This window comes from Cibotium barometz, chromosome 25 (assembly GCF_041138505.1).
Source record: "Cibotium barometz isolate CiBa-2024 chromosome 25, ASM4113850v1, whole genome shotgun sequence".
NCBI classification, from domain to species: Eukaryota; Viridiplantae; Streptophyta; class Polypodiopsida; order Cyatheales; family Cibotiaceae; genus Cibotium; species Cibotium barometz.
In genome coordinates this window covers 6,983,580-7,055,668 of record NC_141070.1, presented here as the reverse complement: position 1 = coordinate 7,055,668, position 72,089 = coordinate 6,983,580, and the positions used below count along the sequence as shown (strand labels likewise).

The 72,089-nt window shown below is 44.6% G+C and overlaps 2 protein-coding genes across 5 annotated transcripts; one reads left to right on the top strand and one right to left on the bottom strand.

The window, feature by feature from the left end:
* The first annotated feature begins 12,423 nt into the window (after positions 1–12,423).
* Positions 12,424–70,211, top strand: LOC147624199 (ubiquitin-conjugating enzyme E2 22-like). 4 transcript variants are annotated; one of them, XM_086819143.1, is made up of 7 exons: positions 12,424–12,562; positions 12,921–12,962; positions 13,396–13,540; positions 13,674–13,751; positions 13,866–13,978; positions 69,517–69,620; positions 69,770–70,211. In XM_086819143.1, the coding sequence occupies exons 2-7, from the start codon at positions 12,960–12,962 to the stop codon at positions 70,065–70,067; spliced, it is 741 nt and encodes a 246-aa protein (XP_086675269.1). In that variant the 5' UTR covers positions 12,424–12,562; positions 12,921–12,959; the 3' UTR covers positions 70,068–70,211. The 4 variants fall into 4 exon arrangements, with proteins under 4 accessions (XP_086675269.1, XP_086675267.1, XP_086675266.1 ...); XM_086819141.1 differs by having other exon boundaries at positions 13,380–13,540; XM_086819140.1 differs by having other exon boundaries at positions 13,336–13,540.
* On the bottom strand, positions 25,313–27,801 carry LOC147624200 (uncharacterized). The gene is made up of 2 exons (XM_086819137.1): positions 25,601–27,801; positions 25,313–25,443 (listed from the first exon to the last, which is right to left on the bottom strand). Exons 1-2 carry the CDS (start codon positions 27,779–27,781, stop codon positions 25,420–25,422), a joined length of 2,205 nt encoding a protein of 734 aa, XP_086675263.1. The 5' UTR covers positions 27,782–27,801; the 3' UTR covers positions 25,313–25,419.
* Positions 70,212–72,089: the final 1,878 nt, after the last annotated feature.

Here is a 72,089-nt window from a genome sequence, read left to right as displayed (position 1 = left end):
TTTTGATGTATTTTATGAGTCTTTAATTAATTCTTCAAGAAGTACAAAAAAGGGTCCCATGACAAAATAAGCTTGGCAAGACCAACTACCCATTATGGTCCTAAATGATGCACCATGTATTTGGGATGCTTTCTGCTAAAAGGATAAGCTTGACAAGACCAACTACTCGTTTTTATCCTATATGATACACCATCTATTGGACACCAAAGTGCTTTGGAATGTTGTTATTGGCATTGAGGCGTGCCCTGTCTTTCCCAACACAACTATATAGTATAGGTACTTTGGATGGTAATACACGCCCTCCCATAGTAGAACAAGTCCAGTGGGATGGTAGGGATGCGCATTGCACAATGCACATGCATTAGTGGAACTTTCAATAAAAATAAGCATTATTCCTCATATTCGTGAAGTATGCTTGGGATGCACTTGTTGTGCTTTACTAACTACATAATAAGGCATGAGTGGCCTACTTACATAAGCAATTAGAGTGTGAGCATATGAATGAGGGAGATTTAATGAATGAGTTCCTCATAAGGATTAAAGATCTCAGGGAGCAGCTAGCATTTATTAAAGATCTAAGGGAGCAGCTGGCATGAATTAAAGATCTTAGGATTCAAGATCTAAGGGAGCAGCTGACATGAATTAAAGATCTTTGGATTCAAGATCTTAGGATTCAAGATCTAAGGGAGCAGCTGGCATGAATTAAAGATCTTAGGATTCAAGATCTTAGGATTCAAGATCTAAGGGAGCAGCTGGCATGAATTAAAGATCTTAGGATTCAAGATCTTAGGATTCAAGATCTAAGGGAGCAGCTGGCATGAATTAAAGATCTTAGGATTCAAGATCTTAGGATTCAAGATCTAAGGAGCAGCTGGCATGAATTAAAAGATCTTAGGATTCAAGATCTCAAGCAGCAGCTAACGTGCATTGATGAGACCTATCCAAACAGTTCTTTGGTATCTACTATTCTCACGCTCTACTAGATTCATACTAGGGTTTTACCTCTATAATTTAGCTCATGAGATGAAGGGGGTAACCCTAATGTCCTTGATTTTCATGAGTTGGATGTAGTGCTCTTGCAAGAAGAGAAATCTCAGCAAAACCAAACTAGTATGCATGTAGGAGATCAAGTGTTTGTTGCTAGTCAAAAAGGTAAAGGCAAAGCCTTTTCTTAGGGTAGCTATAAGCCAAAGGTAGAATCAAGCCAGTCTTCTAGAAAGGATGTTGAGAAGGGGGGTGCTAAGCCTAAGAAGAAAGGCTAATGCAACTACTATTAAAATCCAAGCCATTACATAAATGAATGTAATGGTTCGTCATCGACAATCACCCTTAACTCTACACCCTCGACCATCCACACCACAAGCACCCCAATCTCTTACCATTATCATGACAATCAATGGTGGGTGCCAAGAATCTTCTTGCAACTCAAGGATTTTATTATGGTTACACAGAACTCTGGATCCCAAAACGGCCATCTCAGAAACACAAGAGCAAAAAGCAAACCAAGCCGACAAAAACCAACCCTAAGCATAAACTTCAATGTTGTCTAGTCCCCGACCGCCTACTCAGAGCACACGGCTACTATGAAGGCAACACTCGCCTCTGGCTACCCAAAAATGCAGCCTGTGCTCATCCGCCACACAACAAATCCCAAGGAGCTACAACAAAAGGCCCAACGACCGAAGGTTAGGCAACCCCAAACACAACAAAGCCAACAACGATGGGTGCCTACCACGGTGCTCAAAGCTCAAGGCTTCCATGAAGGCAACACACACCTGTGGTTCCCCTGTCTAGTCCCCGATCGCCTACTCAGAGCACACGGCTACTATGAAGGCAACACTCGCCTCTGGCTACCCAAAAATGCAGCCTGTGCTCATCCGCCACACAACAAATCCCAAGGAGCTACAACAAAAGGCCCAACGACCGAAGGTTAGGCAACCCCAAACACAACAAAGCCAACAACGATGGGTGCCTACCACGGTGCTCAAAGCTCAAGGCTTCCATGAAGGCAACACACACCTGTGGTTCCCCAAGCCACAATCAAACACTTATCCTCAGCATTGACAACCTACTCATAGCTCAAAGCTCCATCGACAAACAACCAAGAAGCCTCATCAACCATGGACCCTACCACGGTGCTCAAAGCTCAAGGCTTCCATGAAGGCAACACACACCTGTGGTTCCCCAAGCCACAATCAAACACTTATCCTCAGCATTGACAACCTACTCATAGCTCAAAGCCCCATCGACAAACAACCAAGAAGCCTCATCAACCATGGGCCCTCATCTAGGCAACAATGGGTGCCCAATCATCTCTTATAAGCCTAAGGCTTCAATGATGCCAACTACATCATTCGGATCCCATAGAATAACCCTCAAAACTTGGCCCAAACCACACAAACCAAGCCAGTACCTATCCAATCGATGCAGATGGTTTGGCGACCAAGCCAGTACATGTCCAATCGACACATATGGTTTGGCGACCAAACGAGGAAGCAAGTCCCCTCTTCACTCATCAAACTAAATCCTTCGGACTTTCCCACACACCAACCATGGGCACTCAAAATCTTAATTCTCCCAAACCTTTCAACCAAAAGAGGCTCGTCCACGAAGCTCCACTCTGCCCCTTCAACTTCATTACCAAACCAATGGGTCATGCCAGAAATGTCTGAGCTTATACAGCCACTCAAAGACAACCTCAAGGGTAAGCTCACAAATCTTACCAAATGGGATCATCAATACAAAACCCTCTTTTGGGGTGCTGACCAATAAACACAGGTAAGTTCTCCTCACAACAAGGAGGACAAAAAAAAAAGAGTATCTAGGTGATAAGGACCATGGGCACACCTTTTTCCCTTACACATGCAATTCTCACTGGGCTCTGTCATATGTGCACTCACCGCACAAAGTTTCATCATTGACACCCATCCAGGTACGTCTCTAGATGGCAGGACCATGGAGGGCGCAAGCCTGGTCAATGGTATGACCCATTTCTTGGAACTTCTTAATCACCCCCGCCAAATAATCCAAAGTAGCTTTTACTACCATACTCAAAAGTTGCTTCCCCTATGGATCCTCACCCTCAACTACCACTCTCATCAACACAGGATCCCAGCCCCATGCGCTACAATAATAGAAGAAGCCAAACCGCTAAAAAAGAAAGAGAGAAAACCGACCCCTAATCAACACAGGATCCCAGCCCCATGCGCTACAATAATAGAAGAAGCCAAACCACTAAAAAAGAATGAGAGAAAACCGACCCCTAATCAACACCCCACAGGAGCCAAGCTACCCATTAAGGTTTCTTTATGAAGATGACATAGCTACATGTACATTGCCATCAAAATACAACATCTCTGAGCACAAGCAGTTTTCATGTGAGTTACCTCCCTATCCCTCCAGAATTCTCCCCTTGCCACTTGCTTACTAACACCATTGTTTTACTAACCCCTCATTAACACCACCACCACCTATGCTAGTCTACTCATTCAATGACTCTGACTCCTCTCATGAGAATGTTAAAGCCGCAACAACGGCAACAAAAAAGAAAAACAACAAAAATAAAATTAAGAGTACAATTGGGCCTATACAAGAAAGAAAATTCATACGACTTAATGGTGGATACTTAATTGTCAGTACTCCATTAACTTCTTTCCATCTTACTAAACCCCTCCCCTAACCCCCTCTCATTTCTGGAGAGACAAGAGAACCAACCAAGTGCAAACTTCCCAGCATGCCTCAACATCCTCTTACCGATCACGACGATGCGATTGAGTTTAGGAAGGGGAGTATGTTAACCACATATGGTTAACACATTCCTACGACAACCATGTCCGCACACTTATGTACTGGACACCCATAGTATGTTTTAAATCCGGTCATTTGATGACATAAATGCCCTAAAGACGCTCCCAAGTTTGGAGCTTTGAAGGACAGACAAGAGGATCTTGGTCAGTTGGCTAAACCATAGAGAAAAACCTTGTAACTATGTTTTGGGCGCCTTGGGTCACTTAATCCCTGGCGGCCTAATGGGAAAAGTCTTGGAACTATAAAACCAATTTCTCTTGTTTGTGACTCATTCTCCCATTTATGCAATAGAAGTGGAGTATTCTCTCTCCCTCTCTCTTGCAACTCTAATCTAGCATGTGTGGAGTATTCTCTCTCCCTCTCTCTTGCAACTCTAATCTAGCATGTGTGGTGTGTTTAGGGTTTGGGTTTGGGAGTGATTAGCGCTAAACACTCGTTCCCTCTTGCTTTTTCTCTCCCTCTTGCTTGAGTGATTAGGCTATCACCGCGTGCGATCATCTCCGCGGGAGATCCCACATAATCTTTGCAAAAAACAAGAGAGGTTTCACCACCTGTAGGATTAGCAACCGCCTCGGTGTGACAACAACGAGCGTGGGAGGATCGCAGCGAGACAAGCGGCTACGGTGGTGGAGCTCTTGAGCATAGCTTGAGCTCGGTGGATTGACAACTTCCCACGACACGTTAGGGTGAGAGTAACATCTTTGGCTGTCGGGGAGTGCCAATCCGCTTCTTGTCTCGAAGCCTTTCTTGTCGAATCCGAAGAAGCAGTCTCCATTGCTGGTTGCCAAGTAACTATGGCATTCGGTTTTGTTTTGTTTTATTTGTTTTTTTGTTATTTTGGTTTTGATTTTGTGAATAGCTTGTGGTTGGGAGTAGGATTAGCAAGAGTTAAAGCAAAAAAAAACTAGAGGTTTTAGTGATTAGAGAGCTCAAACAAGAGGGGTTTTGCTTAAGCCTAGAGTGTTTTTTGCTAATTTTTAGCTTTCAACCTTGTTTTTTGTTAGATTTGTGTACATAGGTAGCTTAGGAATTTGAGATAGAACCCTTTAACCAAAAAAAACCCAAAAAAATCACCAAAAATCTCTTAAGTTTCACTAAATCTCTAATCTACTGGTTTAGTGACCTTAAATAGAGCTAAAAATAAAACAAATTGAGCGTAATTGCTTGCCACTTGGACGAATTGGAACGGCATTAGTGTTTTAAGCACGTGCCTTAACTTAAGTCCATGCCTAAACCATTCCTATTAGGTAATAATTAGTGAGCATTAGCACTAATTAGGTCTCATTTACCTAATTTTTTCTCCTTTGAGTAGGTTAATTTGAGAACTAATTAGAAGGATTAATTGGGAATGATCACATCATTAGATTAGCGTTAACATTGCTAATCCACCTATCAAATTCCTATCTCAAAACTCTTCACCATTAGGGAGTAATTAGAGAGCAAAGAAGAGGGTGATTAATAGTGGGATTACGAAAGATTAATTTTTAGTTAAGTTAGAGTGTCTCTAGAATAGTTGAAAACCACTAATCTAGAGTTAACCTCTAACTTTAGCCTCTTCCCACCTACTTGTCATTAATGAGGAAATCTTAGTTGTCTCTCCCTCAAAAATTCAAATATTCACCCAACCCAAACTCAAAATCGTGCATCGTATGAATGTAACCAGAAAAAAAATCCCACTTAGTCACAGATATTCACTCTTAAGCCCACGGCCGTGCACTCCTAAGCGTACAGGCATACGCTCCTGAAAAAAAAACTTAGTCACGGCCATTCACACCTAAGCCCACGGCCGTTCACTCCTAAGCCCACGACCGTTCACTCAAGCGTACGAGCGTACACTCCCAAAGAAAACCCTTTTCTTTGGGAGTGTACAAGCGTACACTCCCAAAGAAAACCCTTTTTTTTCAGAAAAAATTTTATAAATTTATAAATTTATAAATCTTCAAAGGTGCTTAAGGTCTACCTCCCCAACTCACTAGGATGGTTTTTACACACACGAAACACCTAAAAAGACCTTATTTCACCTTAAGGGTGTGTTCACGTGCAAGAAAAAAGAGGGCTAAAACTTCTATTTCGGATCCGCACATGCACCGTTAAAGCTTTTCTAAGCCTCAATGCACACCATGGAAGCTATATCAGAGAGTTGAAGCTTTTTCATAGTAGAACAACTTTGCTTCCCTAGCTAATTCATTCATGCAAGTCCTCTTTTGGGCATGCTTGCATGCCCAAGTGCCCTCATTACTTTAGACAGCACCCCAGCCATTCTACATTCACATGTGGCTGCCATGCCAAACATGTTTGGCCGTGAGGGCAAAACAATTTATAAAGAGCCCTCATCTAGTGGTGCACCTCCATACATGCACCCTAACGTGAATAGACACCCCGAGCACACACACGTGTCCCCTTCTATAACCATGGGCATATTCCCACCCCCTACCCACGTACCACCTCTCCTTGATCCCCAAATTGACATTGCGAGCTTAGCGCAAGCTTTAAGAAGGGGAGCGGCACAATAATTGCACCCATAAACATCATATACACAACCAATGTGGGTGAAAAATTTCAAACTTATGCCAAAATTCCATGGAGTTGTGGAGACCTCGTATCCCACTTAGAGATCTTTAACCAAATCTGTCAAGCATTTGAAATTTTTGATAATGCAACAAAGGTCTATCTCTTTGGACTCAGCCTTGTGCAATGGTTCCAATCCTTGGATCCACAAAGTCACTTTCAAAGCAGTGAGAGAGGCCTTCACTCTCGAATTTGCACCATACCGGCCCAAATGGAGCCCTATTATCAAATTGTTCTAACTCGAACAAAAACCAAAGGAAACCTTACATGACTCTATAGCACACATTAAGTATCTCGATTCGCATTGCAAAGAAAGGGAAAAATTAAGTGACAAGCAATTAATGGACCGTTTCCTCTTGTGTTTGCACAATCCAAAGCTTCGTGACCATATGTTGGTGAAGGACCCCTCAACCTTTGATCAAGCCTGCAGCAAATGGGCAATCTTTCTCGATGACAACATGCAAGAAAGCCATTCCACCCAAAGCTCATTTGTAACATTACCCTCATCTCCTCCAAGGCACCATGCATTAATGGTGGCACCGCCCTGACCAACCACACTCACACATAGTGCCTTGACGACCTTCTATAGTGCCCATCTTTCCATTCCACCCATTGCCTCTCAAGGTAAACCCCATTAATCGTGGAAAGATCAAAACCTAGTCCATTACTAAGCCCATGAAGCCCATGCACTCCGACACCCTGAGGCACCCATCACCCATCATCTTCCTTTGCATGTGCCTCACATGGACCCTAAACCCATTGTGCATACCATAGGTGTACCCGCCGCGCAGGGAAACCACCTCTTTATTGTTTCCTTTGCCATGGACTCCATAAAGTGACTAAATGCCCTCAGAAGAAAAGCTTTCCATTGACACCACAATGCCACGGCTGTGGAATTGACCATTACTTCATGGATTGCCCTTTGCAATCTCACTGCACATTCGAAGGCATGCAATCCCTCGCGTTCAACGAGTATTCAACATGGGAAGATATCCACTATCCCATTGAATGTCGCACATGGATGCAGGCCAACTTAAGAAGGCCAATAAACCAAAGCAATCCAATGCCTTAGCTACCGAATTTGCCACATCTAAAAAGAAACAACACTCTAAGCACACTGGCAAAGGTGAAGATCAGGTTACCATCAGAAGTGTCTCAACAAAGACCACATCATTCTCTTCTAGGAGTGATGATAATGCCATAATGTTCCTCCCACAAGTAGACCCGAGGAATCGAGCCAAATTGCCAAATAAACTAGCTATGTATCCCAACCCCATCGTGGAGAAGCAATTGGCCGGCGTATCCTAACCCCATTATGGAGAAGCAACGTCTTTAACATGCCCAAGCACTGGTACGAGACTGCCAGGCTCAACTCGAAGACCCGCTCATACACGTGTCCTATCCGCCACCAATACCCGAGGATACACAATCCCTCATCAAACTATTTACTCGACGTCCGGGACCAGAACCTAAACTTTCACAGCAAGTAGTACGAAAGGAGCCCAAGTTTACTCGATGTCCAGGACCAGAACCTAAACTTTCACAGCAAGTAGTACGAAAGGAGCCCAAGTTTATGCTCGAGGATGAGGAAGATCTATTTGCCAACATGACGTTGCCACAAACACAACCCTGCCCATTTCCTACGACGACGGACATGCGATCAAAGCCATCCTAGATGGGGGTGCTGGCATGAGTATCCTCACAAGGACCTGTTGCGAAAACTAGGGACAACCACCCCTTGATCCCACCAGATTGAGGATAAGGCTTGCGGACGGGACATCTGCACAACCCCTTGGCCTTGTGAAGGACCTCAAGATTAAAGTCAGTGACATGAACTTCAGACACACATTTGTAGTCATGGGCTTTCGTCACAGCAATTATGACAGCATCCTAGGCAGACCCTTCATGAGACTAACACGAATGGTCCATGACTGGGACACCAATCATGTCTACATCCACAAAGGGGATCGAACACTCAAAGTGAATTTACATACATGGAAGACACATCCCATGATGAGAGGTCCCTTCGAGATTTTGTGACCATAGCTAAGGACTAACACTCTCCTTGTTTATGAAGCTTGTTCATCATCAAATCCTTGATGATGCGCGGGAGCCATCCACAGTCGCTTCTATCAATGACGATGAAGCCAACCACGACTAGATGAAAATCCTTGATGATGTGCAAGAGCCATCCATAGTCGCTTCTGTCACAATGATGAAGAAGTTGACCCCACGAGTGGATGAAAATACTAGCTACACTTGATGCACTCCCAGATCACAAACTCGGAATGCAATTTATGGTCCCAACCATCCAATAGCTTCATGACCCCTATCAGGCCTTTACCTCACTTAACACCCTAAGTGTAAGCGTCACTCTCCCCAACACAAAACGAAAACGCTTTAGGTATGGTTAGATTTCCCCTTTGGCAGAAATATGCAAAGAAAGTGTGACTTGTTGTCTCCCATAGCTACTAGCCCCACAATCTTTTGCCATGGGAAACATGGGTCTCCCTAGGCAAACCATCTCTTCACAATGCTCGTCAAAATTCAACTGCCTAGTGGACAAGGTATACAAAGCCTTGGGTCTTTTACACAAACGGTACATACTATCTCTAACCCATTGGCTTGTAAGTTTTATGTTGTTCCCATAGGTGAGACCAAAGAAGCAGTCATCCTTGGAGGGAGCTAGGTCCAGAACACCCCATGTACAATCAACTCACCTAACAACACAGCTACCCTTGAGCTTCCCAAGGGCAAGGTAATGATGATCCTATGGGACAGGGAGTGCACCATCTTCGATTCTCTGAAACCACCAACTGCTTCCACATAGGGTACACTCTCACCCACAAAACCTGGTAAGTCTTCCACCGCCCCCGAACTACCATCAGAACTAAACCCACCAAGAAAATGGATTGGACTCCTAAGTGAGAATGGTCTACAACGGTGGCAAGCCCACATATATCCTATGGTCCACACCAATCTCATATTCTTGGAGGCATGGAAAACTCACACTTACACTTTAAAACACTTACATTTAAATTTCACATGAAATGCGTCTAATGAGTGTTGGGTATTTTATTCGTGCAATATCTGAAATAACCAGTTGGAGTGTAAACTCTACACCCTTGACCATCCACATGGCAAGCACCCCCGATCTCTTACCATAATCAATGGTGGGTGCCCAAGAATCTTCTTACAACTCAAGGATTCTATGATGGTTACACAGAACTCTGGATCCCAAAATGGTCATCTCAGAAACACAAGAGCAAAAAGCAAAACAAGCCAACAAAAACCAACCCTAAGCCAAAACTTCAACGTTGGCTAGTCCCCGACCGCCTGCTAATTGGTTAATACATTCTTATGACAACCATGTTTGCACACTTATGTAATGGATGCTCACAATATATTACAAATCCCGTCATTTGATGAGGGAAACGACCTAAAGACGCTCCCAAGTTTGGAGCTTCGAAGGATAGACAAGAGGATCTCGATGAGTTGGCTAAACCCTAAAGAAAAGCCTTGTAACTATGTTCACTTACTCCCGGGTGGCAGCCTAGTGGGAAAAGGCTTGGAACTATAAAACCAATTTCTCTTATTTGTAACTCATTCTCCCATTTATGCAATAGAAGTGGAGTGTTCTCTCTCCCTCTCTCTTGCAACTCTAATCTAGCATGTGTGATGTGCTTAGGATTAGGGTTTGGAAGTGACTAGTGCTAATCGTTCGTTCCCTCTTGCTTAAGTGACTAGGTTATCATCGTGATCGTCTTCCCTGTGGAGATCCCACATGATATTCACGAGAGAGGTTGCATCATCTCGTGAATATCATCCGCTCACAATATATTACAAATCCCACAGCAAATACCCTTTTTGGAGGCGTGGGAGGATCATGGTGAGATGAGCAGCTACGGTTGAGCTCTTGAGCATAGCTTGAGTTTGGTGGATCAACAACTTCCCATGACACATTAGGGTAAGCTTAACAATGTGAAGAAGTACATGAAGTTGGTGGGGAGTTAGATCTTCCTATGTAATACATGGCCTGACATTAGCTTTGCAGTTGTGTCCTTAGCAATTTGATCTAGGTAGTTACATGGTCAGCCTCATCTTCGATGGCATACCACCTTCCTTTCCATTTGATCGAGGGGATTATGCGACTTTTACATCGATATTGCACGACTCATGTTTTTTGACATCCATTTGCCTCGGGCAGTTATAGTTGATTTTTAGCTTTTGTATATAGCCTCTTGCCTATGTTATTTGTGCATGACCACCTTTTGATTTCGAGAAAGAAATCATTGTAGGAGGGGATGGTTTGTAACAAAGTGATTTTAGGATGCACATGCACACAGGGCATGGCCTAGGCACATGGGGGCTTAGGGTACATTTAGGCATATGGGTCAAGGCTCATGTGGCCTTCTATAGTCCGGTCATAATCAAGCCAATTGGCAATGATGTGAAAAGCCTAAAACATATACAAAAAGGAGCTCTCTATCTCCTGCAACCTATGTAGATTTGGGGGAATTCTCCACCTTGACTCAATATGGTTCTCCTTCATCTTGAATAACTATATTCCCAGAGAGGTGCAAGTCCATGCCCATAAGCTTTCCAAAAAGGGTATTAAATGCTGGATGGAAAAGCAAAGATAACTCCAAGAGGGGGGAATTAAAAGATTTCAGATTGAATAAAAGGGATGTTAACTGATTCAGAGCCAGATCAACTTGTGGGACATGGACACCATCTCGATGTTGCAGAACTAGGGGCATTTTCTGATTAAATCTTTCTCGTGGAAAAATTAGCACAGCTTGGTCCCCATCCCCCGTACTCTATATTGCAAATTGAATGATTGATGGCACATATTGTGGGATCACAGACAATGGAGCTATAACTTCTCTAAAATTTGGTCTCCAATCATTCTGTTAAAGGAATCATGTCTCCTGTTGTTGTTAATTATGCATAAAGCCATGTGGACCAACATAAGAGATCTAAAAATAGGCATTAAAAGCGGTATGTGGGGGGCCAAATGCAATAAGGAAGTGGAATCTCTAGCACTCCTATTCATAACATGCCGGAGTAACAGGGAGAGTGTTTATGCCCTGTGCTAGATAGGGAGCTCACTTGGAAGGAGTTGTTATTAGGAGTGCTAGTGGTGGGTTGTTCCACGGCAATGTGGAACATCATCAGAGTTGAGTACCTATGGACTGTGTGGCTAGGCATGAATGAGTGGATTTTTAACAAAATAAAAAATTAACATGTTGGATATATACATGTTGAGAGTCAGGACAAAGTTGTTGGGAAGAGATTTTGTTGTTGGCAACACTTTGGGTGATACATATTGCTAACTGTGGCTCGCTGTTCAGAATCGAAATAGGCAAGGTGTTTAGTTGATACATATGCTAAATTTGGCTTGCTTGCAAAGGCACAAGAGTCTTGTGGATCGTTTTTAGGAGTGGATGCTATGCTTGTGGCTGTGGTGTTGAGACTAGGCCTTCAATCAAATTTATACATGTACATAAATACACACACCTATGCTTGGGTTGATGGGCTAGTTGCACACAAAACTTGCAAACATGAGGACCTTCATGTTGACAACATATTAGGTCATTTGACAAACACCACCTCTGTCAAATTCAATTCATATACTTTAAACTATTACAATTTATGTTCAATCAAAACAAATTTTAAGATTATTTATGTTCAATTCTTTGAATGAATGTGAAATATCTCTTTTTTCGTTCTAAGTAAGCATTTTTAATTATAAATGAAAAAAATGCATGAATACAATTTGTAATTTTGGATTATTAGTATTTATGTTCAATTCTTTGAATGAATGTGAAATATCTCTTTTTTCGTTCTAAGTAAGCATTTTTAATTATAAATGAAAAAAATGCATGAATACAATTTGTAATTTTGTTGTATCTCATTTGACAATTTAAGAGCATTTTTTGTTTCAAATTTACCCTATTTATTTTCAAAAATTGACATTTTGTTGCTCTCTGTCTCTCTCTCTCTCTCTCTCTCTCTTCTTGTGCTACGTTTTGGTAGGTACGACCGTTCATTTGAATTGTATAATAGTTTTCACTATGCTTTTTCTTTTAAGGCCATCACGTTTCCCCCTGGTCACTTTCCAGAGCCCTTCTCGCAATAGCCAACCCCTTTCTCCACAGAATTCTCCCGTGCTTTGATCTCCCGGGTACGCTTTGATCCTTCATGTTTAATCACGGCCTAAATTTAGTCTTTATTTTTTCAAAGTTAATTATCTTGTAGGAAAGAAAACCCGGTTTATGTTGATTTATAACTTTTACATTTTGTCTTGGGGAATTTTTCAGCTTTGCTTGTTGATCCAATCATGGTCTTTATGAAGCTGCTTATTGAGTCGCCATTAAGCCCTAATATCTGGGGTTAAATTTAAATAATTTTTTTGAAGGCTGTGCTGATTGATACTTAATTACCTTTAGCTTACGTGGGATATTTTTAAATGCAATTTCTTTTTGAGTAAGGGTTTCAATTGGGGGCAATCTCACTATAATTTTTATCTTTTTCTATTGCAGTTATCATTATTAAGCTGAGACAGAATTCAAGATCTGAGCATGGTATGCCATTTTTTTCTCAGACTAAAAATTAAATAAATTCATGTGCACTTGCCACCCAGAATATATTTCCAAGGATGCATGCAAAGTCCAACATTATTGGGTAATTTTACTGTATTTTTCCACCAAAATCTTTTTGTTCTTTGCTTTTTATAAATGTAAACATAAGTATAAAACTTTGAATAAACACACAAACAAACAAGCATAAAGCAAGGATTGGGAAATATAAGTAAATAAACAAATAAATAATTGAAATAATTATATTATTAACAATGTAGCCTTACTCCGAGAGCTGCCAGCCATGAAGGAAGCACCCCTCTATGTTGTGTTTTCTTTTAATGCTGTAGCAGTGTTTTGTACTTTGTCATCAAGGCAGGTCTCTTTTTAACTATAGAGGGATTACTTTTTGGGAAAAAAAAGTATGGAGCTTACTCAGGCTTCAAATGAAAATCTGCCGCCAAAAGTGATAAAGGAGCTTGCAAGAGAGCTGAGAAGTTTCGAGGAGAGTCCGCTCGGAGACATACAAGTATTTGTCAATGATGACAACTTTTCCAACATCCATGCCGATATTGATGGGCCATGTATGTTTACTTGGCTTTTATTCCTTCCATGCACATTTTGTCTAGTTGGTATGCTGTCAAATATATTAACAGCCTGTGGAAATAAATCAAGTTTATGCTTTGGAGGGTAACACTGATTTTTGTGTGTATGAAGCTGGGACTCCCTATGAAGGAGGCATTTTTAGAGTGAAGCTGATTTTGAGCCAAGGCTTCCCACAGATGCCTCCAAAAGGTATTTAGTGGATTTGCGTGAACGTGATGTGCGGTGATGTCTTTGTTGGTGCATTCGATTTGTCTTATCATGATTGAATGCCTCGTCACACTTGCTCTCTTTGCTTTTGTACAGGGTACTTTTTGACCAGGATATTTCACCCAAACATTTCTAAAAATGGTGAAATTTGTGTTAACACTCTGAAGAAAGACTGGAAACCAACTTTGAGTTTGCGGCATGTTCTTCTTGTATGTTTTCCAAAATCTGGTCTCTACAGTTGCTGATTCTGGCGTGAATTTGTGTTTACAATCAAGTTTGCACCTCACGTAATATGGAGTGCAGCATAGGACATTTTACACCTCACTGTAGGTACAATATTTTACAACATGTTCCATGCCTGTACTTCATAATTTATATACTTCATAATTTCTTGCTGAATTTTTGATTAATCGATTGGTTTTGAGATGTAAAATGTAGCCGATTTCCCTAGTATAGGAGATATAACTATGCATGTGTAGAAGCTTATAGGAAGAAAGGTAGCACGTTTCAACATCCACCAGGACATAGGGGTTCATATACTGTACACAGTATAGTTAACCTCCTTAACCAATACGGTATGCAGTCTAGGCAAGGAATCTACATCAATGACTGAAAAGCAAGAGAGTTTTACATGCTATGCAGGTTTTGGAGCTTAGTTAGCAGTGTCTTTGTGTGTGTGTGTGTGTGTGTGTGAGAGAGAGAGAGAGAGAGAGAGAGAGAGAGAGAGATGTATGAATTGACATCTTTGTCCAAGAATGGCCCATGAGGCCAAGTGTAGTACAATGTTGATGAATTGCTGGAGTGGGATGCACCCGTGCTCCAAGTTAAGCAGGAGGGGATGTCATGTGCACTCTCCCGAGTGTGACGTGGATATGCTTCTATCCATTGGCCACCTTAGAGGTCGAGTACGTGGCTGGATTTATGTGTTTGTAAGGGCTATTGTGCTAGATCATTGTAATATTGTGGAGTCGCCCAATGAGCAGTCAAGTGTGGATAGAGTTATTGGGTTATTGTGTGAACACGCATAATTGGACATTATTATTAGGGTTGGTAGCCAACTCACCAACATTAGTCACTATAAATAGGAGTCTAGGCCGTAGCCATATTCATTCATTGATCAGTCAGTCATCATTGAGTCATTGAGAGCTCATGTCAATGCTACAATTGAGTATCTCTATTGAGCATTTACATACTTCATGTTCGTAATACATGGTAGATTAGGTCATCTCTCTGTACTCTATATTGAGCATGAAGTAGTTTGTGCATGGGTTTAAGTCTCTGATTAGGTGCTAATCGCAATCAATCAATTCATAAACATGCTTTCACAAGCACTCATGCTAAAGGATTTTGTGGTGTTTACCACTTGGTCAATGTGTAGATGCCATAATCTCTTTGTGTTTGCGAATCTCAGGTAAAAGAAGGGCTTCACATTTTGGGTCATCATAATCAATGACCTTAGGCAAGGGGCCAAATCCTTCCCTGAACAGGCAATGGATGCACCCTCGGATCTCATAGTAAGCTATAGGCAGTGACAAAGGGGATGCTCCTTTGTCTCCACCTCTTGGTAGTCACATACTGACTCTCCAATCTTGCAATCGTCTGTAGCAAGACACTTGCCTTTGTCTTCTACTGAAGTAGAGTGTTGGGGTCTTGGACTTTGATGCCTTTGTGGATGCATATGGAAGCTTTGCTTGAATTGTTCTTGAGTTGGGATCATATCACTGAAGTGAGAAAAAGCTAGGCCTATTTATAGGGGCCCCTTCTTATGGTTAGCTTGCTCAACGGGCCTGTTTGGTTTACATGGTGGTTACGGGTTGTAGGTTGTTGTGCAGAGAATGAGGAACAAATATGAGAGAGAGAGAGAGAGAGAAATGAAATGAAATGAAATGATATATTAACGTCTCTAAGAGGCCGTAGTGGCCTATGAGACCCAAAACTGAGAGTACATCTCAAGTTGGTGTCTCATCAAAGAGAACAACTAAATGGGACTAAAAAGTACAATAAACTGATTGTCCTACAGTTATAAGAACAGAACTGTAAGACTCTGAGATGATACTGAGTAGAAAATACTGGAAAATACTGAAAAATGTATATCAGGTAGATCCATGTATGCTGATCAGTTGAAGTGTTGCCCTCTCCTTAGATCAAGTATCTCCGCCATGGGGCTGTCTAGAATGGAGAGGTCGTAGAAGCGAGGTAGGCGCCTCCGATGCCGAGCAATAATGGCTCTGATCTGGCGATGGTGAGGATGCTGTGGTCGGGATCCTGGTGGGCGTGACTGACAAGCACGACATAAGATAACTGCTCTATTAGTGGTGACTCCCTGGGAGCGTGGTCGGTGCCTTGATGGCCCAATGGAGGAGGTATCAGGAGGTGTGTGGGCTGGGTTGCTGGTGTTGGTGCCGAAGAAAACTGTCAGGGTCCTCTGTCTAGGTACATCATGGCTCGACCCCATGTCTGCCAAGAGAGTCTCTGTGTGTCTCTTGAGCTCAAGTAGAAACAATCCCAGGCATCTCTGATCCTCAAACTCCATGACCCTGCGTAACGGCCCAAAACCCTCTCGGAAGAGGCAGTGATATCTCCCTCGGATCTCATAATAGACTGTACATTGGCAAATGTAGTGTTCCTCTGTCTCTACCTCTTGGTAGCATAGCTGACAAATGCGGTTTTTCAAGATCTGATGCACATATCGCCCTGTCTCAATCCGCAGCTGGTGTGATGAGGTCCGGATCTGTCCAATGGCACAACGTATCCCATGTGATAGGTGTACATCCATGCACGTCGGGCGGGTGATAAAATCATCCGATGAGAGGTGTAGAAAATGGCTCTTGTAATGAGCCATTTTCGTGCCCAAGGGCTCAAGGGGGCTAGTCCATGTCCTCTCTGTGTCCACTCTGATGATATCCATCCTGATCACGCGGTTTTGCTCTGAGCGGGTGAGATCCAAAAATGGACAATCCAGACTGTACTGAAAGGGTGGTAGTGCCTCTATCCGCAAACCATGTAGGTCAAACCATGATCTCATCTGAGCGTACCAACAATGAGTATCTCCATCCTCTGCCAACTGTATGGATGAGGTCAATACCAATCGGGAGTACCTTTGCTGAGGGAGCTCCCATAGCCGGTGTAAAAAGGTAACTGCCTGGAATAGGGCCTCGGTTACTACTGGTGGGGCACCCAACTCAGCCCGAACAATCTTATGTGGTACTGATGACTTGCTCCGAATCATGCGGGCAATCATCATAATCAGTGGTCTCTCCATTTGCCTCCATCCCTCATCTATCCCTCTCTGAGATCTGTGATGTATACTGGGTCCCCAAATTGGAGCTCCGTACAGGAGGGTCGGTGTGACAAGCGTATCAAATAGCCACAATTTGGTGCGTGGCTCCTGAAACTGTATGTGTGCACACTGCCTCTCAAGTGTCCCCAAGGCTGCATGCCCTCGAGCTAATCTAGCTGCTGCTGCTGGCCCCTTCAGGGAGAAACGCGGTCCTGTGAAAGTAACTCCCAAGTAGACATATGACTTGACGTACTCTACCAGTTTCCCTCGGAAAGTGAACTGAGGCTCTGATCTCGTCACCCATGACTGTGTGGTGTTAAACACCATAACCTTGGTTTTCCCAAGGTTCACTGTCAGATCTCTATCCACACAGAAAGCCTGTAATGCATCCAGGTGTCTCTGTAATCCCTCCGGAGAGTCTGAGATTAGAACAATATCATCAGCATATAACAAGATGGGTATGCCAGGCATGCCCCTGGGCCTCCCAATCTGTCTACATAACAGAGACCGCATCAATGTACAGTCCAAAGAGGGTGGGCGATAGCGGGCATCCCTGCTTCACCCCTATCGTGCTGGTCACCCTATCAGATAGTCTGCCTGGAGCTCGGACTCTGCCTATCACAGACTCATACAAAGCATATATCCCCCACTGCATATCCTCGGGTACCTCAATGTCATGCAATCTGTGCATAAGCCTGGCACATGGTACGGTATCGAAGGCTTTGTGGAAGTCCACAAAGCAGCAGTATATCCTTCTCTTCTGTGCCCTGCCCTCTTCAATAAGTGCCCGAAGTGTCAGTATGTGATCCAAGGTAGTAAATCCTCTCCTGAAGCTAGCCTGTCCATGTGCTCGATGACCATGCCTCTCTGCCCATCGGCTCAGCTCTGACTCCAATACAGAGCCATATAATTTGGCCAAGTAATGACCAAACATGATTGTCCTGTAGTTGCCTGGTACCATGGGGTCCCCACTCTTAAAGAGAGAGAGAGAGAGAGAGAGAGAGAGAGAGAGAGAGAGTATTTGCACGACTCAATACTGGCTTGTTTTATTGATTTCTTACACCAAGTACATGCCTTTTACAACCTTATCTTTTGACCCAAACAAATCACACTCACAAACACACACGACACATGTCACACTTATCTTATCCAGATATAAGGGGTGTTCATCCTAAGTAGGTGTTCACATACACATACACATACACATGAATAAGTTTACATATTCACACATCACCCTTATAGGGGGCTGTTCACACACATTAGGCTCCGAATCCTAACAACCCCCCTTCGGAGCGAAGGTGGAGATGCTTGAAAAACCTTCAATAGTCATCATGGTTTGGACTCTAGACTACATAATAATACAGTAGCTTTATGGTGCGTCTCTATAAAGTGTCGTCGCACAGTTCACTTGCGTTGATCAATAGTCTTGCCACTCCTAGTGGGTTCTATGTTGCATTATACACTTCTTGCATTGTTCTATTAGCTTCACACCCTCTCCAAGGGAACGCATGCACCATGTACTCAATGGAGATACAATGACACCAACACTTAAACTCTCATGTTAGGCCTGATATAAGAGCTTGACTGCAAACGACAGCTACATTAGTTTGTTAGGTTAACCCTCCCTTGACCGAAGCAGGGGTATGCAGAAAAATGGTGTCACCATTTTAGACATCTCCAGAACTCATGTGCGTGGATGGGCTTTGCATGCCCAAAAGATCAAGAATGTACAAGCTTTGGGAATGGGGGATTATCGAGTATAGAGGACCAAGTGTTCGTAGCATGGTCCAGGCACTCGAGACGGTTTCTTGGTCACAGAAATGGGCTTTGGAGCTCAAGTGTCAAGTGGAAAGTATGTATGGCGAACTCTTGAGAATTTGGGAGCGTCGAGCAATGAAATAGGTTTCTACATGATGCTTACATGTATTTCTCATGTGGTGAAACACAAAGAGATCATCTCCTAAATTTTAGGAAAAGTTGCTATTTTTGGTGCTCTGATAGAATTTCCGTTCGCGTTATTACCTCCGGATTTCGATAGAGATCAAGGATTACCAAAGCACCTTTGTGAAATTAGCTATCATCTCATCTGGGATATTTTTAGAGTTGGAGATTGTGGAATTTTTGGCCTTTGGATTTGGGACATGTGGTAGATAAGAGGATAAAAGTGAGACAAGTGTTCTCACACTTGTCAATTCAGCTCTACACATGGCATTGTAGCATTTTCTTGCTTATTTGAACATGAGAGAGTCATCTCTTGGGCGAGTTTGAGCTTCAACCAGGTTTTTGGAAGCTGAAAACTCTGGTTTTTCAGTATTTCTCTTCATTTCTAAGCCCACCATAGCCATATCCAGCTTGGGGAAGATGATTTTCACTACTCTACACCATCTTGCACACCTTGGATGGCTGTTTTTCAGCAAAACAGTCCTAAAGCTTGTTGAAATTTCTGGTTTTATGTGATATACAGGTTGTTTTACAGGTTTTGGCACTCAAGGAAGAGGTATATGGGCTGGTCTATGGATTTATGAGCTCACGAATGAGCTACATGGGTTGGTTTACAAGTTTATGTGCTTGTGGAAGAGCCATATGGGTTGTCATACAAGTTTATGCGTGTATGGAAGAGTCATGTGGGCTGTTATACATGTCTGTGTGCCTATGGAAGCCTGAAGGACATGCTGGATAGCCATATTGGATGAAGGACAGGTTTATGGTTGTATATGGATAATCCGGCATCTCCCATGGGGAGAGTAAGGCCCTCAAATCTTGTACATGTTATATTTCTCCTTGGATAGTGAAATACTCCAAAAGGGGGGGGGGGGGGTGGGGGTGTTTCGGCCTCTATGCGGTGTTATATGTGCGCTTTTGTTTTTAGCTTTGTGGATTGTTTAATGACTGTGATTAAATGCCAAAATGTTTAATTGTGCTCATTGTCAAGCAATGCACACCCACTCCCGCGCTTCTCAGGCGAGTTACATTGGTATCAGAGCATAAGGCTTTCTCTCATTCTTATGTGAGAACGATCTTATTAAGGTGCATACTATGGCCATTGGAAGGATTATACGTAGTGACAGTCCCATAGGTAAGACGCCATCCTGGCCATACACGGGTGGCACCAAACAGGCTCCCGTCCATACAGCACAGAGCAAGTCACACACAGGTGGCACGAAACTGGTTCCCGTCCATGTGACGCAACACTGGTCACACACGGGTGGCACTAATCTGGCTCCCGTCCATGTGACCAAAAGACTGACCCTTTCACATGGGACACTGGCCTGGCCCCATGTGAACATGGCACAAATTTGGCCGCTCTATGGAGTGACAGTCCCATAGAAAAAATGGAGATGGACCGTGACATATGATTCCCCATTCCCAAAGCTTGTTCTTTCTGAATATTTGGACATCCTGGAGTCCACTAGACCTCTTTCATACTCGGAAACGTCTAGGCTGGTGACATCTTCTCGGCCTTTTTAAACAGTTGATCGCAACTGTGATAGCTTCCTTGCGGGAAAGCAAGGTTATTCTCATCCAAAAGAATGAGCCCGGATCTAGCCATATTAGAGTCCTCAAATGAAAGCCATCCAGCCATAAACAACGACTATATACTAGTTAACTCCCAGGTGGACATCTATCACACTCTGTAGAGAAAGAGCTGGGCTTAAGTCACATGTCAAAGTTACTGATAATATCAGTACTCACTGATCACATTAGTGAAGGATAACATTGGTTGTGGAGCCTTTCGAAGTACCACCTAGTCTCATGCAAGCCTTGCTTGGGTGGAACTCTCAGGTCAATATCCAGTCTCACAACCATACACCCAAGCCACTTCGCAATGGAAATAGTATAACAAATACTGTAGATATAGCCAAGGTGAAACCGGCCTGTACTACTGACTGGGCGGTAGATCTTCTTCAATACACACGGCTTTCACCAGTTTATGTCGTCACTTAATACCTTAGCTTAAACACAGAGCAAGAACAACAAAATCCTGTGAACTAGAATGTCCCCAGGAGCTGACACCGACACCAGATAGGCCCCAAAGCTTGGCGCCCCTTTCGGTATTTATTTATTCTTTAGAAAAAGAGATTTTTACAAGGTATTGAGTTTGCTGAATTTTCTGCACATTCCTGAAAATTTCGCCAGCATAACTGTCCCAAAACTGACCCAAAATATGTCAGAATCATTCCAAACCACTTCTGACCTCTTCAGTACGTCGAAACCCTCTCAACAGAGCATAAAAACCAGTAATTCAGCTTGCTGTAATTTCTGCACAGCACTGAAATTTACTCTGTTTTGCACACATATGGCCCTCTGTTCACTCTGGAATCCATCTGGCTTGACCTTATTGCAATCCGGTACCTTCTCGGGCTCCGAAACAGCCCAAAAACAGTCATAAACAGCAACAATAAATTGCTGAATTTGACACCTGCTTTGTGGGGTTATGACCCCCACAGGTACCTGCTATGGTACGGTGGTTAACCGCGCCTGTTCCTATCAAAGGAGGCTCTTGCCTCAGCCAGGAAGCATGAATTCCTCACAGCTGTACATACACATAAGAAAGCCTCTTGCAGGCATAATCATTCTGAGAGAGTAGAGGAGTGGTTTACAGCCACGTATGGCTCACTGCATCAAGGCAAAGGGAGTAGGCAGCTCTCAATAGTCCTTAACCTGCTTCAATCCACCTGCAAACTCACCAAATGAGCTCCCACAGAGAGAAAACGAGTGCTCAGCCTCCCACGAGTGGAAAGTTTTTGTAAAATGTGACAAATGGCACCTTAATAAGCAATTTCCTGCTTTGGACTTCCAGCCTAAAAATATCCTGGCCAGCTCATCAGCTCACTGCAGGTCTTTGGGGACTATTGTTCCCCATTTAATTGCCCTCCTTTTGACGCGAACACATTTCAATTCCGACATAGGCCAAAAATAGCAGGTTCCCCTAAAATTTAGGAGATGTCAGAATCGCGTCCCTCTGATCTTCTGGATGCTCTTCTATCTCTAGAGCACTGACAAATTCCAAGTGCACTGCCCTCTAGCAGAGATATTTATCTGTCTTCTTCTTCTTTCGACCCACCCTTCTCTTAGCCTTAATCTAATGTCAATATTCAGTGCCTGTAAACCTTAGGCCATCCAAACTTAGACTCTCTCACTGAACTTTAATGCTGTCCACTCCGACTGAGCAATGCAGACATTTTGGATTCCAAAAGGGGTTTCTAAACAGGAAACCAATCCGATAAAGAAAGCAAAAACAAAGTTAGTCATTGCCACAGGCTCGTGACATACCCCTCTCTTGAAATCGCAAATGTCCTCATTTGCATGCGTCGTATACATGTTTCCAGTTAACGAGATGAACCAACATCAAGTTAAGACATGTATACTACAAGCATGGTCATTGCTCTGTCGATGAACCCAACACTAACAGTGACATTCAGTCACACTGCAACATAGTTCACGTAGAGTCTAAATTCAGAAATACATGTTGACAAAACCAAAACCATAGTACTGAAACATATGCCAAAATTGGTGACTACATGTATCTATTAACTGAATAATCCACAAGACAAAAGATAGACTAGCTGTACATGATCGATGGAGCAATTGTATTATAACAATCTATACAGCTCCTCAATCAATGGGTCAAGGTAGGCTGCAGACTAAATGCCTCAAGGTAAAGTCCCAATACATTAGGTGACTCAGCGAGTTCACCCTCTTCCATCCACTTAGCATCCAAAGGTGGATAGTTTCTGAACTTCACCAAATAGCGTCTAGCAGCCTTGCCTTTTACTTTCCGTTCCTTATGTGCCAAGATCTGTTCTGGAACAAGAATTTCATCAAGTTCTTCAACTTCAGGTTGATCTTGAGGTGGCATATCCACTGGCACATCACCCACAAAGGGTCTAAGAAGACTCACATGGAACGCATTGTGAATCTTCCACTGCTCAGGCAATTTCAGCCGATAGCATACATCGCTGATCTTCTCTGTTACTTGAAAAGGCCCATAATACCGCATACTCAGCTTAGTAAACAGGCTTTCCTTGCCCTTACGTTTCTTAAGCCGTGCCTTTTCAAAGCGTAACAAGACCCAATCATGCTCTTTAAACATGAGCTCTCGGCGATGCATATCTGCTGCTCTTTTCTGCTTAGCCTGAGTCTTCTCAAGGGCATGCTTAATCTTCTTGTATGTCTCATCCATATTCTGCACAAACTGATCTGCCTCAAAAATCTTATCTTTTGTATGCAAAATGGGGGGCACTTTCTTGCCACCTTCTACAATCTCAAAAGGTGCTTTGCCAGTTGAAGAGTGCACTGTATTATTATATGCATACTCAACCAATGGCAAATACTGCTCCCACTTTGCTTTCTGCTCTGATACATAACACTTTAGCAGATCAAGGACAGTAGAATTTGCCTCTTCAGACTGCCCATCAGTTTGCGGATGAAACGAAGAAGAAAACTTCAACGTGCTGCCCATGTTCTCAAATATGCCTCTCCAGAAAAGACTAGTCATTCGTGGATCACGGTCACTAATCACAGACTGTGGCATCCCATGGTACTTGAAAATGTTGCACATAAACAATCGTGCCATCTGCTCTGGCTTAATCTTCTTTCGAACAGGAATGAAATGAGCCTGTTTACTGAACCTACATATAATGGTCCATATTCCATCATTCCCTGTCTGTGTCCTAGGAAGATCAAACACAAAGTCCATTGCTATGCTTTCCCATGGCTTCTCTGGAATAGGCAATGGCTGTAACAGCCCTGGTGCTTTTTGCCTGTCAAACTTGACCTTCTGGCAAATCACACACTGCCGTACATAATCTTCAACATCTCTTCTCAAAGTAGGCCAGTAAAAGAAAGTCTCAACCGCCTTAACTGTAGCATCTATACCACGATGTCCAGCATACGGAGGAGAATGACTCTCTGTCATCACTTTCACTCTCAGTGGCCTAGTGACACACAGTCTCCCATGCATCAACATATAACCCTCTTTGAGAAGATAGTGGTCATGAGGTTGTCCATTCACAATGTGATCATAGACTCGGGCAAAATCCTCATCAACAGCATACTGCTCCTTCATGTCATCTAACTCATGATGATAAGGAATAGACACTGCTGAAATCTGTGGCTTCCTTGATAAAGCATCTGCCACAACATTCTTCTTGCCTTCCACATGCACAATCTGAAAGTGGAACATAGACAAAAAGTTTGCCCATCTCATATGCTTCTCCGACAATTTTGTCTGAGTCAGAAAATAGCGTAAAGTCTGATGATCTGTCTGAACAACAAAATCAGCACCTAAAAGGTAGTGTTTCCAACTTTCTAGAGCATGAACTACAGCCAGCAGTTCTTTCTCATAGACCTGCATAGTCTTCTCTGGCCCTTGTAATATTCTGCTCTCATATGCCACTACCCTTCCTTCTTGCATTAAGACAGCACCAACACTGCTGCCACATGCATCACACTGGACAACAAATGACTTCCTGAGGTCTGGCAATATAATCACTGGACTAGAAGTCATCTTTTCTTTCAGTAGCTCAAAAGCTGAAATCTCTTTCTGTGTCCATCTGAAAGAGACGTCTTTCTTTTGCAGAGCATGCAACGGTGAAGCAATCTCAGCAAAATTTCTGATAAATCTCCTGTAGTAAGAGCATAAACCAAGAAAACTTCTGACATCATGCACAGTCTTCAAGGCTGGCCACGTCTTGATTGCCTCAACCTTAGCAGGATCCATTCTGACCCCATCCTTAGACACAATGTGCCCCAAGAACTGAATCTGTTCCAAGAAGAACTTACTCTTCTTGCCATTCACAAGCAGTCTATGACTACGTAATTCATTGAACACCTCTGACAAGTGGTCTCTATGCTCCTCTTCCGACTTTGAAAAGACAATCATGTCATCAAAGAAGGTGCCAACAAACTGTCTAAACGGTCGGAATATCCGATCCATCATCCGATTAAATGTGGCAGGAGCATTCGTCAGACCAAATGGCATCACAAGGAATTCATACAGGCCAAAGGTCGTCCTGAACGCAGTCTTATGCACATCTTCAGTTCTAATCCTGATCTGATGGTAGCCACTTTTCAGATCTATCCTGCTAAACATAGACGCGCCTTCCAAGCGGTCTAAGATGTCATCAATCCTTGGAATAGGGAACCTGTTCTTTATGGTGGCCTTATTCAAAGCGCGGTAATCTATACACATGCGCCATGAGCCATCCTTCTTCTGCACTAAGAGCACAGGAGAGCAAAAGGGAGATGAACTTGGCTGTATCAACCCTTTTTCCAGCAGCTCATTCACCTGGCTCATAATCTCTTTCTGCTGCGCTGCACTAACCCTGTACGGAGGTCGATTCGGTGGACTACTGCCTGGAATCAGATCTATACCATGATCCTCTGACCTCTCTGGTGGTAACTCAGACGGTAATGAGTCAGAAAAGACATCACTAAATTGTGACAAAAATTCAGATTTGTCTTTCTCAAGTACTGACAAATTTGACTCACTTACTTCATTCAAATCACGTGCAAATATCAGATACGCAGAAAGATGATTCTTTATTACCGAGGTAATAGCAGAAGCTGAAATTATAGGTACAGACTCTCCTTTGAGCTTAACATCTAGCACATGAGTCTTCCCTCTACTTTCCAAGGTCACAGTCTTCTTGAAGGAATCCAAGATGCCATGCACTCTGTACAACCACGGCATACCAAGCAATACATCGCATCCCTCAAGCGGCATGATATAAAAGTCTTCTGCATCCACATAAGACTGTATATGCAGACGTAACTTTCCAAGGATGGGTGTCACAGACTCTGAATGGCCAGGACATGCCAAACCTGCCTCAGCTGTGTATCCCATCTCATCAGCTCTGATGCCCAACTGTGCAGCCAACTGTGGGGAAATGAAGTTTGCCTTTGCCCCAGGGTCAAAGAAAATGAGAACATGCTGATCTCTGACCTTTCCCCAGGCTCTACACAACTCACTGGCATCTGTCTGAGGTCTATCCCCTAGCATATCTGGCACTAAACCTGCCGAAGGGGTGACCTTCTTTCCTTTCTTGTCTTCTTTCTCTTCTGAGTCAGCTGGCCTTTTCTTGTCAGGACAAAACCTTGATATGTGACCAGCTTTCTCACAGATAAAGCATTTACCCTCAGTCCTTAAAGCCTGTGTTTCCTCTTCAGTTCTCTGCTTAAACTGAGGCTTGCTGCTCTTCGACTGACGCCAAAAAGCCTTGGCTAATTTCTTCTTTGCTGATCCAGCTTTACCTGTCTTCTGAGGGCCCTGCTCATCAACCTTTTCAACCTGTTTGGCTGCTGAAATTCTGGCTGATTTGCCCTCTTTGCTGCTGCCCCCAAAACCACTAGTCTGACCCAGCAACAGTGCATTCCCTGTGTTTGCATTCTCAATCAGCTGAGTCAATGTGGTAACCTTGGTCTTTGTGCAATAATTGCGCAATTCTTTTGGTAGGCCACAACAGTACTTCTCTATCTGCTCAGTTAACGGCACAATTCTATAAGAAGTGACTGGCAACAAAGCTTTCCAGAACTTCTTATTATAATCCTCGAGATCCTTACACTTTGAGGCATCCAAACTGTGCCAGGCTGACATCACATCAACCTCAAACTCATTGGTTAACCAAGCTGCAGCAAACACTTGCTTAAAGCCAACCCAAGTGGACGGTGCCTGACCTTGCATCAACAAAGTGGTCCACCATTGGCTAGCATTGCCTTTGAGAAAAGTGGCAGCCTTTCTCACTTTAGAAACTTCTGTGAAGTTCCCTCCAGCAAAGGCAGCATCAAACTGCTGTATGAAGGAAAGTGCTTTAGTCCTGTCTTCAAAGCCTCTAAAAGTGTCAAACTGTACAGCTGCTCCACCTTCCTTGTATGGCTTCGGTTTATCAACAGTAGGTGCTGGCATCATTAGGACACTATCCGATGGCATCATCATCCCTCTGTCACCCACAAACGGGTTTGACTGTACAAGAGGTGGTGGCTGATTCTGAAAAGCAGCCATGCCAAAAGTGCCCTGTGGCATTCCAAAACTGCTCTGAACACCCTGAAAACCTGGCTGCATGCCAATATTGCCATACATGGGGTTTGGCATAAAACTTTGTGAACCCCCAAACACAGTTCTCTGCTGGTAATCCACTGTTCCTGGCGCATAACCAGCCATGCTCTGAAACACAGAACCGCCTCCAAAATAGCCTGGATGCAAGGTAGGTGGTGGAAATACCTGCGGCGGTGCCTGGAACTGACTTCCCTGTCCAAACTGGCCAACTAATGGCTGCTGTAAGGTGGCGGGCTGCTCAACAAAAGCCGGCACAACTGGCGTTTCAGCCACCTGTTCGTGAACAGAAGGAAGTACTGGTGCTCTTTCCACTGACCCCACAAGCTGCCTTGCCCTTTCTCGTGAGTCGGCAGGATGTACACTGAGTGTCTGAACCTCAACAGGTTCTTGCACTAACTCTGTAGCCCCAATGGGCTGAGTAGATTGAGGAGGTTGCAGAAACTCCAAGAAACGTGGATTCTGCATGACCTGGGAAAACATACCCACTGCTGCTAGCAACTGAGCTCTGAAAGCAGCATCCTCATCTGCTCTGGCTCCCTGTGGTATAGGCATGACAGGAGGTGGCACTGCATGAGACGGCCTAGTCGGCTCTCCAGCCTCTGAAACCACTAGAACCTCTCTTCTTTCCTGGGAGGAAGAGAACTCCTCTCTAGCTTCTTCACGTCGGTCAGCCATCAGTGCTCTGTGCTTCTACCCAATAGGCCCAGGCTCACTTCAATAAAATAAAGTGATGTTTATCCCGGCAATGGAACCATGAAACCGGCCTGTACTACTGACTGGGCGGTAGATCTTCTTCAATACACACGGCTTTCACCAGTTTATGTCGTCACTTAATACCTTAGCTTAAACACAGAGCAAGAACAACAAAATCCTGTGAACTAGAATGTCCCCAGGAGCTGACACCGACACCAGATAGGCCCCAAAGCTTGGCGCCCCTTTCGGTATTTATTTATTCTTTAGAAAAAGAGATTTTTACAAGGTATTGAGTTTGCTGAATTTTCTGCACATTCCTGAAAATTTCGCCAGCATAACTGTCCCAAAACTGACCCAAAATATGTCAGAATCATTCCAAACCACTTCTGACCTCTTCAGTACGTCGAAACCCTCTCAACAGAGCATAAAAACCAGTAATTCAGCTTGCTGTAATTTCTGCACAGCACTGAAATTTACTCTGTTTTGCACACATATGGCCCTCTGTTCACTCTGGAATCCATCTGGCTTGACCTTATTGCAATCCGGTACCTTCTCGGGCTCCGAAACAGCCCAAAAACAGTCATAAACAGCAACAATAAATTGCTGAATTTGACACCTGCTTTGTGGGGTTATGACCCCCACAGGTACCTGCTATGGTACGGTGGTTAACCGCGCCTGTTCCTATCAAAGGAGGCTCTTGCCTCAGCCAGGAAGCATGAATTCCTCACAGCTGTACATACACATAAGAAAGCCTCTTGCAGGCATAATCATTCTGAGAGAGTAGAGGAGTGGTTTACAGCCACGTATGGCTCACTGCATCAAGGCAAAGGGAGTAGGCAGCTCTCAATAGTCCTTAACCTGCTTCAATCCACCTGCAAACTCACCAAATGAGCTCCCACAGAGAGAAAACGAGTGCTCAGCCTCCCACGAGTGGAAAGTTTTTGTAAAATGTGACAAATGGCACCTTAATAAGCAATTTCCTGCTTTGGACTTCCAGCCTAAAAATATCCTGGCCAGCTCATCAGCTCACTGCAGGTCTTTGGGGACTATTGTTCCCCATTTAATTGCCCTCCTTTTGACGCGAACACATTTCAATTCCGACATAGGCCAAAAATAGCAGGTTCCCCTAAAATTTAGGAGATGTCAGAATCGCGTCCCTCTGATCTTCTGGATGCTCTTCTATCTCTAGAGCACTGACAAATTCCAAGTGCACTGCCCTCTAGCAGAGATATTTATCTGTCTTCTTCTTCTTTCGACCCACCCTTCTCTTAGCCTTAATCTAATGTCAATATTCAGTGCCTGTAAACCTTAGGCCATCCAAACTTAGACTCTCTCACTGAACTTTAATGCTGTCCACTCCGACTGAGCAATGCAGACATTTTGGATTCCAAAAGGGGTTTCTAAACAGGAAACCAATCCGATAAAGAAAGCAAAAACAAAGTTAGTCATTGCCACAGGCTCGTGACACAAGGTATGAGAAAGATAACCGAGTCAAAACAAATCCACTGCATAAAACAGCTCCACATGGCCTTATAGAAAAACCTTGATATTAAAAATTTATTTAGATAGAACATTCTTCCAATAGAACAATGTATAACATATTGAATAATACTTTAGGATTTGGCTTTAAGCCCTTGTGAGATAACATTAATCCTGCACAGACATGCACAGGGAAAATAACCAAAAAGATTATTCATTACTGACTGATTGGTCACACCCGTTGGTTATCCAAAACCAAAGATTTAAGCTACTTTCTAGACTACTAGAGGAAGCTGAATATTTTAAAAAGGATACAATATCTTGGGTTTAATCTAAACCCATATAGACATTCATCCCAGCTTCTTGAAAGTTGTCCGCAACTTTAAACTTCAAGCCATATATCCAAGATATAATCATGTCCCATCAAGTGGGTGAGACGAGATAGTCTCAAAAATCCAATATAACTGAAAGAATCCATGTCCCAAATAAATGGGTGAGACTAAATAAGTCTCCATAATACCAATATCAAAATCATGTCCCAAAATAAATGGGCGAGACAAAATAGTCCCGTAAGTCCAGATCTAATCACATTTCTCTGTCCCTACTCCAAATTGAATCCAAATCCAGGGAGTAGTTATTCGTTCCCCAATCCCTAGTGATGTCAAACGCATGCTACTCTCCACTAGGTTCCATGCTTACACATGCAAACACTAGGTCGAGAAAATAGAAGACTGATTGACTGTGCATGTAGAAGTAATACGTCCACTAGATCTGAGCACAGACATCAAGTCCCTAGCATACCAGATTCCAGTCTATTGACACTTGGCGTTCATAGTCCCGTGCCGACAAGGTGTCACTCCACATGATCCTTGGCATAGACATAAGTCCCCTGCTAACTAGACGTCATGTCCACTCTACCACTTGCTTTTTTTTTGTAAAGCTTCATGTCATTAATTACAGGTGGGAAACATTAATACAGGTGGGAAACCTCAAAATGAGGAAAACCCATCAAAAAGACCATATACAAGGGAGACTACTAGAGTGTTCACTATGTTCAGTGTGAACATAGTTAAACATCTAAAAACAATCTGTAAAAAGAGCATACAGAGATGAGTCAATCTCATGAAGAGAGAGACAGTCATATAAAGATTGCTGAAGAGAGGAACGGAAGAATGAGTAAGCATCCAAATAAGGCCCAGCAAAAACTATCCTGTTGCGAGACTGCCAGGTAGTCCATAAAGCCCAGTAGCGAACCCAATCAAAGAAGACTTTATAGGATCTAAGGGGTGAAGGGAGAAGACCGAAGATCCAAAAGTATTTCCCAAAGGGTGCCTGTCGGAAGCGGGCTCTCAAACGTGCAGCAATCCGATCCAATAAAGTCCTGGTCAGAGGACAACTCCATAAAAGATGAAAGACTGTCTCTTGAGAAGCACCACAACTATGACAAGTTGAAGGTGCCAAAAGTCGCCTAGCCAAGAAAAGGCCGACTGGCAAGACTCCAATCAAGCATCTCCATAAAAAAAGTCTACTTTTCAAAGGAAGACTGCATTTCCAAAGAGAATGAAGCCGCTGTTTCCACCAACCCTGACTTTTATGAAGATGCCAAATCTGATTTGCATGTTCTTGAACCCAAGAGGCAGGCAACAAGAGATGATATATCGAACGAACCGAAAGTTTAGCCATTGATAAAGGGCCTCGTGCAGGTTGTTCTCTTCTAAGGCTCCAATCAGCCAAACGATCAGAACGATCCAAATCTGCAATTGGTTCAAAAGGAGCAAGAAGCTCTCGAATAAGCTGCCAGATTGATCTATAATGCATCCCCAGACCAAATTTTCTGGCGGCAACCACAAAAGAAAGCACATGGCCACCAGCATCCAAAACATCATCAATAAGATAAACTCCTTTCTTTGAAAGGAAATATGCCTTCCTAGGCTCTCGTAGAGCCAAGGGTACATCAAAAGCCTTTGACCAATGAATACTCTCAAGGTGAAGCGAAGAAGATTGCGCATTAAGCCTGGGATTCCAAAAAAGATATTGCGTAACCTGTTTCCAGGCAAAAATTAACTTAGATGAAAGAGGGCAGCCGACAATTTTTCCATCGAAATGGCTGAAAATTGCATCCCAATACGTAACAGTCCACTTTCCAAAAGCAGGTGAAGACATAAACATACACATATGACCCAACATAATAGCCCATGGCTGGCGCTGATGTACAAATTCCAACAGCAAAGTGGATTTACGAGCAAGCATATGAAAATGAATATTCAATATGTTCAAGCCACCATGTATCTTTGGAGAACACATCTTTGGCATTGACAAAAGACGAAGACCCTTTTTACGATGTTGAGTTTTCCACACAATTGCCATTGCCAGAGACATAAACCGATCTATATCAGCTTTCCTCCACATAATCAATGGAAGAAAGAACTGTATGTAAGCCATTACAATAGCTTGCACTATCTTGAGACGTACATGAAGAGGCCAAGTGGAAAGCTGCCAATAATCAATTTTGCGATTCAATTTTAGCATAACCCATTGAATCATTTGTGAAGATGACAGCTGCCAACCCAAAGGGTAACCCAAATGACGAACGATATGTCCACCAGGAGGTATTCCACCGGGCCACAATACATGATGCCATTGCTGTACGTTAAACGCAAGCAAGGTAGACTTATGGAAATTCACTTTCAAACCAGCAGCCAGACCAAAAAGTTCCAAAGCCTCCATTAATCTTTGAAGATCTTGTTGCGTATTCTTGGGCATAAAAAAAGAATCATCAGCATAAGCCTGAGCCAAGAAAGTATGCCCAGCAGGAAGCTGTAAGCCATGCAATTCATTAGTAGCTTGCAAAAAATCCAAGTAGCAAAGAAAAGGATGTGTGGCAATAGCAAACAACAAATAACTAAGCGGACAACCCTGGCGAACTGAACGTCCCAATTTCCAAGAATCCGATAGAGAAGAGCTCAAAATCAAAGAAGCATCACTGTCATTGTAGAGCCAATACACAATATTTTGCCACTTCGCACCGAAACCAAGATAACTCATAGTCATAGCTATATAGTCCCAATGCACAGAATCAAAAGCTTTCTCAATATCAACCTGCAAAATGAGTACATCCTGCTTAGTGTATTTGGCATATTCAATGGCAATATAAGCATTGGCTAAATTATCATTGATTTGCCTCCGAGGCACAAAACCATATTGCGCAGGATGCAAACCATCATGTAAAAATCCTTTAATACGATTTGCCAACATCTTAGTCAGAAGCTTATAGATGACAGGCATAAGAGTAATGGGCCTCCAATCAGAAAAAACTTCACAAAGATCCCGTTTAGGGAAAAGCTTAACCAATCCTTCTTTCCAAGAAGATGGTAGTACATCATTTGCCCAAGCTTCATTGATCATATACAGCAATGATTGTTCCAGCTGAGGCCAAAAAGCATGGAAAAATTCCACTGTCAATCCATCCCATCCGGGAGATTTCCATCGACCCATTGAACGTAAAGCATCTTTAAGTTCAATATCAGTGAACGGAGATTCTAATTCCAATGCATCCTGTGGAGAAATAATGGGCCGAACATGATGCAATAAAGCATAACGAGCATTAAGTATGTCAGATGAAGTAGTTGGCGGTTTAGCAAAAAGAGCTGCAAAATGCTGACTAGCAATATATGAGAGCTCCGACAAAGAATGAGTCCATTGACCATCAGATTTTTTCACCCTTCTGATGCATTCCTTTTGTCTTGAAGCATGTAGATTTTTGAAAAAATCTTTGGAAGAGCAACCCTTATCTATGATCGCTCGATGTCGCGAACGTGTCAACCATTTTTGCAATTTTCTCTGATCATTTAGCATGAGGAAATGCTTAGCCTGCATTAAAGATTCTTGTTCATTAGTATTTAAAACCCTATACTGAGGAAGATCAGCCATAGATTGACATGTTTCTTTAGCCTGCAAGATCCGATCCCGCAAGTCGGCCATGTAATAACGACCATAATCACAGATCACAGCCTGCATGCGCTGAACAAATTGAAACCAAGCAATGTCAATGTCCTCATGCATTTGAAGGGGCAAAGGCTCAATGGCTTGCAAAACCATTTCCTTGAAATCAGCATGCACAAGATAACTGTTGTTTAAAAGCAACAGCCTATGTTTCTGAAGAATAGAGACATCTTGTGGCATGTCGAAATAAAGGCCTAACCATAAAGGAGAATGATCAGAGAGTAACATGGAACGATCAATCCATAGTTTGCAAGCAAAATCATCGTATTGGTCAGCATGTAACAAGTACCAGCGATCCAGACGTGTCCAGATATGTGGAAAAGCATTGTGGTTAAAAGTAAACCCTTTTTGCAGATGAGGGAATACATGCTGCCATAGGTCCAAAATATTGCAGGAAGAGAGCAAATCATTCCATGTTCTGCGTTCAGCTCCACGCATATGAGTTCTTCCAGTGGAATTAAATTCAGGAGATGGAGCATTATTAAAATCTCCACAAAGGAATGCATTATGGAGCCAGGGATAAGCCAACATTTGTGACCATATATTTGCCCTGTCAGCTGAGCTTTGTGGTGCATAAACTGCTGCAAATTCATAAATTTGTCCATACAATAAACATTGAATGACCATCCATCTGCCAGCAGAATCATTGTAGGCCAACATTGGTTGCAGATCATGCTTAACAAGCATAAAAACTCCCGAGTAATGCTGAGTGCCCGCATAAAATATATCATAACCAACAAAGTGACCTGATTGACCCACTAAGGTATGCTGATTGTGTTCTTGCACACACACCAGATGAGGTTGCATTTTATGTACTTAGTGCCAAAACAACCTAAATTTACTTGGATCACAAAGTCCTCTAATATTGTACGAAAGACATTTTATTGGAGCATCAAACATCAAATCTGTACAAAGGTATATACAGTGAACAGCTAGCAAAATCAATGCTGCATAACAACAACTGAATCAGGGAGAGAGCCCTCGCCCTGAATCAAGAGAGACTCATGCATATTCGTATCAACACACATATCCAAAGTATTTACATCGGCATCCATACTCGAGGAAGCACCTCGAACTACATCCGACCATATTCTAGAAAGCATAGTTGATGAAGTGGAAGACTGTGCAATAGTGGCAGATGCAGTCCAATTACGTGAAGGAACGGGAGCACGACGAACCATAGTAGCTTTTTTCGGAGTTTTCCATTCAGCTGAAGATATTTTATCTTTTCCTTTATCCTTAGGTTGATTAGGCACTGCCAAAGAAGAAACAACTTGTGGAATAACTTTAGCTTTTCCTTTCTCTTTCTCCTTTTGAGTATTTCGAGTGGCTTGATTTGTTGGTATCTCCTTAATTTGAGTTGGCTGCTCATTCGCTGAGATGGGAGGTACAGCAGATAACGGCGGAGGATGCAGCAGAGAAGGACATTCAGAAGCCATATGCCCAAACTTATGACAAGTGAAACAAGCACCTGCAAAGACTCCCCAATTCAATTTGAAGTAACATGCACCCATGCCACGCACATTTTCTACTTCAATAGCAATTGCAGGTGGTTGCTCATGGTCTGTATCCCACAAGATGCAAAATCTGTTTTTGTTTCCTGTAGGACGAGGTGCACAAACCACTTTGCCCAATGTGGCTGCTATACCTGGCAAATGTTCCCTCAAATATTCTGGAAAATCCACGACCTCGACCCAAACAGGACAACGATGCCTAATCAAGGATTGATAGTCCTTGGTCGGGGACCAAGGTAACACATGTACCAACTGTACACCAAACATAAGGGGAGAAGTTTCAAGCATCTGCTGCTTATATTGACCATCAGATAGTAATACATCATAAAAACCCCTTGCTGCAAAGTGAACTCCATCTACAAAGGGTCCACCTAGAATGGACTGAATCCATTGAGCTACTTCTTGCGCAGAAGGCATTTTACCTGGAAAGAAGAGAATAATCCCTTTCTCTGAGTATCTACGCAGAGGAGACACAATCGTCGGCAATTTAATCTTGTAACTTGAAAGAAGGAGGCGGGTCCTTCCATTTGACACGTCTGTCTACAAAGTCCTCACATAAAGCCTCATATACAAACTGTGCATCCAACGAATCTTGCTTAATCATGGTGACAGATTCAATTGCAGCATGCTGCCTCTTGTTACTGTCTGCAGCATTATCCCGGCAAGCATAGGTCACAACAGTCTCAGACATAATTGCAAGAGTAAAGTCTGTACAACACTGCTAAACAACTCTTTTTTTTTTTTTGAAAGTTGTATGCTGTATACAGGAGCCTTTGAAATTTAGGCGAGTAGAGTCGCAGCTTCGAAGCAAAAGGAGTCGCAGGCGAACAGGCGAACAAGGTCGCAGGTGATAGGCGAGTTGGGTCGCAGGCGATAGGCGAACTCGGTTGTAGGCGAGTAGAGTCGCAGCTTCGAAGGCAAAGGGAGTCGCAGGCGATAAGCGAACTGGGTCGCAGGCGAGCAGTCGAACAGACAAACTGGGTCGCAGGCGAGCAGGCCTCTCTCTCACACACGTGCGCGCGCACACACACACACGCACACACACACACGAGCGCACAGAGAAGAAAAGCGAGCTGTACAGCAGGTCGTGAACCCTAGAACAAGCTCTCTCTCTCTCTCTCACACACACACACACCTTCCACTCTACCACTTGCACTCCGTGTTGGTGCTCTGACCACACACCTTGGAGAAAAGGTGAGCTCAAGTGTGTAACATAAGATAAGAATTAGTCACACAGGCGTAGATATCCTGGTGCTCCATAGCATTTTGGCTAGCAATAGTTTTATAGGCGTTTCGGCCTGCCAATAGAAATCCTTGATCCATGAGATAACCATGAGTTCCATAAGTCCAATGCATCGCAAATAAAGGAAGCCAAAAACATAATCCATCCCAATAAAGGGAGCCGTAAACAATGTTTCTCTGAAACCATCTCAAGGCAAACAACAACATACTATTCTCCTTGTACAGTCATACAAGGGTTAGTGAGCATCAAAAGCACTTCATAATAAGTAGCAAAAGCATCAACTTTGTAAACTCAAAGTATACTTAGCTTTTATTTTCTTGATTCGGTCTTGTGACATGAGGGTTATGAACCCACCATGCCAGCCAAAAGATATTTCCCCATATCGGTTGCCTTCGAGCTTGATAATAAGATCCATAAATCAGGCATAAATGGCTAATTCCATATAGAAGAGAATACAGGCAATAAAGCCAATTCCACCATTCCAAAATGGATTCTGAAAATCCATAAATTAGATTGCCTTTTGCACATGCCTTGATGAATGACTGCTCCCATATGTGGATAGGCCGGGTGTATTTCAACTACACTAGTAGCCAGTGTTTATACCCCAACAGAATCGTCTTCACACAAGAGTGTGAAAGAGCCAATTCTCTGATACCAATGTGACTTCGGGGGTTTCGCAAAACACTTGACCATTAATGCAATTAAACACTGAAATCGGCCACAACCTTAACACATATCCATCATCACTTTGCATAAAACATAAAAGCTGAACAAAACATCCACAAATGCTAAAAGTGGAGCTTGCACATGTGACACCACATAAAGGCTAGAATGGGCCGAGCCCCCCCCTTCGAGTATTTTATTACCCAAGGAGAATATCATGTACAAGGCTCAAGCTTTGAGGGCCTTACTCTCCCCACGGGAGATGCCGGATTATGCATATTCAAATGCCATAACATAGCCCAACACGAGGCAACCATAAAATTCAGCCAGAAAAAATGCCGAGCCAACAATATAATCCTCCGTGTGGGTATTGATTCTTTCCCAGAAACCATGGGTCTTCATGCAATAGAGTTGGTACAATAGGTTCAGCTCTCCATTCAGCCGGTACAACAAGTACAATAGCTGGTATGGTAGGTACAATGGTTGGTACAGTAAGTACACTGGTTGGTACAACAAGTACAATGCTTGGTAAACCGTACAATAGGTACAGTGGCTGGTACAACAAGAACAGTGGCTGGTAATCATAATAAAATGATTAAATACCCTTGCCTTCAGTATTTTTTCGCGATGGAAGCCTCCAAAACAGTCCCCAACAGCCGGTATTCTTTATGGGCAGCCTTAAAGAAGAGAGAGAGAAAGAGAGTAGCCATCATTAGGGCAGCCTGGAACGGTGGTAGAGGCTAGTGTGCAGCAAGAGAGCCTCGTTCAAATGAAGAGAGGGCTCCAATTCATAGATTTGGGCCTCCCATGAGCTAAAATGGCAAGAGAAGGCTATAATGACAAGTGTGAGGCCACTTGTCTCACTTTGATCCACTTTCTTGCCACATGTCCCAATCTAATAGATGGGTTCTCTCATAATCTTTATCTCTAAAAATATCCCAACTGGTAGCCTATTTGTCATAGGTACTTTGGCAACTCTTGGTATCTGCTCAATTCCAGATGTAATGACGCGAACATAATTTCCATTGGAGTTGGGCCAAAAATAGCAACTCTCCTAAATTTTAGGAGAGTGATCCTTTGTATTTCATGATAATCCTCCATTCCCAAAGTTTGTTCTTTCCAAATATTTAGACGTCCTAGAGTCCACTAGACCCCTTTCATACTGAGAAATGTCTAGGCTGACAGAGTGTAAGTGGTAGAGTGGGCATGACGCTTGGTTGGCAAGGGACTTATGTCTACGCCAAGGGTCATGTGGACTGACACCTTGTTGGTAGGGGACTATGTCTACGCCAAGTGTCAGTAGACTAGAATTTGGTATGCTAGGGACTTGATGTCTGCGCTCAGATCCAGTGGACGTTCTACATCGGCGTGTATGGTCAATCGGTCTTCTATTTTCTCGGCTTGGTGTTTGCATGTGTAAGCATGGAAACCAGTGGAGAGTATTATGCGTTTGGAGCGAATGATTGCTCCTTGGAGATAGATTCGACTTGGAGTACGGATAGAGAGACATGATTATGATATCTGGACTTATGGGATTGTTTTGTCTCGCCCATTTACTTGGGACATGATAATGATATCTAGACGTATGGGATTGTTTTGTCTTGCCCATTTACTTGGCACATGATTATGAGATCTGGACTTATGGGACTGTTTTGTCTTGCCCATTTACTTGGCACATGATTATGAGATCTGGACTTATGGGATTGTTTTGTCTCGCCCATTTACTTGGGACATGATTATGATATCTGGACTTATGAGATTGATTCGTCTCACCCATTTGCACGATTATGATATCTGGACTTATGGGATTGATTTGTCTTGCCCATTTTCTTGGAATATAATTATGATATCAGGACTTATGGTATTGTTTTGTCTTGCCCATTTATTTGTTATATGATTTGATATTGTTATTATGGAGACTTATTTAGTCTCGCCTATTTATTTGGGACATGGATTCTTTCAGCGATATTGGAATCACTATCTCCCCACATGGAGGCCATCATTGTTTATCTCACCATACATGTGGATTCGTGTTGGGATTGCGAGAGGGCAATTCAATGAACACTCCATCATACTCGTGGATTCGTGTTGGGATTGTGGAGTGAGTGCTTCATTGTTTCCACACCAGGCTCGTTCAGATCAGAGTTGGGATTGTGTGGGAGAACATGGGGACCGTTGGGATTGGGAGAAAGCATTGCCAGATCTATGGAGAACCAGCTTTTCTGTCACCATGGTTTGTGCACTGGAATGGCACCAGTTTGTGTACATAGCACATGTTTCTGTGCGAGACACTAGTTTCTTGTACATGGCACTTGTTTGAGTGTCTCAGCACCTGGTTGGCAATTTTCATTGGCATATGATTCTCTCATTGATATTGGTTATTGAGACACAGTTGGCTCTTGTGACTGTGTCTAGTATATCTTCCACGGAATGTAAGTATGGAAGCTTTGCATTTATGGATTTATACATATTGGAGACATGGTTGGCTCTTGTGCCCGTATCTAATATATCTTTATGGTCTTTGGATTGATGGAGAGTTTTATAGTCTTGACCATTTATTTTGGGACATGTGTATATCTTGATATATGGTTTGAACCTTTAAAGTTTAGGACAACTTTTAAGAAGCTGGAGGGAATGTTACCATTTTGGACATCTCCAAAACTCATGTGCGTGGATGGGCTTTGGATGCCCAAAAGATCAAGAATGTACAAGCTTTGGGAATGAGGGATTATCCAGTATAGAGGACCAAGTGTTCGTAGCATGATTCAGGCTCTCGAGACGGTTTCTTGGTCACAGAAATGGGCTTTGGAGCTCATGTGTCAAGTGGAAAGTATGTATGGCGAACTCTTAAGGATTTGGGAGAGTCCAGCAATGAAACAGGTTTTTACATGGTTCTACATGTATTTCTCATGTGGTGGAACACAAAGAGATCATCTCCTAAATTTTAGAAAAAGTTGATATTTTTGGCTATCTCTGATAGAATTTCCGTTCGCGTTATTACCTCCGGAATTTGACAGAGATCGAGGATTACCAAAGCACCATTGTGAAATTAACTAGCATCTCATCTGGGATATTTTTAGAGCTGAAGATTGTGGAATTTTTGGCCTTTGGATTTGGGACATGTGGTAGATAAGAGGATATAAGTGAGACAAGTGTCCTCACACTTGTCAATTCATTCTACACATGGCATTGTAGCATTTTCTTGCTTATTTGAACATGAGAGAGTCATCTCTTGGGCGAGTTTGAGCTTCAACTAGGTTTTTGGAGGTTGAAAACTCTGGTTTTTCAGCATTTCTCTTCATTTCTAAGCCCCCCATAACCATATCCAGCCTGGGGAAGATGATTTTCACTTCTCTACACCATCTTGCACAGCTTGGATGGCTGTTTTCAGCAAAACAGTCCTAAAGCTTGCTGAAATTCTTGGTTTTATGCGATATACAAGCTGTTTTACAAGTTTTGGCACTCAAGGAAGAGGTATATGGGTTTATGAGCTCATGAATGAGCCACATGGGCTAGTATACAGGTTTATGTACTTATGGAAGAGCCATATGGGTTGTCATACAAGTTTATACGCGTATGGAAGAGCCATGTGGGCTTTTATACATGTTTGTGCACCTATGGAAGGACATGTCGGATAACCATATTGGATGAAGGACAGGTTTATGGTTGTATATGGATAATCCGGCATCTCCCATGGGGAGAGTAAGGCCCTCAAAGCTTGTACATGTTATATTTCTCCTTGGATAATGAAATACTCCAAGGGGGGGGGGGTCGGCCCATTCCGGCCTCTATGCAGTGTTATTTGTGTAACTTTTATTTTCAGCTTTATGGATTGTTTAACGACTGTGATTAAATGCCGAAATGTTTAATTGTGCTCATGGTCAAGCAATGCACACCCACTCCTGCGCTTCTCGGGCAAGTTACAAATGGAGCCTTTTATAAGATTCAAGGCTTATTACACATATAGAAGGAGATTGACAACACATTTGTTACAACCAATTTTGGGGGACCACTTGGGCAGAGAACCCATGACTCACACATATTGGCTTTTAGAAAGTCCAATCATAATCTTCCTGTTTTAGAGAAAGATTATCTATGATAGTAGTTGCATGTTCTACTCCTGAGGCTTCTGCTTCTTGGACTTCTTCATCTTGTGCCACCAGGTTTGCATGTACCTTCTCTTGCTCTTTGGTCATCTTCTTGAAGCATCTGTCCTGTGTGTGTCCTAGCTTTTTGTAGAAGTTGCATCTGATAGTTCTTTTCCCTTTCCCCTATGTGAACATAGCTCTATTTGACTCGAAGGAAATCTCAGATCGCTCTTTGCAGTGGTCTTCGTCTATGAGAACTGCAATCATCTCATTATAGGTCAACATGAGCTACCCTCAGGATAGCAAGGTTTGAGAGAATTTTGAAACCTCTTCTACACTTGATAGAAGCAGAGCTTTCTTGTCATCCACATCCACAACTCCTCCCAAGCTAGAGAGTTCTTGTATTATGGAGCCTAGGTTGCTCAAATGTTCTCCCAAAGTTTCTCGTTCATTCATTTTTAAGCAAGATAATTTTTGCTTAAGGAAGACTTTGTAGTTAACGATTTTATTACCAAACAAGTTTTGCAATTTGTCCCATACCTCCTTTGAGCTTTTGGTGAAGTCCATGTGGTAAATCAGTTGTTAGACAATCCGAGCTCGATGAGCGCCATGACCTTGTCATTATGATCATTCCATGTGCGAATCTTTTCCACTCCATCGCTTGGTTTTAGGTCCGCGTTGACCACATTCCAGATGCTATCCCTCATGATCAGGAGACTTCTTATTTGCCATGTTGGGAAGTTGCTCCCATTGAATTTTTCAATCACCATGTTGGTTCTGTTGGTCTCCATGATAGTGGGTAACTAGACATATGTCACCCGATCTGTGGGAAGCCCCGAAAAATATTGAACTCCATGACTGTGGCATTTGTGGGCACAGATGTCACCTCCAGTACAGGCAACATCAGTTTTCTCGACGTTGGAGCATGAGGAGAAGGCACCAAATTGGGTGTGTAGACAATGTACTGGTACATCTTCTCTAGCATCCCTAGGGCAGCATATCCTTGTGACAATCTCGCCTCAGCGGCTGCTTGCATGGAAAAAGCTGGGCCCCTAAATAGGACTCCCAGATACACATAGGAGGTAACCTGCTCCACAGTCTCCCCTCTATAAATGAAACCCGGTGCTGATCTGCTAATCCACTGCATTGAGGTATTAAAAATCATAACCTTAGTCTTGCCCAGGTTGACCGTGAGGTCCCTGGCCTCCGTGTAGGCCTGTAGTGCATCCAAATGTCTGCATCTCCTCTGGAGAGTCTGCTATAAGGACTATATCATCAGCATATATAAGCAATGGTATCCAAGGAAGCACCTCTTCCCTCTCCTCTGTCAATAAAATCCGAAACCTCATCAATGTATAGCCCGAGAAGAGTCGGAGACAAAGGGCAGTCCTGTTTCACCCCTATGGTGCTGTGAATCAAGTCTGAGTTTCCTTCCGCAGTCTTCACTCTGCCAGTGACTGACTAATATAAAGTAAGTACCCCCCAAGTGAGTGTTGGCAGTACCCCAATGTCATACATCCTTTGCATCAGCTTGGCCCGTGGTACCGTATCAAAAGCCTTGCGAAAATCCACAAAGCAACAATATATCCTCCGACCATGTGCTCTGCCCTCCTCAATAATGGCTTTGAGCGTAAAGATATGATCTAATGTCGAAATTCCCCGTCGAAAAGACTCCCGTAGCTCGCTGAAGCTCCCGCCTCCACCCTGCATTGTGCGCCCGCCTGCACGCCCCCCCTCTCTCTGTCGCCTGTTCGCCTCCCACCTCTCCGCCTGTTCGCCTCTTCACCCCCCGCCTGCCTTCGCTCCCCTTTGCTCGCTGTTGCGCCCCCCCCCCCCCCCCCCCCGCCTCGCTGCTGCGCCTCCCCCCTCCTCGCCATTCGTCACCCGCCTCTTCGTATATTCGCCCCCATCTCCTCTTCGCCTGTTCGCCCCCCCTCCCCTTTGTCGCCTGTTCGCCCCCCCTCCCCTTTGTCGCCTGTTCGCCCCCCTCCTTTCCGCCTGTTCGCGCCCGCCCCCCCCTTCAGCAGCGCCCCGCCTCCCCTCCCTTTCGCTTTGTTGCCGCCCCCCCCCCCCAGGGCTTCTCCTTCGTTTTCCCCCTCTCCCTCCTCTTTCGTGTTGTTCACCCCCAGGGGGTTTTGTTTTTCTTCATTTTCATCCGGTCTTCCGCCTCTTTGGGTGCAGCCCGTTTCTTGCAGGTTTTCCGCATTCGCCTCGCCTTCGCCTGAGCTTCAGACTCTGATGGAGACTCCTCCCGCCTCGCCTCAGAGGGACTCACCCGCAGCCCCCTCGCCCGCCCCCGAGGTCATCCCCATCAGGCTTTCTCTTTCGCCGGAAGAGGAAGCGAGCCTCACTGCAGAGGTGGAACGCCTCCAGGCTCATTCCACCATCTGCCGTATAGTCGGCACTCGCCCCAGCAGAGGGGAGATCAGGGATCTTCTTCAGGCTCGCCTTCTTGCAGATGTGGGCAAGATCCTGGATGTACAGCTCCTGGGCCGGGGCCATTATCAGATCGAGTTCGAGGCCGCCCAGAGCGTTGCCAAGGTCCTTGCCATGAGTCCTCTGGACATCAGGGGTGCTCGGGCTTTCTTCAGACCTTGGCAGCATGGATTTGACCCGGCAGCGGTGGAGCAGGGAGAGCGCCTCTTCCATATTACAGTTTGTTTCCCTGGTCTCCGCCGGGAGTATCTTCCGCTCCTCCCTAGGCTCGGAGCATTGGTGGGCTCGGTACTAGAGACGGGCCCCTCAGCAGCTTCAGTGGTGGCCAGAGCAGCGGGGCTACCTTCGGTCAGAGTGTTGGTGTCTGACATCTCCTCCCTTCCTAAGGTCATTCTGCTACCTAGGATAGGGGGGGGGTGGATAGATCAGAGAGTGGAGTTCTCGGGGCTCCCGAACCAGTGCTTCATTTGCAGGCAGGTCGGTCATCTGGCCAAGGCGTGCCCTCGCAGGAGACCTCGACCCTCACCACAGCAGCAGGCTACTGATGGCCCGCCCACAGATTCGGCTCGGCAGGCTGCCTCAGGGACACCTGCTCAGGCCACAGAGACCTCGGAGTGGCAGCCTGGACAGGGGCGCCGCCGAGGGAGACAGCCACAGCAGCACGCACAGAGACCGCTGCAGCAGCAGCCACAGTCTCAGCCTCACTGGGTTCCCGTGAGGAACAGCTTTGCTCCCCTTCAGGAGGAGACCCCTGCAGAGCGACCGAGGACGAGGAGATGCCAGCTCCCCCTTCTTCACCCCCCCCACCCCCGTCCCCTCCCACCGCCTCGTCTCCACCTTCGCCTCCTCCCGCCCCCGCTCCGGTTTCGGCAGCGGCTCCCTCTCCACCTCCCTTGCCTCCCCCTCCTCCCCCTCCGCCCGCCTCACCTTCCCGGGAGACCCTGGCAGTTCCCTGGCGCTCACCTGCAGTCCGGAGAGCGCTGAGCACTGACCTCGCTCGAGCATCACAGAGGAGACCTATGCCGATTAGGGCCTCACGGATTTCATCTATCCGCAGTCGGCTGAGTCGCCTTGGCATTAGACAGCGCTCGGAGGCCTTTGATTATACCTTTACACGGCTTTTTGGAGCAGAGGGCCCCCATGAGCCAGCACCCATTCGAGTTCATGTAGTGATACCTCCGGCCCGCGGGGAGGAGGCACTAGACTCAGCGGTGGCCTTCTCGTTCCCTCTATGTGGACCTTGTGATCGGGAGTGGACTCTAGAGCTTGCTCTCAGCACTTTGAAGACTCAAGCAGTTGAGTTTTCTCACCACATGAGCGATCTGGAGGTGACTGATGTGATAGGCCGACTTTGGGAGTTGGCTCATTTTTTCTTGGATCTCGGGAGTGTGGATACCTCAGGGATTCGGCATTTGGTCGTGCGCATAGTGGCAGACTTGGCGCGCGACCCTGGATATGTGAGTATACACGAGGTTTCTCTGTCAGAGCAGGAGGCAGTCGCCATGGGCCACAGCCACTGGCGCCTGATCCGGGATTCTTGCAGTACACCGGGTGGGCAGATTCGCAGCCGTTCGGATGGGGACTACTCTCCATCCAAGCCGCTTGCGAAGGCCCGCCGTACGGCTGAGACAGCATCCACCTCAGCAGGGCATCCATGAGGATCATCTCATGGAATGTACAGGGCCTAGGCGGAGCACACTTTATACGCTATCGAGGTTGCTTGAGGCAGGAGCTTCAGAGATGCCTGGTTGGTGGCAGCATTGACATTTTGATGATGCAGGAGCACCACTTGGGTGAGAGCAGGATCCGGAGATATGGTTCGGTGATGCCTGGTAGATGGGACACTTTTTGGTCTGCAGGATTTGGTCCTTTGGGTGGACAGGGAGGAGTATGCATGGTTATTGCAGATGTATGGCGGCAGGCCATTGTGGATCGAGGGATCATTGTGCCTGGTAGAGCACAGTATGTCATTCTGAGGATGCATGATGAGCTATTGGGTGTGCTCAACATCTATGCGCCCAATCATGCTAGTGCCAGAGCAGAGTTTTGGACTCAGGTTACAGATGCATTGCCAGAGGCCGCACATTGGTGTGTTGGGGGAGACTTCAACATGCTTGAGGACCCGGCACATAGGGTGGGAGGCAGTCATGTTACAGTGCACGGCACGGAGCTTGCAGCTTGGGACCGGTTTTGCATGTCACTGAGGATCACTGATGCATGGCAGCATGGGGCTTTCTCCCGGTCTCAGGACAGTCTTAGTTTCTCTCGGTCGGATCGCCGGCAGGGAGGGACTAATCTATCACAGATTGATCGCTTTTATGTGGGCGATTGGTTAGGGGAGCGAGGGGGCTCCGTCGGCATTCTTGCTGGCACCTCATTTTCAGATCATGCGCCAGTTATATTGACATTGGAGGAGGGGACACGGGAGCCCAGCTTGCAGTTGAGGATCCCAGAGAGGGTACTTGCAGATCCCAGTCTCGCTGAGGACATTGAGAGGATCTGGCATGATAGTCAGTGCTCTGACCAGGATGCAGCGGGCCAGTGTGCCCAGGGACTCATTGATCTTAGCTCTTTTCTACACGCTGCAGCTTTGACACGACTGGGAGAGATTCGCGAGCGGGAGCAACGGCTGAGACGCAGCCTTGCTTCGCTACAGCGCCTTCAGGAGCAGCAGCCTGCATGTGAGTGGGTGGCGTCCCAGCTGAGCCAGGCACGCCAGGAGGTTAGAGAGGTAGAGGAGCAGAGACATGAGTTTTACTATCGTCGTCAGGCCTCTCAGTGGACGCAGCTTGGTGATAGAGTGACTGGGGAGTTTTTTGAGATCACTGGACCCCGTCATGCGCGAGCAGGAGTTCGCCAGCTTGGTAGACCGGATGGCTCGATACCTACTGAGCTCGGGGAGATCAGAGCCATTGCCACTGCTTTTTATAGTGACCTGCTTTCAGCGGAGCCAGCCACTGAGGATTGAGATGTGTGCAGACAGACTGTGTGGGCCCATGTGCAGAGGAGGGTCACAGACCATATGCGCACAGTTCTAGGTGCGCCTCTGTCAGAGATTGAGCTTGCCGAGGCCTTGAGGGTCCTGCCGCCGCGACATAGTTGCCCAGGGGAGGACGGACTGACGCCGGCCTTTTTTATGCGCTATTGGGACCTTTTGGGGCCAGGCCTCCGCAGGGGCTTTTTAGCATGTTTTGGACACTGGGGTGATGCCGCAGAGCTTTTCAGAGGGCTTGATCTATCTTATCCCCAAGGGGGAGGGAGTATCGGATGACATTCGGCATTGGAGGCCTATTACGATCCTCAATACTGTCTACAAGGTCTTAGCAAAGACCTTGAGTTTGAGGATCCAGCCCTTCCTGGGGGAGTTGATTCATGCTACTCAGACAGGATTTGTCAAGGAGCGCAGTATCCTTGACAACATCTTTACTTTCTGGGAGGCGACGGCCCGAGCTAGGTTTCTTGGCGAGGACTTGGTCGTGATGCTTCTCGATTTTGAGAAGGCATACGATAGAGTTGATTGGGGATTCTTAGAGGGCACTATGCTGCGCCTGGGCTTTGAGCCAGGATGGATCAGAGGGGTGGCAGCTTTGTATTCCACAGTTCGCAGCCAGGTGCTGATTGCAGGAGGTTGGGGGCCGAGTTTTGAGCTGACCAGATCAGTCCGTCAGGGGTGTCCTCTTGCCCCTTTCCTTTTTCTCTTCTTTGCGGAGGCTATGAGTATGTATTTGACGGCAGAGGAGGTTGGTTTGAGAGGACTTCAGCTCCCAGTCCGGGGGGAGGATTTGCTTGATGCTGAGTTTGCAGACGACACGGGCTTATTTTTGCATGGCCAAGAGGCCAATCTTATTCGGGCAGAGCAGTCGCTCCAGGTTTTTAGTGCAGCTTCGGGAGCATTGATCAATTGGCGCAAGACAGTGGCCTTTTGGATTAGTAGTGCTCCCACTCCGGCATGGAGCCCGGACCCCGGTTTTAGATGGATTCCTCCAGGCACAGCAGTGCGGTATTTGGGATGCCAGATTGGCCTCGATTTGTCACCTGAGCAGCAGATTGCCCCGCTTCTTCTGAGCATTCGGAAGAAGCTATTGTATTGGAGTACAGCTCGACTATCCTTGGCTGGGAGGGTGGTGGTGGCAAATCAGGTGCTGTTAGCGACTATGTGGTACATTACGTCTTGCTGGATTTTCTCGAGCTCTTGCATCAGCCAGGTACAGAGGCTGATCAGGAACTTTCTGTGGTCTGGGCGGGACGGTCAGCCAGCTCGGGCAAAGGTTGCATGGGCAGTTATTACACTTCCGCTGGCTCAGGGCGGTTTGGGCATTATAGATCCAGTCGATCAGAGTAGAGCCTTATTGGGGAAGCTTATTGTTCGGGGGTTGCTTCCAGGCGCTGAGCCTTGGAAAGAGCTCCTCTTGCAGCGACTGCAGGCCCGGGCGCCTCCTGCAGGGGGTACTTGGGCACCAGAGATTCGCTGGATCTTCATAGAGATGAGGAGGACAGGCCTCAGTAGAGGATGGGAGGACAGATTTGCTTTGAGTATCCTGAGAGCTTGGGAGCTGCTGAGACCGAGGCTCTCTCAGCGGCCTCCTTCTTGTGTTGAGGAGCGGGCCAGGCAGCCGCTCATCTGGAGCCCAGCGGTTCGTACAGAGCAGGGTCATATGCTGGGTTCTCGGCCTCGTCTAGCCTGGGGACCTTTAGCGGCAGGCCCAGCTCGTAGTTTTGGAGACTGGCAGGCTTTCTGCAGTCTACCAGAGGAGACCCAGGTGGAGAGGCTGAGTCACTTCAGAGGGGGGTTGATTATGAGGGATGATATTCAGGAGGCACTTACAGAGGAGTGGTTCACACCTCTCGAGCCAGTGGCCCCACGGTGGATGGGAGCCTTTACACAGTTGGAGATCCTGATTGCTGTCAGAGCTAGCAGTGAGGATGGCAGATGCCTCTATTATGAGATTCAGGTTGAGGGCAGACTCCATAGAGTGGAGATGGAGTCGCCTTTGGTTGCAGAGTGCACCTTTCAGAGGATTCGGGTAGTGGCTGCCGCTTCTCGGAAGTGGCATATTGACCCCGACCCTGCTGATGTGCTCCCGGATTGGCGCATATGGGCATATGCAGCGCGCCCCTTGGCCCGGCTACAGTGGGACCCCGGGGAGTACGAGTGGCATGATCCTTATGCATCCCTTGAGGCCACAGAGATCACCTTTTTCCAGTATACTGTTCGGCTGGGACGGCATATTTTGACGGCGAGGAGGACGGTTTCTCCAGCGGCAGCGGGGCATTGGCGATTGCAGGGACTATCACAGGAGTTCCTGGAGGATTTCTGGGCTCGGCTCTGGGCTAGTCGACAGGCCCGCAGGATCTCGGCTTTTCAGTGGCTGGTCGCCCACAGGGGCTCAGCAGTTGGCACTTGGCTTGTTTACAGCGGTCTTCCGGCGGCCTGCGTCCGATGCGGCCACCCTATGGAGACACAGAGACATTGCCTTTGGGACTGCCCTCAGGCACAGCAGATTTGGCTGCGGATGCTGCGTATTCTGGCCCCCCTCTCTCCAGAGGGTATGTTTACGTGGGGTGCCGCTGCTTGGTCGACTTCGTCAGGGCCTGCTATGGGCTATGAGATGGAGCAGGGCAGTCAGGCCATCAGATTTATTAGGAGCCAGCCTCGCCTGGTTTCGGCACCGGATTTCTCGTCCGCCAGCTGGACACAGGAGAGGGATTTACGATGGGAGCTCCTCAGCAGCCTCACCATCTGGTTCACCTGGAGGGCCCGGTGCTTTACGGCCTTTGAGGGGAGATTAGAGCCACCAGCAGAGACTGTTCGGGGGATTTGGCAGGAGTTGATCCACACCCTGCGAGGACAGTACGACCGCATCCGGGGAGACTCGGATGAGGCGATCTTACGGCGCTAGGCCTTTCACACCACTTGGCGCTACGGCCCGTTCTACACCCTACACACGGGATCCCCCCGTTGGCACTACAGGCCACCTGTTTGGCTCTTCCCCCCCCCTATTGTATGATTTAGCCGCTCAGTTCTTTAGACTGATGCTTGTATTTTGCAGCACCTAGGGAGAGTCTCCCGGGCTGCCATGATGTATTCACTGCTCTTCTCTCTCTTAGGAGCAGGAGAGATCTTTTGTAGTCCTACGGGCGTTTTTTACATAACTAATGAAAGGATCTTTTCTCGGAAAAAAAAAAATTCCCCGTCGAAAACTTGCGTGGCATGTAGCTCGTAATCCTTGAGTCTCTGCCCAAATACTCAACTCATGCTCAATAATAGATGCGTATAGTTTCGCCAAGGTGTGGCCGACCATAATGGTACGATTGTTGCTGGAAACTGTGGGATCTCTAGACTTCAATATGGGCACAATGGTCTGGTCTCTCCAACTAGCCGAAAAGCCCTCACAGAAAACCACTGGTGAGAGCTCTTGGCATGCTGATGAAGTCTCATGGAAGGGTGGACACCTTGGTGAGCATTCTTTATACCTGTATGGGCGGTGCCCGAGAAGGGTTTGGTACAAGATGAATAAGTTGGGAGATGGAATCGAAAATATTATGCATAAAGCATTTGTATGTGTTTTGACATGCATGAATGACTTGTCTTGATTGCCTGGACAATGCTTGGTATTTTTGCTTGTGATTGTCCATGGGCTTCGGGGATGCCTGGAAACCTGTGGACGCGTATGTGCACACTTGTTTGGGACTATGGCGGTGGTCTTATGTGTTTTGCAGGTGGTAAGTGACTCCAAACTTAATTTACAGCTTATATTTTATTATACTAAGGTTCATGAGTGCAAGTGTTCACATACACTTAAATTTGGGCGGACAATTTATAAAGTGTTCACATACACTTAAGTTTGGAGGACAATTTTTTAAAGTGTTCACATCAAAAGGACTAGTTTTTAATAAAACTTGGCCATTACTCAAAGTGGGCAGCCCAGAGACAAAAAAGCTCCACGAGTTGCTATTCTGGGGGGGCCAAAATCAGCTAGGCGCCCCCCTTTCCAGTTGTTTTTGGCGATGGAACATCTTGGGCTTGAGACAGTTTTCAATGGAGCATGCAAAAGAACTAGGACTGGTCGACTGCTGTACAGCAGGTTTCTGGGCTGAGTTTTCATGCTCCGAAGGCTCGGGATTCAAGGCAAACAACAGGGCACCCGTATCATGTCTTTGGGTGACCTGTACAGCATGTTTGTGGGCTGAAAACAGTGCTGTTCAGACCAATTCAGCAACGTTCTTCATGATAGATTTGAAGGCTCTAATCCTATGTGAAGCTTGTGGCTCTAAGGGTGGAACCTTCGGGTGGCCAAAGCCAGGGTTTTCATGGTTGGTTATTCAGGACAACACCACTGCCAGAGGGTGTGATCACATACTAGAGTGTGGCTGTGCCCGAGGAACTCTTGGAAGCTTGAGTTTGAGGACTCAGGCAATTGTTTGATTTGTTTTCATCTTATTCTGGATGTATCTAGTGCCAGTTTGAAGAGTGTTTACTCTCTAGCATCCATTCTCTTGTATTGGAACACTCTGTTGGTAATAAAGATACCTCGGGGGGGGGGGGGGGGGGGGGGGGGGGGGGTTGGGGGGGCTGGCCCAACTTCACCCCCTAGTGCTGTGGTTTTGTGTAGGTTTTCATATTGTTGTTTCAGTGGTATCAAAGTATGATGATGATGTTGTCAGCAGATGCTATGATGTTATGTATGGGATAATGTTTTCTGTGCACACGCTTCCCTATTTGTGACAGTGGTATTAGAGCTTCGGTTCTCTAGCCTGTGGTAAGTCCCCTTGTTGAGGGTAGGAGATAAGAGCGTTCCGGGCAGCACAGAAGATTACTGTGTTGGCAGAAATTTTTGATCTACAATCATGGCTGATCATGTGAGTGATGATGAGCATGTGATGAATACACCCAACAGACAGATGCAGGATGAGGTGCCCAGGGATGTACAAAACACCTCACTTGCCACACAACTTATGGATGTATTGTCTGAGTTGGAAACTTTGAGACGCCAAGTTAGGCGATATCGTGATGAGACTGCAACATTGAGAGCCATATAGGAAGATCCAGATGTACAGAGGGTTTTGCAGTCTAAGAGAAAGAGTAATACAGATGGTGAGGTCTTCAAGGCCATAGCTGCCCCGTTGGGATATCCGAATCCCAAGGAACTGGCCAAATCTTATTTGCAAGAAAAAGGAGAGATGAAGAAGGATGTATCTCATCATGCCACTCATACAAACTCTAAGGAGTCTGATGATGCTTCCTCTCGTTCTCGTCATGCCTCTCGAAAACAGGAACACTCCAAGCATGAAGGCTCTTCTCATTCTCGGAGTAAGGGAGACAGATCTGTTTCTCCTTATAGGTTACGCAGCAAGAAGACGACCCGAGAATTTAAATCGGGAGATAAGGACATAAAGTTTGAAAATTTTCATGGAAAGATGGATACTACAAAGGCTCTTTCTTTCGTCAGGCAATTTGAGATAGCTTTTTGTGATGGAGACTTCACAAAGAAGTCTAATCTGCGACATGTCGGCATGCACTTGAAAGATACGGCCAATGATTGGGGGGAAAAGTTGTTGGATGGCACTGCAGCTCTCTCTTGGACTGACTTTAAGAGGCAGTTTTATGCATAGTTTTTGCCATCGAACTTTGCTAAGAATGTGAAGAAGGAATGGGATTGGCGTCAACAGGAAGAGGGAGAGTTTGTGCAAACTTATGTGGGCAAATTTTGGAAGGTGCTGTTGAAGGTAACCCCCTTCATGTCTCTTGATGAAGAAAATAAAGTTTGAAGCTGGCTTGCACTCTGTAATATAGGACAGCCTGGAGGTGTACCCGAATCAGACTCTTCAAAAGCTCATTCATTCGGCTACTGTGGCGGAACGGTTGCATGTTTTGCCCAAAAACAGGCCATTTTCAGATTCATATAAAGGCAAGAAGAGGGCTGGTTATGACCAGAAAAAGGAGTAGCCGCCCCCTAAAGGTGACCAAAAAGGTTCTTCAGATACAAAGGAAGGCTCGTCTAAGAAGCCGGGAGTAAATTCTTTGACCATGGGTTGTCCAAACAGCAGAGGCTTGAGTATGTACGAGATGGGAAATGTTTTGGATGTGGCAGCAAGGACCACTTGTATCTTAAGTGAATCCCAAGAATACAGGAGATAAAGCTAAGAAGCCTAATGTGAATGTGATTCCCGATGTTCACGGAAATACGGGGCAGCCTGTTGAGAGCAGAACCATATGCAAGGCTTGGGGGCAACTGAAGGATTAGCCCGCTCTTTTCCTTTTTGATGATGCATCCATAGATAACTTCATCTCTGAAGAGATGGCTACAGCTATTGGGTTAAATGTATCAAATTATGGTATGCAAATGAATGCTGATGCTGCTTTTGCTTGTAAAGGGGTTAATGTAACTCCTATCATTGGGGAACTCCGCATCCATATCCAGGGCTACCTAGATCATGAGAGCTTTTTGGTTGCTCCACTTACGGGATGTGATGTATTGTTGGGAATGCCTTGGCATGCTCGTATGGAGCCGAAGGACTATAAGTCCAAGAAAATTTCCTTCTCAAAGAATGAGGAAGAACATAGAGAACACCTGGCGACAGTTTTTGAAGAGCTCAGACAACATAAGCTCTACATAAATGGTAAGAAGAGTGAATTCTTCTTATCTGAGATTCATTATCTTGGTCATATTGTATCCAAGGATGGGGTACGCATGGATCCAAGCAAAATACAGGCTATTCAGGATTGGCCGGAGTTGAATTCGGTTCACCAAGTTAGAAGTTTTCTTGGATTATGTGCATATTATAGGAGGTTTATCAGACACTTCTATGAGATTGCCTCACCTTTGCATGATCTCACTAAGAAGAAAGCTGTCTTTACGTGGAATGATGTAGAGAAGGAAGCTTTCCATAAGCTGAAAGCTTGTATCATATCAGGACCAATATTGATTATTTTGGATTTACATAAACCCTTCTCAGTTGAGTGTGATGCATGTGGGGACAACATTGGAGTTGTTTTGAATTAGGAAGGACATGCCATAGCTTTTGAGAGCAGGCGTCTTCAACATGCAGAGCTCCACTTACAGGTTTATGAAAAGGAGCTATTGGCAGTGATTCATGCCCTTACTGTATGGAAGCATTATCTTCTTAGGGCTGAATTTGTTGTCAAAACAGATCATCCCGCACTTGGATGCCACGTAGACATTTCTGTACAGAAGGTGCAGGACCTGGGATGGTGAACTGGTCCCATGTGAGCCCAGTCCGGGACGAGTCAGCCAGGGATCCATCTCAGTCGTCCGAGGTCAGGTGTGCATTGTCCTGCACATGAGTCCAAGGTCAGGTGTGCACTGTCCTGCACATGAAACAGTGCGAGTCCGCGTTGTGAGTCTCCCTCTAGAATGATGTCAGTGGTTCTGTGTATCTGGTATGGTACCGGATGCCAAATCACTGAGTAGACTATGTTTAGGACAAGGGGCCAGCCCATAGGGCTACCCCGGATCTGAGTGTGGGCATGGGAATGGTGTAGAACCACCCCCATGAGGGTCAGGCAGGCCCAGGCTGAACCCACCAGCCATGGAAGGGCTGTGGGACAGCCCTAGGGCAAAGATAAGGCTTTTTTCAGGAGCATACAGCCTTTAAGTGGCTGTATGGCATGTATGGGGCAGCCCATACAGGCTGCCCAGCTTTGGGATTGTGGGCAAAAGATGTGCCCAGCCCTTAAGAAGCAGGCACCTGATGACCAGCCAGCCAGGAAGTGATGCGCAGGATTTATGGGGATTTTTTCCAGCATTTAATGAGATTTTTCAGCATTAAATGCTGAATATCCAATCGTGGGACATATCTGATGCTGGCCGCCTGCCCTTATGCTGGCTGACTGCCCCTGAAGGGTAGTATAAATAGAAGAGAGCCATAATCCCATCATTCATCTCAGTTTTCACCAAGTGCTCAAGCCAATCAAGGGCCAGTCAAGCCAAGGAGATTGCCAAGCAAAGGGGTGGACTTCTGAAGGTCAAGAGCAGGGATTTCCCAGCCAAGAAAAGGTCAAGTTTTCTGTATTTGTTTTCAGATTTACATCATTCTAATAAAGCAAATACACCATCCGTGGTGGGGGCCCTACAGAGGGTAATTGGGACCCAATACTATGTCGATATTCTTGGCCCAGATTTTCAAGCATCATGGTATGCCTAAGACTATTGTGGGAGATCGGGATCCGAGAACCACAAGTTTATTTTGGCGGGCTTTATTTTATAATATGGTCACAAAGCTGAATTTTTCATCAGCTTATCATCCTCAGACGGATGGGCAGAGTGAAATTGCAAATGCTTTGGGGACGCCTGGAAACCCTGTGGACGCGTATGTGCACACCTGTTTGGGACTAAGGTGGTGGTCTTATGTGTTTTGCCGGTGGTAAGTGACTCCAAACTCAATTTACAGCTTATATTTTATTATACTAAGGTTTATGAGTGTAGGTGTTCACATACACTTGAATTTGGGTTGACAAATTATGATGTGTTCACATGCACTTAAGTTTGGGAGGACAATTTTTAAAGCGTTCACATCAAAAGGACCATTTTTTAATAAAACTTAAGTTTGGGAGGACAATTTTTTAAAGTGTTCACATCAAAAGGACCAGTTTTTAATAAAACTTGGCCATTATTCAAAGTGGGCAGCCCATCTAGCCAAAAAAGCTCCACGAGTTGCTATTTTGGGGGGGAAGGGCCAAAATCAGCTAGGTGCCCCCATTTCCAGCTGTTTTTGGTGGTGGAACATCCTAGGCTTGAGACAATTGTCAATGGAGCATGCAAAAGAACTTGGGAGAGCTGGTCGACTATGGACAGGGCTGCTATATAGCTGGTTGCTTGCCTCCATGGCTGCTATAGGAAAAAGCGATTCTTCTCTCTCTCTCTCTCTCTCTCTCTCTCTCTCTCTCTCTCTCGAAGCAGGCGACCACTTATGGCCTCTCTACAGGGCTGGTTGACCGCTGTACAACAGGTTTCTGGGCTGAGTTTTCATGCTCTGAAGGCTGGGGATTCAAGGCAAACAACAGGGCACGCGTATCATCTCTTTGGGTGACATGTACAGCATGTTTGTGGGCTGAAAACAGTGCTGTTCAGACCAATTCAGCAACATTCTCCGCAATGGATTTGAAGGCAAACAATCTCTAATCCTACGTGAAGCCTGTAGCTCTAAGGGTGGAACCTTCGGGTGGCGAGAGCCAATCATGGCTAGTTATTTGGGACAACACCACTGCTAGAGGGTGTGATCACGTACTAGAGTGTGGTTGTGCCCTAGGAACTCTTGAGTTCAAGGACTCAGGCAATTGTTTGATTTGTTTTCATCTTATTCTGGATGTATTTGGTACCAATTTGAAGAGTGTTTACTCTCGGGCATCCGTTCTCTTGTACTGGAACACTCTGCTGGTAATAAAGATACCTCAGGGGGGGGCTGGCCCAACTTCAGCCCCTAGTGCTTTGTTTTTGTGTAGGTTTTCATATTGTTGTTTCAGTGGTATCAAAGTATGATGATGATGTTGTCAGATGCTATGATGTTATGTATGGGATAATGTTTTCTGTGCACACACTTCCTTATTTGTGAAAGATACCAATTGTAAAGCACCTGTCAATAAGAGAATTGCATAGCAGAGATAGAGGTACAAGCAGAAGCTTTATTACAAACACCTTATAGGAGGTGGCCTTGAAAGCCGAGGCTCACTACCAAAGGATGACCAAGTTACAGAGCTACACCACACACGCACACACGTGTAGAGGGAAAAGCACACTCTCGATCGCACTTTGAAAACGAGTAGAGAGAGTGATTCGCAATGAGTAGAACCCTCCCTCGAGGGTCCCTATTTATAGGTCCTTGGCAAGTCGTCGAGTCCTGGTCAGCCTGTTAGTTGGATGGGGATGGTCGGGTGCCACACTGCCATGTCACCCGCCGCTGTGGTCGGATCCTAGTCGGATGGGGTTGTCAGAATGGTGGTTCGCTTGGCGGAGTGTCACCATTTGGCCACCCAATTGGCCCACTCGTACTTTTTTATTATATATGTACATTGGATTCGTGTCCATGGTAGTTGCATATGCCGGGGATTGATGGCACTCATGTGATACTGTGGACTTGACTTTCCGTTGGGGCTTGTGTCTGTGTGTACATGCCTTGAGTCCACACCAATGCTGCATTGCATAGCATATGAATTTGCATGCTGTTTTCATGCTTGCCTGACCAATGTGTAGTTCCGGGTAAGGGGACACCCGCCCATGAACCGTTTGTGTGAAATTGTCTGCTAACATGGTTATATGGCATTTGACAAGTGGTAAGTATTGGTCATAAACCTAGCCTTAGAAATTAGCATTAATTTATAAGTGACTGTGTACACACTTCATTAAGCTTTGGGCGATCAAAACTCACTTATAAATCATGACCAGCCTTGTGTTCGCACACACTGATGTCCCGAGGTTGACAAAACTCAATGCCCACCGCCCAGACCTTATCCCCTTTGCACAAAGGGAGCAACCAGCCATGTGTCCATCCCAGCTTGCACCACAAGTCACTTGTTCTCTCTACCTGACACCTAGAGTGGACATCTCACCATCTCTCTTCCCTCTCTCTAGAAGTAGGCGTCCTCTTCATGACACCTTTTTGGTTGTATTTTTTGCACTTTTTCCTTCCCAACTTCATATCCAAGCTTGCTAGTGTGTTTTCCAAGCTTCCTAGATTGTTTCCAGGCGGTGTTCACTTTCCCACACACTCCCAATGACTGAAATTCAGCAAAACAGGTCTTATTTTTGTTGTAATTTCTGGTCTTTTTGTTGAAAACCCTAATTTCAGCCGTCCTTTCTCAAGTTGAACCATAGGGAAAGCTTTCCCAGGGTTCCCTTCATCCACTTGAAGACTTTTGTCACGAAGGATCGCGATACATTGAAGATTTCAACACTCCAAACGAAGACTTCCGCTGTCATCGACTCTACTTGCAATTGGTAAGCTTTGATGCTTAAATATGGAAGCAAGTAGTAGGAGGGAGGAGCAAGATTCCATGTTCACATACCCTGTGTAGTGTTCTCTTGTCCTATGTTCTCTCAGATTGTTGCTACCATGTGTTGGTGGAACAATAGAGATCAGATGGTAAGGATCATGGGCACTTGAGACGGTAGTGTAGTTGTAAGTCTACACCGACAACCACATTGTTTGTAATACTGTATTCATATACGTTGGTATGGAAATCTAGTTAGAAATACCTATGACACTATGTAACTTGGTTGAACACAATGCTAATCAATACACTTAAATACACCAAGATTTAATGGACAACATGCTTAATACAAGAAATAATTTGTTGAATTGACAAGAGATGCACAATGAGCCGGAACGGCCAGTCCCTCCCTCAAATAAAGTATTTTGAACTTGGGAGAATCAAGTACATGATGGCACCATTTAGCCACTCAATTGGTCCACTTGTGCTTTCTCGTTATGTATGTACATTGGATTGGCGTGCATGGCAGTTGCATAATGTCGGGGATTGATGCCACTCATGTGATACACTGGACTTGGCTCTCCGTTGGGATGAGCCTGTGTGTACATGCCCAAAAATGCGTGGAGGATTGGTATTCCATTGGGTCCGGTGCCTCGTGTACTTACCTTGAGCACGTCTATTTTGGTATAGTCTCATGAACGTGGATTGTCCATACCAATGCTGCATTGCGTAGCATCTTAATGTGCTTGCTTGCAATTGCATTTGCATGCTGTTTTGATGCTTGCTTGACCAATGTGTAGTTCCGCTGACATGGTTATGTGGCATGTGACAGGTGGTAAGTATTGGTCATAAACCTAGCCTTAGAAATTAGCATTAATTTATAAGTGAGTGTGTACACACTTCATTAAGTTTTGGGCGACCAAAACTCACTTATAAATTATGACCAAGCTTGTGTTCGCACACACTGATGTCCCGAGGTGGACAAAACTCAATGCCCACTGCCCAGACCTTATCCCCTTTGTACAAAGGGAGCAACCAACCATGTGTCCATTCCAGCTTGCACCACAAGTTACTTGTCCTCTCTACCTGACACTTGGGAGTGGACATCTCACGATCTCTCTTCCTTGTCTCTCTAGAAGTAGGCGCCCCCTTCATGAGGCCTTTTTGGCTGTATTTTTTGCACTTTTTACTTCCCAACTCCATATCCAAGCTTGCTTGTGTGTTTTCCAAGCTTCCAAGATTATTTCTACGTGGTGTTCACTCTTCCACACACTCCGAGTGACTGAAATTCAGTAAAACAGCTCTTATTTTTGTTGTAATTTCTGCTCTTTTTGCTGAAAACCCTAATTTCGATCTTCCTTTCTCAAGTTGAACCACAAGGGAAGCTTTCCCAAGGTTTCCTTCATCCGCTTGAAGACTCTTGTCGCAAAGGATCGCAACAGATTGAAGATTCAACACTCCAAACGCTTCCATCGCGGGGAATACTTCTGCTGCCATTAACTCTACTTGCAATTGGTAATCATTGTGCTTAAATATGGAAGAAAGTAGCAGGAGGGAGGAGCAAGACTCCATGTTCACATACCCTACTTGTCCTACGTTCTCTCTTGCAGATTGTTGTTACCATGTGTTGGTGTCACCAGCCTGGACATTTCCCAGTCTGAAAGGGGTCTGGTGGACTCCAGGATGTTTAAATATTTGGAAAGTACAAGCTTTGGGAATGGGGGATTATCCTAGCATACAAAGGACCACACTCCTAAAATTTAGGAGAGTTGCTATTTTTGGCCCGACTCCGATGGAAATTCTGTTCGCGTCATTACATCTGGAATTGAGCAGATACCAAGAGTTGGCAAAGTGCCTATGACAGAACGTCTACCAGTTGGGATATTTTTAGAGATAAAGTTTATGGAAGTTCCCATCTCTTGGATTGGGACATGTGGCAAGGAGGTGGACCAAAGTGAGACAAGTGGCTTGACACTTGAAGTGAGACAAGTGGCCTCACACTTGTCACTTCAGCTATTGTGTGGCTCTCCACTTGTCATTGTAGCCTTCTCTTGCCATTTTAGCTCATGGGAGGCCCAAATCTATAAATTGGAGCCCTCTCTCTTCATTAATGGAGGCTCTCTTGCTCCACACTAGTCTCTACCACCGTTACAGGTTGCCCTAATGATGGCTACTCTCTTTCTCTCTCACTTGAAGGCTGCCCATGAAGAATACCGGCTGTTGGGGACTGTTTTGGAGGCTTCCATCGCGAAGAAATACTGAAGGCAAGGGTATTTAATCATTTATTATGATTTCTAGCCATTGTATGTGTTGTACCAGCATTTGTACTTGCTGTACCAGCCACCGCACTTGCTGTACCAGCCACCGCACTTGCTGTACCTGCTGTACCAGCCACCGTACCGGCTATACCACCCATTGTACCTATTGTACCAGTCCTTGTACTGGCTGTACCAGCTTCTGTACTTGCTGTACCACCCATTGTATCGGTTGTACTAGCTTATGTACTTGTTGTACTTGCTATACCAGCCATTGTACCTACTGTACCAGCTGAATGGAGAGTTGTACTTGCTGTACCCTCTCTATTGCATGAAGACCCGTGGTTTTTGGGGAAGAATCAGTACCCACACGGAGGTATATGGATTATATTGTTGGCTCGGCATTTCTACAGCCTATGTTCCGGCTTGGTAGCCTTGTGTTGGGCTGTGTTATGGCATTTGTATAGGGATAATCCGGCATCTCCCGTGGGGAGAGTAAGGCCCTCAAAGCTTGTACATGATATTATTCTCCTTGGGTAATAAAATACTCCAAGGGGGGGGGTTGGCCCATTCCGGCCTCTATGCGGTGTCACACGTGCAAGCTCCATTTTCAGCATTTGTGGATGTTTTGTCCAGCTTTATGTTTTATGCAAAGTGATGATGGATATGTGTTAAGGTTGTGGCCATGTTTAAATGTTTTAATATGCATCGATGGTATCAACAAGTGTGTCAAAGACCCTAGTCCCCCGGGCACCCGCCGTGAGTTACATTGGTATCAGAGCATAGGCTTTCTTGGAAGCGGAGGCTTCCTTCTATCAATAAGGAAGAGAAAAGATCTCAAGTGGGGACCACACTTACCATCATTGCTGTTAAGCATGGCCAGCCGCTTCATAGCTTATGAAGCAAGAGCAAGAGCAGTAGACAGCTTGTTGATCTAAGGATTTATGAATTCACAGAATTTTATCATGGAAGTGTGAAGTTGGCTTTATGTGCACACGTTTAGCACTCTTTCCATATGGATATTGTGGATTATATTATCAAGCTTACAGACAAGCTATATGGAGATATATCTCAGGATATGTTAAGGATATGGTGACGAGATATTTCTTTTGGCTTCATGACCAACCTGGCAAAGAAAGGCTAAGTATACTTTAGGTTTGCAAAGTTAGTGCTTTTGCTATGAAGTGTTTTTGATGTTCACTAACCCTTGTATAGCTATGCAAGGAGAAAGGTGTTATTGTTTGTCTTGAGATGGTTTCAGGGAAACATTGTTTATGGCTCCCTTTACTGGGATGGATTATATCTATGGAGATTTCTTTCTTGGACGAGATTTATATAGATATTGGGCTTAACAGGCAATTTCTATGGACGAATCTGTCCGAGTTTATAGAGAAGAAATCTTTGGATATCTCATGGATATGATGCTTTTATGGATAAAGTCCACCTCTACTCCAAGGTGTGTGGTGAGCACAGAGTGGATGAGGCCTATCTGGAGGCTTTTCAGTTGCGGTCAACTGATTAGAAGCCGGGGGGAATGTCACAAACCCCTATATTCTAGGGACATGCGGATGCGTGTCAGGCCTAGAAACATGCGGATGCATGTATGTATTATACCTGGGCATGTGTATGGATCATATTAGTGGATGCATATGAGTCCAAGGACATGGCAGGACATTTGTGGACTTTCGAGCGGTGCCCGTGTGGATTCCGGCCATGCACACATGGTGTGTTATGATGGCAGGCGGAATATTTTCAAGTAGCAGAAATGCTTATGGAACTCCAGGTTATCTATGCCTGCGAGTGATTGTTTTATCTTGTTACTTGAGCCCACCTCTCATCCAAGGTGTGTGGTCAGAGTACCAACACGGAGTGCAAGTGGTAAAGTGGACATGACGGGACTTTTGTCTATGCCAAGGGTCATGTGGACCGATGTCTTGTTGGCAGGAGACTTATTTTGTCTCGCCCATTTACTTGGGACATGGATTATGATATCTGGACTTATGGGATTGTTTTGTCTCGCCCATTTACTTGGGACATGATTATGATATCTGGACTTATGGGACTGTTTTTTTGTCTCGCCCATTTATCTTGGGACATGGATTATGATATATTGGATTTTCGAGACTATCTCGTCTCGCCGACTCGATGGAACATGATTATATCTTGAATATATGGCTTGAAGCTTAAAGTTGCGGAGAACTTTTAAGAAGTTGGGGAGGATGTCACCAGCCTGGACATTTCCCAGTCTGAAAAGGGTCTAGTGGACTCCAGGATGTTTAAATATTTGGAAAGTACAAGCTTTGGGAATGGAGGATTATCCTAGCATACAAAGGACCACACTCCTAAAATTTAGGAGAGTTGCTATTTTTGGCCCGACTCCGATGGAAATTCTGTTCGCGTCATTACATCTGGAATTGAGCAGATACCAAGAGTTGGCAAAGTGCCTATGACAGAATGTCTACCAGTTGGGATATTTTTAGAGATAAAGTTTATGGAAGGACCCATCTCTTGGATTGGGACATGTGGCAAGGAGGTGGACCAAAGTGAGACAAGTGGCCCGACACTTGTTAGAAAAAGGATCAAAGTGAGACAAGTGTCCTCACACTTGTCACTTCAGCTATTGTGTGGCTCTCCACTTGTCATTGTAGCCTTCTCTTGCCATTTTAGCTCATGGGAGGCCCAAATCTATAAATTGGAGCCCTCTCTCTTCATTAATGGAGGCTCTCTTGCTCCACACTAGCCTCTACTACCGTTACAGGTTGCCCTAATGATGGCTACTCTCTTTCTCTCTCACTTGAAGGCTGCCCATGAAGAATACCGGCTGTTGGGGACTGTTTTGGAGGCTTCCATCGCGAAGAAATACTGAAGGCAAGGGTATTCAATCATTTATTATGATTTCTAGCCATTGTATGTGTTGTACCAGCATTTGTTCCTGCTGTACCTGCTGTACCAGCCACCGTACTTGTTGTACCAACCACCGCACTTGCTGTACTTGTTGTACCAGCCATCGTACCGGCTGTACCAGCCATTGTACTTACTGTACTAGTCCTTGTACTGGCTGTACCAGCTTCTGTACTTGCTGTACCACACATTATACTGGCTGTACCAGCTTTTGTACTTATCGTACCTATTGTACCAGCCATCGTACCTGCTGTTCCAGCCACTGTACCGGCTGTACCAGCCATTGTACCCGCTGTACCGGCTGAATGGAGAGTTGTACTTGCTGTACCCTCTCTATTGCATGAAGACCTGTGGTTTTTGGGGAAGAATCAGTACCCACACGGAGGTATATGGATTATATTGTTGGCTCGGCATTTCTACAGCCTATGTTCTGGCTTGGTAGCCTTGTGTTGGGCTGTGTTATGGTATTTGTATAGGGATAATCCGGCATCTCCCGTGGGGAGAGTAAGGCCCTCAAAGCTTGTACATGATATTATTCTCCTTGGGTAATAAAATACTCCAAGGGGGGGGTCGGCCCATTCCGGCCTCTATGCGGTGTCACACGTGCAAGCTCCATTTTCAGCATTTGTGGATGTTTTGTCCAGCTTTATGTTTTATGCAAAGTGATGATGGATATGTGTTAAGGTTGTGGCCATGTTTAAATGTTTTAATATGCATCGATGGTATCAACAAATGTGTCAAAGACCCTAGTCTCCCGGGCACTGTCGCTGCGAGATTCAGTTGGTGGAACAATACAGAGTAGATGGTAGGGAACATGGGCACTTGAGAGGGTGGTGTGAGTTGCAAGTCTACACCGACAACCACATTGTTTGCAATATTGTATTCATATGCATTGCAATGTGTGGAAATCTGGTGAGAAATGCTCATGACACTAAGTAACTTGCTAATCAATACACTTAAATACACCAAGATTTAATGGAGAACATCCTCAATACAAGAAGTAATTTATTGAATTGACAAGAGATGCACAATGCGCTGAAACGGGGATCCCTCCCTCAAATAAAGTATTCTGATCTTGGGAGAATCAAGTACATGTCACCATTTGGCCACCTAATTGGTCCACCCGTGCTTTCTCATTATGTATGTACATTGGATTGGCGTCCATGGCAGTTGTATATGCCGAGGATTGATGCCACTCATGTCATACAGTGGACTTGGCTTTCCGTTGGGATGCGCTTGTGTGTACATGCCCGGAAATGCTTGGAGGATTGGTGTTCCATTGGGTCTAGTACTTCGTGTATTTGCCTGGAGCATGTCTATTTTGGTATAGTCTCATGAACGGGGATTGTCCATACTAATGTTGTATTGCATAGTATGTTTATATGCTTGCTTGCAATTGAACTTGCATGCTGTTTTCATGCTTGCCTGATCAATGTGTAGTTCCGAGTAAGGGGACGCCTGCTCGTGAACCGTGCATGTGAAACTGTCTGTTGACATGGTTATGTGGCATGTGACAGGTGGTAAGTATTGGTCATAAACCTAGCCTTAGAAATTAGCATCAACTTATAAGTGAGTGTGTATACACTTCATTAAGTTTTGGGCGACCAAAACTCACTTATAAATTATGACCAGCCTTGTGTTATAAATTATGACCAGCCTTGTGTTCACACACACTGATGTCCTGAGGTGGATAAAACTCAATGCCCACTGCCCAGATCTTATCCCCTTTGTACAAAGGGAGCAACCAGCCATGTGTCCATCCAAGCTTGCACCACAAGTCACTTGTCCTCTCTACCTAGTACTTAGAGTGGACATCTCACCATCTCTCTTTCCTCTCTCTCTAGAAGTAGGCGCCCCCTTCATGACGCCTTTTTGGCTTTATTTTTTGCACTTTTAACTTTCCAACTCCATATCCAAGCTTGCTAGTGTGTTTTTCAAGCTTCGAAGATTGTTTCCAGGTGCTGTTCACTCTCCCACATACTCCCAATGACTGAAATTCTTATTTTTTTTTTGTAATTTTTGATCTTTTTTGTTGAAAACCCTAATTTCAGCCTTCCGTTCTCAAGTTGAACCATAGGGAAAGCTTTCCCAAGGTTTCCTTCATCCTCTTGAAGACTCTTGTCGCGAAAGATCACGACAGATTGAAGATGTTAACACTCCAAACGCTTCCATCGCGAAGACTTTCGATGTCATCGACTCTACTTGCAATTGGTAAGCTTTGATGCTTAAGTATGGAAGCAAGTAGGAGGACTCCATGTTCACATACCTTGTGTAGTATTCTCTTGTCCTACGTGCTCTCTTGCAGATTGTTGCTACCATGTGTTGGTGGAACAATAGAGAGCAAATGGTAGGGATCATGGGCACTTGAGAGCGTAGTGTGAGTTGCAAGTCTATACTGACAACCACATTGTTTGCAATACTGTATTTATATGCATTGATATGAAAATCTGGTCAGAAATACCCATGACACTGTACTTGATTCTTCCAAGATCAATATACTTTATTTGAGGGAGAGGCCGGCCGTTCCCGGCTCATTGTGTATCTCTTGTCAATTCAGCAAATTACTTCTTGTATTGAGCATGTTGTCCATTAAATCTTGGTGTATTTAAGTGTATTGATTAGCATTGTGTTCAATCAAGTTACATTGGTATTAGATCATATAGTTCTCTTTCACTTCTATCGTGAAAGACGATCACCGCGAGCACTAGCTATCTCCATGCAAGAGGCGGGGATAATAAAATGCATGCTTCCAATGCTTTACAGGATGAGCAAACTCATGTGGTGCACATTAGGAAACAAGAACATGTGGGACAGCTGTCCCGTAGCAAAGAGAAAATGTAGGAAGAAGAGTCCATTGAACTTACTCGTACGTAGGCTCCTTCTTTATGCACAACAAGAAGAATTGAAGCTCTACCGCCGTGAGGATCCATTGGTACATGATCGTTTGAAGGCCGAGAAAGCTGAATCTTATATGGATTGCTCAAGAGTTGCAAATGCGACCAAGGGATGTAGCATGCGCATACTTGGCTTGTACCGAGGATCATAGTCACAAGAAACATTTCGAGGTTTTGTCCCTCAGCTAAGAAACAGCGAGGTTTCGAAAAATCAATAATTTCATAAAGTATAAATACTTAAAGAACTTATAGTAGTCATCTAAAAACATAGTGTAATGATGAAAAAACAGTGTCTTCTCACACATCTTCATCATGGTAATTTTTCTTGTTTAGATGTCACAAGTGGTGAAGGACTCTTAAGACATTGAAGAAGAGAAGACAGAAATTGGAAAAATTTTAAGACATTAAAGGATGGTATATGAAGAGAAAAAGAGGAAAGAAGAGAAAAGGAGAAGAAGAGCAAGGGAGAAGAAGAGAAACGAAGAAGAATAAGAAAATGAAGGAAGGAGGAGTAGAAGTGAAAGAAGTAGCAAAAGATGGAAAAGGGAAGGAGGGAGGCACGAGAAGAAGAGGGAAGGAAGGTGATGAGGAAGATATGGAAGAAAAACAAAAATAAAAAATTTTCGGAAAAATTTGGGGGGTGGAAAAAAACGAAACCTAAAATTTGGACGAAACTATCGTACTAGAGAGGTTTCGAGGTTTTTAAAAACCGTTTTGAAGTTTCGAGGTTTGAGGTTTCGAAAGCTAGAAATGGGTTTTTTTGTTACTATGCTGAGGATGCCTATGTGGAAAAGGCAACCATCCCACATGCCTTGGTATCCCCACAGGTGCTCGAACAAGAACTTATGTCTAAGAGGATGAATCCTCAAGCTATTCGAGAGGAACCATTGGCGACTTCATGCCATGCAGGTGTACCTTATGTAGCCCGTGAAGGATGCAATGTTTATTGCCGTGGTCAAAATGTATATCAAATGCCATTGCCAGGCTCCAGCTGAAAATGTGCATACACAACACATGCAACATGGGTTGTAATTTTCTGTTGGTGCAGGTATTCCACGTATCTCTCATGCCACTCATGCCCTCGAGTGTGCTCGTGAGGGAGAAGCTATGGGTTAAAATGCACCAATGTGTTGAGGGACCAGCCATGCCTCATGCTTATAGGACACATGTATCTATGTCTAATGCATCACCTTTTGTTTCTAAAATGATGCCAGTCACACAGGGGCTGTCCCAATGGACAAACATGCGGGAAAACATGTTGAGATGCAGGCTAATGCATCAAAGTCTCGTGACTTCAAAGTCGGAGACAAATCTGTGACGTTTGACGCACATCATGGGGAATATGATGCGTCAAAGACACTTGCTTTTATTGGCCGGTTTGATATTGCTTTCAGTGATGAGGATTTCACTCAGAAATCCATAATCCAGCATGTAAGCATGTTCATGAAAAGGCACTGCTGCGGCCTGTCCATTGGTGGCTCACAGAGAAGCTCTCATTGAATCCTATTAGATCATGGGAAGAGTTCAAGGAGAGGTTCTATGCCCAATTCTTGCTTCCCAATGCATTGAACGAGATAACAATGAATTGGGATTGGGTGAAGTAGAATGAGAGGGAAACGGTGAATGCATATGTGCAAAAGTTTTGGAAAGTGCTTTTGGAGGTGTCTCCATTTATGCATGTCACCAAGGTTTCAATTGGGATTGCAACCCGCGTACAAAGCGGGACTACAAATGTATCTTGGTCACACCTTATACTAACTAATTGCAGCCGGCACTGCCACTGAGCAATTGGAACTCAAGTTGAGTCGATCCAATAAGGCTAAACCCTCATTTCAAGACAGCCATCTAAAAAGGACCAAAACCAAGATAAAAATGATCCAAAGGTTGAAAATAAGTCTACCAAGAAGCGTCCCTTCCAAGTGAGAGACTATGGTCTCACTCTAGAGCAGAAAAAGCAATATATGAGCGAGGAGAAATGCTTTACTTGTGATAGCACTAAGCATATTACAAATGCATGTCCAAACAAGAAAAAGCGTGATAATGCGAATGCATCAAAGCCCAATGTGCATATGGTTCTGGATGTGCAGGGCAACACTTCACATGATAGCAAAGACATGGTTGTATGTAAAGCTTGGGGACAATTGAAGGATCAGCCCGCTTTGTTCATGTTTGATGATTGTGCAACTTAGAACTTCATATCTACACAGATGGCAGTTGCTTTGGGTATTGAAGTGGAGGACACGGGTTCTTAAATTGAAGCAGGGGTTGCCTTTGTTGGTAAAGAAGTGTAGGTTATGCCTATTATTGGCAAGTTGCGCATACACATTCAAGGCTATGTGAATCATGAGAACTTTCTTGTAGCGTCTTTGAATGGTTGTGATGTATTGCTTGGAAAGCCTTGGCACACACGCATTGATCCGTGTAAGGCTTACAAGACCAACAGGATTACCTTCATGCATAAAGGCTGAGAGCATATGATTGCTGCTCTGGTGAAGAGGGTGATACCATTCCCCTTGTATCTCATGTACAAATTAAGAAAGTAATGAAAAAGAGTGTCTTTGCGTACTTGATTTTTGTATGGGATCATGTTGAAGAAAATAATGTGCATGTAAACACTCTTAGTAATGATAGGCTGAAATTCTTGCAAGAGTACAATGATTGTTTTGCTGATGAGTTACCAAATGAGTTGCCACCTGTATGACCGGAAGATCATCGCATTGATCTTGTGTCAGGTAGCTCACCACCTAATAGGCCAGCCTATCGTGTAAGTGCATCCTAAAAAGAGATCATGAAGTAGGTAAATGAGCTTTTTGAGAACATATTACTATATAAGGTGTCATGTTGAGCATAGGCTCACCTTACAAGTGTCATGTTGATGGGCTCACCTTATATGAGGTTGAATGGGTTTGGACATACATTATTTGCTTGATTGCAGCAAAACGTAACACATAAACCCTACTTATGTGCCAGCTTTGGGTTTTTAATGAGCATCTTGGCTCGTTGTGAGCCCTAGTCCTACCATCAGGATAGGCTTAGGTAAGTCTAGGCAGTTTTGTGTGTGTGACCCCGGCACAATTTTGTAACCCACTTGGAGTTCAGGTGTGTACAGATATCTCGTAGCTTATTAAGCCAAGTGCCGGGCACCAAACATCAGTCTAGATCATGCACGCTGCAGGATGCCGAAGTCAGGAAAGTAGGGCAGCCTATCAGGACAGTGCATAGCTCATCTGAACAGTCTGGGCAGGCCGCCTGTAGGTCAGCCAGGTGGTTGGGCAGGTCAAGTAGCTGTACAGGCAGATTAAGCAGCCAAAGCAGGTCGGTCTGGTTGAGTAAGCTATCTTCACTTCAATCATCCGATCCCAGCTAAAGGACAGGCCAAGCAGAGCATTGTGACAGAAGCAGGTGGCTTGCCCAGGCGAATAGGCCCCCTTTGGCACACTCTTTATACACCATGAATGCAGAACATTATTAAACACATCCATGGTTATTATTACCACAAAATTCCACGTGACTGAAATTAGAGAAATCCGCAATTCTGAAAATAGAGATATCCACATGGACGCCACACTTTATTGCCAAGGAGTATTTAATCTGGTACAAGCTGTGGGGTCTCCCACACTTGGAGAAAGGCCACATTGTCCAGGTACAATCTTTGATATTCCGTTTACAGAAGGGCTTTTAACTTTTGCCCGAAAATACCATGTATATAAACTTATACATGACATGGGCCGACGACCAGGCCTTCTATCGAAAAACATCAATAATACCCATACTCATGGTCTTCAACATATAATAATGCATCAGAACAAACCTTTGACCTCTTCAATGATGTCTTTGAATAACCAGATTCAGCCCCAACAGCAGGTCCGTTTTGAAATTACAGCCGGTGGTACAAGTCAGCAAACAGCAAGTACAGGTGCTAAAACAACAGGTACATGTGTTGGCATAGCTGGTACAACAAGCACTAGAGGCGGTACAACAGGTACAGGTCGGAAAACAGCCAGTACAGTGAGCACATAAACTGATACGGTAGGTACATGCAGGTGCGGCTGCAGTATGATCAAGTTCATGGCAGTACGGTCTTGTACGGAATAATGCAGAGGTATACTGGCTCATGCACAGCAACTGGTGTGACGATGATTAACTGAAGCCCCTCTTAATGTTTTAACCTTATGCTAAGGTTTAGGCACAAAAATAACATGTATATCTATTTGCTGTGCTTTCTTCAGGGTCTACCTCTCTTCCATCAAATTTATGTAATTTCATGCTTCATGAACCTTACTGCTTGCTACAGGCTATCAGGTGCTTATTGATTGAACCTTTTCCTGAGTCTGCTCTGAATGAAGAAGCAGGTAAAATGCTGATGGAGGACTATGAAGCTTATGCTAATTATGCCAGGTATTTAATATGTCGACAACTGAAAATTAGCTTAATCAAGAGGCTTATACAATTTCTTTCTTTTCTACGCTTTCACAGGAACAATAGACTGTTTCAAAAAAATCTATTTTGCTTTTGAGTCTTAACAAGTTAAGCATCGTGAAGTGCAGGCTAATGACTAGTATACATGCCACGGCCTCCAAGTCCAAGATAAAGTCAAGAATGGCAGAATTGAGAGCGGTGAATGCGGGTTCAACAGACTCAGATTTAGCTCTCCCGGCACCCCTTACACAGACGAATGTGAACAGGGATAGTAGTGATGGCGGGTTTTGTTCCTCAGGTGCGGATGCAACTGCTGCCTGCTTGTCCCCTTGCACAAAGAAGCCCAAAAATGAGAATGGGTCAGGGAGAACTCACATGGAGAAAAGGAAATCTGAGCTGAGGAAAAAGAGCTTAAAAAGGCTGTAAAAAGCGGAATTTACACTTCTCTTAGTCTTAGAGTCTGTGCTACTTCATGAGATGTAAGCATATCTCTGTAAACAGCTCCAAGTTGTGCCCAGCTGGTTTATGTTAATTCTTTCTATCGCCTCGCCAGGTGTAATTGCCTGACCAGCTATCGCTCATTCGTGTTTGTGCGCGTGCCTGTTTGTTTTTGTCCTACTCAAGGTCGCTCTATTACCGGAAATTGATAATAACAATTCAAACCACCTCTTAGACATGGATTAAAAAAAGCAATTCTTCAATTGCCCCAAACATAGTAAACTTTCCTGAGCATTAAATCTTCCTCCAAGAAAATCAAACTTCAGTCAAACATGAAAAGCTCTTTTATGCCAACCACCATCATGTATGCACCATGTTGGAAGTCATGAAGACCACTGGAAGAAACTTGTATTGCTACCATGTAAAAAGGCTTCCGAAAAACAAAAAAATTAATGAAGTGCGAAAATACACTTTCCCAACTTCATACTTACATCATACGTGTTGAGTGTATGGTTGAAAAAATCTTTCCTCTTAACCACATCACTATAGTTGCCTCTTGGGGTTTATCGTAGTGCCCTTGCCTCCCAAAAGGGAGGTACGTGGTTTGAATCTACCCACTCCCATAGTGGAAAGTTACTGCAGTATCCACTTGTCCAAAAAAAAAAACAGTTGGAAATCAATGCTTCACTCTCATCATTGCCCCAATGTGTGGGTGATGGGTTCCTCTATTTTGTGAGGCTCCTATATGAGGAGTCGTCGTTGTGTTGAGCATGTAGGTGTCTGACAATTCTCAGTTTAGACACTCGATGTTGGTCATGTGGTCGTATGGCTAGGAGATGGCTTATATAGACTTGATACCATGCGAAGCATGATGCATGAAAGTGTGGGTTGATTATTGATCGTAATCATGGGTAGAAGGAGATTTTCTCGAGACACCTAGTTCTTGGATCGCGGGGCTTAAATGGACATTTTGACGAGCTTAGATGGTTTGGAAGTTGCACCTAGAACATAGGTTTGTTGTTTAGTCTAATATGGTCCTAGTTGAGTGATGTGGCCAATTCGGTCCATTTTGACCAATCGTAGGGTGATCGACGTATAATGCGATTAACCTTGGGTATTATGTATAGGCAGGTTGGGCATTCTCCTTGGTCGTATTAAGATCTTCATTGCATTGTACATCCTTGCTAGTACATGACATTCTCTACTATCAAAGTTCCTTACCAGAGTCCACAAGTAGGTAGACACTATCAATTTCTAACTTTGGTTTGCATCAGTACTTTAATATTATTCTCCATCTCTTTTGTATCAAGTTCTTTGCCTTGTGAACATTGTCTATTTTCTTACAAAAACCACATAACTAGAGTTCAAACTTGGCACCTGAACACCATTATGGTGTTATAAATTATGAAAAATTCACAATGTATATATTCAAAGGGTATACTGATTCAAGAAATCAACACATCATTCTTTTGGCCACAACGTGAAAGCTTAAGGCTAAGACTTTGTATAATTAATCCTTGCCTTAGAAGAGGTCTAAAAAATCTAATCTTGGACGATATGTATATAGTAAGGTTTATGGATAAACATAACTAGGTTACTTGGTAGTCGTCGTGCTTGTGGCTTCTTGTGTACATTTAAAATTACATTGCAAGGGAGATATAGAGTGAACCTTGAGAAATGTAAACATATACTAAGTGACTTTGCTTTCCTTGTATGGAAACAACACTATCTTGAGCATTATCTCAAGCATTGAGAAGATGGAAACTTGGTCATGGTTAACCATGACAAAGATGAAGGTTTGATGATAGTGTTTTGATGGATAGAGCTCTTTGTTTCACTCTAGCTCTTCTAAAGGGTTTGATCACCTTGTTAGATAGTGGCATTGATGTGCACCTGAGCATGCAAAACATTGATTAGTTAATCAATGTTACTAATGTAATAAGACTTATTAAATGACATGGTATTGATGCAAAACCAAAGCATGCGATGCACTAATTTGTGGATGACTCA

Bases quoted from the DNA above. Each gene is read 5' to 3' on its own strand.
- LOC147624199 (XM_086819141.1), top strand. From the start codon at position 13,381: ATGGAGCTTACTCAGGCTTCAAATGAAAATCTGCCGCCAAAAGTGATA. The intron at 13,752-13,865 runs GTATTTAGTGGA...GCTTTTGTACAG, and splicing joins CCCACAGATGCCTCCAAAAG to GGTACTTTTTGACCAGGATA. The intron at 13,979-69,516 runs GTATGTTTTCCA...TGCTTGCTACAG, and splicing joins GTTTGCGGCATGTTCTTCTT to GCTATCAGGTGCTTATTGAT.
- LOC147624200 (XM_086819137.1), bottom strand. From the start codon at position 27,781: ATGGCTGACCGACGTGAAGAAGCTAGAGAGGAGTTCTCTTCCTCCCAG. The intron at 25,444-25,600 runs GTAATAAAGAAT...AGTTACCACCAG, and splicing joins CAGCTTCTGCTATTACCTCG to AGAGGTCAGAGGATCATGGT.